Source organism: Cyrtonyx montezumae, unplaced genomic scaffold (genome assembly GCF_038088225.1).
Source record: "Cyrtonyx montezumae isolate F1298 unplaced genomic scaffold, pur_monq_1.0 scaffold_2, whole genome shotgun sequence".
NCBI classification, from domain to species: Eukaryota; Metazoa; Chordata; class Aves; order Galliformes; family Odontophoridae; genus Cyrtonyx; species Cyrtonyx montezumae.
In genome coordinates, this window is record NW_027071936.1 from 40,037,947 (window position 1) to 40,110,035 (window position 72,089).

Genomic DNA, 72,089 nt, shown 5'->3' on the forward strand with positions numbered 1-72,089 from the left:
TGGCTGGTTACAATGCTTAGCTATTGGTAATGACCATGTTGAAAAGTAGCATTTTGTAGCTGAAAATTTGCACTGTCATATAGCGTTATTGTGTTCTTTGTATGTGCTGTAGTTTCCACGGAAATAAATAGGAGGCATTATTTTTGGAGTGATCTACATATGAGTATTTTGATTAAATTACTTTTCATTATATATTTAAAAAAAAAATCTAAGGGCTAGTATAATGACTAATGTCAACACACTGATGTGTATTCTGAGTCTTTTCTACTTTATTTCTCATGGTAACCTGCCAGAAAAATATTTGAGGTAAGAATAATATTCATAAAATTCATAGAAGTACATATTAGAATTCTTAGTTATGGGCAAAGAGAAAGAAAAAAAAAAGAGATACAAGAAATACAGTACATGGGCTCTATGGGCTCAAAGCTAGTCCATGTTTGCATTTCTTTTTTTCTTCCAAGAAGTATGCCTTCAGCACGTACCCAAGCTTCAGTGACAAGATGACAGACATATGTATTTCTTAATTGTTTGTAAACCATACTAATGACACGTAGAAAGTGCACTTATTAGAAAATAATTGAAGAATAACACTCCATCTGGATTACTACAGTTTGTGAACAAGACATTCATCTGAGCTTATATTTTAAATTTAGTGACCACATGTACTTACGTGCTTATCTATTATATTTTATGTATGTTTTTATTATCATTTTTTTCAAATGTAGTGTAGGAGTACTACACAGTACTCCTCAATCTGCTAGCAGTAATCAGATTTAATATTGTGTTATTTCTATAATGGTCCAAAAGAAGAAAAGGGTCAGTGTTAACTGAGAATGTAATGATGTGTTACACAGTGCAATACAGTTTCATTACAATAGTATATTTATTATGGATGATTTAAGGACTTAGCTTCTGGAAAACATAAGAAGAGAAAGAAAAATAGAGAAATTGATCCTGCAGGGGGGGTGGACTAGATGATCTCTAGAGGTCCTTTCCAACCCCGATAATTCTGTGATTGTGTGATTCTGTGAAATCATTGCTATATATTATTCCTATTAAAATAACATGCTTGCTTCATAGCTATGTGCTTCCACTAATTTAGGAGAAAAAAGAACTGTGCAGAGCTGTCTTACATGAGTTGTACCAAATGAAGTTACAGTGTTGCATGTAGTCAACAGTTTAACTACAATAAATGCCTGTTAAATAATATTAATGTATTTGTTAATAATTCTATCTGTTGGTAAAATGAAAATATGCCAGATATCCTTGTTAAAAGGAAGTTTGCAATTATGTTGACAACAATAAAAAAGTCGATAAGGATTCAAGATATCATATTCAGAATGTCATTGTATTCAAGATTGTGATATAGGAAAAATTATTTTTAGGATAAGGTGAGAGTCAATAAGGAAGTGAATTTTCAGTGTCATGCATGCAGGGGATTCACTGCTTTTTCCCAGAAGTCCTTTGGCTTCATTCGTGTTCAAAACAGAAATAGATAGGAAGTACTGAAGGGAAGTGTTTTAGCATGCATGGTAGACTTGGTTTTTAGATTTAAATTCATCCAGGCCTTATGGCTGGTAAGGAAATGCAGTGCTATCCACCAGACAGAGATCTAAATAATTCAAACATAAAATATGCCTTTCATACAAGAAAAAATGTAATGACTGTCATGAATTGCAGAAACACATCATGGCTCCTTCACTTTCATAGAAGCAATGAAATTTGGATACATTTCTAGCTACATCTCACTCCAGTGGAAGGAAATTACAATTATTTTCATCAATCATTTTATATTAACTAGAAATATTTAGAGATGCTAACTTACAATGCCATGCACAACAATGATCTGACAAGTCTGCTCGCTGACTTACATGAATCACTTTGCCTGCTTAGAGAGAAAAAATCTGATTAGAAAAAATCACTACTACAGTTAAATGATAGTACTCTTTCACTTTTGCACTGAGCTGTTTTGTACACCCTGACATATCTCAAAATGGCAATAAGAGTAGAAGTAATCTAAAGAGAGCAGCAGATGTTTCTCTTTTTTTTTTCCATCCATATTAATTCAAGCTACACTGCTAAAGCCTAACACGCTTCTCCCCCCAAAGAAGAGCATGAGACTAATTTCGTAAAGTTATTGCTATATTTATCAGCTCATAACATCACCAACATGCACAATTCTGTGATATAATACAAACATTTCAAAATATCAGATCTGAAAAAAACACTCTCCATTTTTATTACAGGCCTATTCAATAAAATATATACCTTTGGTATAATATGTTTTATTGCATATAGCAAACCATTATCATTGTCATCAAAAACATACTTCAGCACTTGTGAATTATAGGGGACTAATTCCTCAGAAAACCCACAATTTTGAATCATCTCATAAATATGTATACATGATCAGCATATACATATTCTGTTGTCAATGGCAAGTGAAAAATATTTGAGAATTCTAAGTTTACTGATGATTAAGCTAACTGTCTTTATGCTACTTTATTAGAAGCATCATAAGACATCATTTTCATTGAAAATACACTTCAAATAAGGCAAGTTCATAAAAATTTAAATATTGATTTTCCTTATATTAAGAATTTATTTTCTTATACAGTGATCATGCCTCCCTTCCTATTCTGAAATCAATACACACAAAGCAACAGAACAGAGCTAAGCATCCTCTGAGGATGAAATCACAGTGAAAAAACTGTGATATAATTTATGCTGTTAATCATGTTGTATCATACTGCATCATATGATGATACCACAATAGAAGAAAACTGGTTATTTACACAGTGGTTCTAACTGGCAAATGTAAACAAAGATGAGTCAAGCACCTCAGCAATTCACTGACTGGATAGTTGACCTCCAGAGTTTTACAATGTTCATCAGTTCCAGCTTGACATAACCAAGTGAGAACATGAGGCACCTATGTTTAAGGTAAAAAGCTGGTCATTGACGAAATGTCAGTGGGTTTTCAAGTAAAGAAAAATGAATTCTCTTTAGTCCATTGTTAATATTAAGTCAAATATACACTATTCTATGATCCAAGAAAGAGGAAATGCTGTTAGATTTCTTAAGGAACTATATAGAGTCACTGTTGCGTTCTAAGACATAAATTCATGAAAATCTCCAGTACAGCAAGTAATTATTCAAATGAATTGATTAGATAAGTCTACTTTTCAAAACATTTTATAGGCTATTCAGAAACTCTTAGTGCAGTTGAAGTGACTGAAATTGGCTTTGAAAAGATCAAGCGTAATTGGACATTGGTACAGGTATGAACACTTGAGTACTAAAAGGTATGACAGTTGCAGTATCTTTCCAGAGTTAATATTCCTTCTCCATAAGGTCATCTTGAAGGTGAATCCTATTGTCAGTTTTCTTCCTCCATCAGAGGATTTTTTTATCAACAGAGATGCATTGTCGCAGGAGACATGCTGTCTAGCTATACTTTCTCATTTCACAGTGTGCTTCCTCTCAGTGAAAAGGCACCTGCTGTCTGTGGAAAGTCCACATAACAGGTCCTGTCTTGAAAGTCATGTATTTCTCCTTGTAACAGCATCATAAGTAGCATTTGCTCTTTATTATTTAAATGTGTTTAGTTGTTCTAGGTGAGTATTATTTTCGTAACTGTGGTAAACACTGATTATTTTGAAAAATAACCTATAAATCTTATACTATGCCCAGGAGACTGGGTGGAGAAAGATGTCACATGCTCATTCTGTAAACATTTGTAATTTCCCAGGGTGTAATGAGATTATGACTCAACTAACCAGACAAAATGTCATCCTTATCCACTGTCACTTTTAAAAGCATAAGTTTTTTTGTAAAGGCTCAGAAATTCCATACCACACAGAACTGAGAAAATACTGGTACTTCCTTGCTTATGTTTCTAGGAGTTGTCTTCCCAGAACGTCTTTTGGGGAACTTTCCGATTTTTTTAATTACTATGTCTTCAGGAAAAAAAAAAAAAAAAAGGTATTTTGTGGTTTTGAAAATAGTTTTGTATTTTTGGGAATAGTTCTGTGGCTTCCTTCACTGAGCCAGATAATATGGATATTTCAGTTTCATTCTATCTCTAATTATTTATCTCCATTTGAGAGGAAAAGAAAGAAGTATCCATGCATAATTCCCATAAGGATATCACTGTATTGTTATATGAAAGATATACCACTATATAATAAAATCTGTATGTAAAGGCTCTGTAACTTGGATTCCCAAATATCATGCAAAGATTTTGACTGAAGTGCCTTCAATGCAGAATAGAGTGTTCACTATAATATTCACAGTAAGTCTAATAAAACAGATTCTCTATTTGGATGCTGTGGAGTGCAAGAAATAAGGTTCCCATTTTCACACAGAGTCCACCTTCACTTGATTGTTGTTTGTAATCAGTGGAGAAGGTTTACTTCTCATCCTGTCTGCTGCATCATTAGAGCTGTCCTGGAAAAAAGCTTTTGCTGTACAAAAACTGACAACAATTTTCTTGTATTCTCTTCTGAAGTTCTGATTCAGAAGTCCATATATGATGGCATTAAGGCAGCTGTTAAAATATGCCATGTAATAGCTAGATACGAACAACCACTCTGGAATCCTAGGGATTATAGTTTCTGGGTCCACAGCCACAGCAAGGCCGATGAAGTTCAAAGGAGCCCAGCAGACTGCAAACAGTACAAATACAACAAACATAGTTACAAAGTTTCTGAAGTCATGTGGTTTCAGTCTGGGGTTGTTGTCTGGTTTAACTCTTCGTCTTACCTGAATGACAAGGATCCATATTCTCAAGTAACAGTAAGTAACTATGGCTATAGGAAGCATGAAGTGGAAAAACACCACTGCTATTGTATATGCTGAACTCACAGACTGTGCAAATGTGCATGAGTAAATCCTGGGGTCATACTGTAGAGATCCCACAAATAGGTTGGGCACGATAGCTACAACTGTTAGGACCCAGATAAGAACAACATAGCACAAAGAATTCTTGTCACTGTACAGCTTGTCATATTTGAGACTGTGGCAGATATAGCAGTATCGATTGATAGCGATGCCAGTAATATTGAAAATTGATCCAATGACACTAAGGCCCATCAAGAAACCACTAATCTGGCAGTGAAGGTATCCCAGATTCCATCCATTGTGAAATACAGATGTGAGGACCAGTGGGTATGGATAGATTGCTACGATCAAGTCTGCAATTGCCAGGCTTACCACAAATATATTTCCTGTAAAATAAACATAAAAATACAAGTATTAGTATCTCATTTGCTTTCTTCCAATATTTCTGTTCTCAATATATTAATGACCAGCCTTAGTGAAACACTTTAAATGTAATTAAGTTCTAGTTTCTAGGTTGAAATTAATTTTTACACATAAGAAATGACACTCAATTTTAATCTAAAGAGGGTGCTTAGTTTAATCCTGCACCATCTAAAAGAAAACTGTCTATGGGTTTAATTACCATGACCTACTATTTTTATCGTTTGATTTATCTGGATTCTCCTAATCATAGAGACCCAATATTCATATCACATTAAAATATTCATAACCTTAAGCCTTGCTTTGGCTTTAAATAAATAGTCTTTCTTGAAAAATCAGCACTAAAAATATGACCAGTAATACATTTCAAAACTTACAATCACATTCTGTATTTAATTCCCTCTCTTTATGTTACCCCATAGTTTTTTTCAGTTCTGATATGACAGTTTGTTTTTCCATTTGTATTTCAAATTTCCATTAAATTAATGTCACCTTTTTAAATCTTCTGGATAGCACTTAATTATACCATCAAAATTCATATTTTGGGAAGTGGAATCTCTGGAAATTATAATAAGAATTTCTCAGACTCTAGAAGAGTAAGTCATCTTTCCTAAACTGAGAGATGTAGTCTTCAGTAAAACACACTATGCCAGATGATGACCATGATTTCTCCTACAGACTAAAGCCACTTTCTAATCTAAAAAGTTAAGTATTCTCTTCAAATAAGGAGACATTATTTGAGGGTGTGTTAGTTAATGGTAGAACTCTCAGAGAAAAAGGAATCTGTCATAATTACATTAATTTTGAATTAATTTTTTAGTGCAGATTATATATTCCCTCTTTTTTTTAAGAGATTATTACTTTGGTAAACCCATCTGAATGCCTCCCAGCAATTCTAGGTTCTAAGGAGAAGGTGACAAAATACATTGATACAGATTCTCTTCATTAAAAAAAAAATGACTACATATCACAAATGTGTGTCATGTTATTCACATCCATTTCAACAGAAACATATAAATGTACATGTACATGCATGTGTATAGGTATACAAATATGTTTATGTATAAGTACGTGCTTGGAATTGTGTTTTGGAAGTCTTAAGATTATTCACAGATGAAATATGAGCTATCATAACCTCTATGAAAATATATTCCTATTGTTTTTTGTGTTTATCTTGAGCATAAGAAATATAAATAAATAAAAATATTTTAAGGAAAAAGGACATTAACTTCTCAAAAAATATTTTTAGTATTTTTCTTGAAAAAAATTTTGAATAAATATTCTCTCATTATTCTTATACTTTACATGGTTGTGTAGAAATATTAACTGTGCAAACAAATACAAATAAAAGTACAGCAATTGTTTAGCTCAAGATTCTACTCATACCCCTTTTTTCAAAGTTTTGATACGTGCATGGAATACTATGCTTGGCATTTATACTCGTAGCAATTGGGATAAGTGCCTCAGTTAGATGATTGCAACAATAGTCTTCATAGATTTTGTATCTGGATTTAGAGATGTCTCTCTTTCTATTCTTTCTATGGTCTCCATAGTTTCTTCCTTTTGCTTGTGAATTCATTGTCAGGCTGAAATATGCTTATCCTGTAGGCTACAGCACAACTCCTGATCATTTCAGCATAAACACCAGAGATTCTTTTAAGTAGACGAGAATAAGGGAAAAAAAAGTTACTCTCAGAATTTTTTTCCCTTGACACATTGGCAGGTGATACAAGCATGAATCAAGATACTGATAAAACTCAAAGCTCCGTGTTTAACTTATGAATTGAGAAATAGAAAGGGGATTAAAATTTGGTAGTAGAGAGTTTTCAAACATCCTCCCCAGCCTCACATACTGTATTATTTGAAGAAATGCCTTCAGATAAACTCTAGATGGGAAAAAGAGCAGGGACCTTGTTTAAAGAATACATGAAGAATATTGTTTATATTTGCTTATACACTTTTTGCGTAATTAAGATTGTTCGTATCAGACGTTTGTCTATGCCATCCACTACAACTTCTGCTGGTGATCTACATGAATACCGTCATTACTACCATTACTAGCACACCTGAGACAAAAGTTTCAGCTATTGATAAGAAATATGTTGAAAGAAGCATGGGTTTTCTTTTTGTCCTCCTTTGAATAAAAGAAAGGTGTAATTTTTTTTTTTTCTGAGTTGTTTTAGAAATTTTATGGAAAAAAACTGAGTCTAGGAAGAGATCCCAGTAATCTCAGCTATTCTTTTCAGTAGGCTGCCACAGACCCATAAACCCTGAGACTCTTGAAAACAAAAGCTGTTTCATAAAGCACTGGGAGGCAAGCAGGTAAGGTTGGGAGCCTATCTTTTTAAAAATTCATGAACGTGGAAACCAAACCCTCTGTCTGCTTTTTTCCTGGTTAGCATGTCAAGTCTTGCCTTGGGCTAGAAGACTGGGAAACTGGAAAAAAGAAGGCTGGGAAACCAGATACTTGCTTGCAAAGAGTCCATATAACTTGCCTTTTGGGGATGCCTGTCTTCAGACTTAAGCTCTGATTTATTTTCTTCATGAACATAGAAACTTCAAGTAAAAATTGTTTGGATTTTGTTTGTTTGTTGTATGTTTCAGAGTTCATTGTTTCAGGTTCTGATGTTGGATATGAAATAGTGTTGACATTTCACATGTTATGTGGCTCTTACTTTAAAAATATGAGCATGGATTTAGGCATCCACTATTGTTGAAAAATATTCAATAAAAATCCCAAACATTTAATAGCATAGTGTGAAAATAAAAACTTGTGTTTGTGGAGCAATGGTATTGTAGTGGTGAGTATCATAGAAAGATCTAGGAAGAAATCAGCTTTTTATCCTCAGGATTGGGCTTGAACAGAATGCTGTAAATGAAGGCTAAAGTTCCATGTTGAGCCCTAAAAAAAACAACAGCCACAACATCAAAGTTTTCCATAGTTCTTCACTCAACAAAAAGTATTCTTTCTCCTAAGAGGTTGATTTTAGTTTGCTATGAAAAAATGTGATTTATCTAAGTATAGAACTCATTACAGACCTTTAACACCAGTTGGCCATACAAACAGTGTAGAGTTTAATTTCTTAATTTTGCAATTTAACAAACTTAAGCAGTTGTTGTGGTACAGATGAATGTGCGAAGATAATCCAATGGTCACCAAGTTTATCAGGCTCTGCTTTTAGACACAATCAAAGGCAATGTTCTGTTAAATACTTTCACCATTGCTACTAAAAAAAGGAAGTTATTCTGCTCAGCAACCATGTTGCAACATCAGACCTATCTGCTAAATAAAAACACTGCAGTAAAGTAATAGAAAACAAACAAGGACTTTTCCTGACAACTGAACTTTTCCAAGAGCACAAGACAGCATAAACTGAATACAAAAACTGTGACCTTGGCAAATTATAAAATACATGGGATATTAATTGTCCTGATGTCAAAATTAATTATGTGGCATCAAATAAGAATTACATGATGCTGTATAAATTGCAAGTAGCATCTGCATAACATCTGAATTACTGTGAGGATTGATATTTCCTAGATAGAATATTAAATGGATCCAGAAATTAATAGGAATTAGTATGTCTTCAGAAATTTCAAGAAATTTAAGTGCAGGATATTAATGGAAATATACTACAGTTGTTTATTTTAAATGGTGCTGTGTGTCTTCTGTAGATTTAAACTGGAAAGATGAACACTGAATGAGATGGGGGGTCAACAGACTCAGTTCCTCAAGTGAAGTATTTTGATTTCAAAACTTCAGGCTTGGACATTAAAAAAAAAATTAAAAAAAAATGGTAAAGTTAAAAAGAAAAGTGACAAAAAGTAAAAACTTACTTACCTAAGGAATTAACTGTGAAGTGTTAAAGTCATTAGAAATTCCAGACAGAACTTTTTGGTACCAAGTCAATCTGAATGTGTTGTAGTAAAGATGTCCTTTTACTGGCTACAATGGCAAAGCTACTGTTTCTCCTCTTTTGTGAAGATATTTCTGTACCTTTTAATACTGGATGCTAAGTCATTATTTCTGTTTATTTCAAATTCTTTATCATATAAATAATGTATTGGCTTCTTATTACAAATGCTTTCCAGACATCATGTTTTAATCATGGCACTACATTTTGCAGTATAAGTGTTACATTTCCCATTTTCAATTAATTTTAATTAATGCTTCAGGTTGTACCAAATTTAGCAGAGAGGAACATAAAGTCTTTATGCTAACTGGAGTTGCTTTTGCTTTCAGGCAAAATTAAACAGTCTGTGCAGCTGTTATTGAAGTCAAGTACAAAGCTTTTGTTTCAGCGACCACTGGCTAAGCCTTCTCTTTAATGTTTACTTGTTAAGTGTGTCTTTATAGAAAGAGGTTAGTAAAAATATTTGCAACGTTGAAACAGTTATGAGACCAAATGTACTTCCTAACTTTCCATTCCATGCCATTCCTATTGATTGTCTATTTTTATTAGCTCTCAAATACTGCCAGATGTGCTGTCATTTCTGACTGTTTCATAACTAGCCTCAGTTAACAGTATGCTTTGCTATAAATTTAAATCAGATTTTCTAGAATTTGTGATTTATTCAAATATTGTATTGCAACTGATTAATGTTCATCATTTTTATATATTTAACAGAACCAAAGTTTTAATTTAGATTTTAAATAACTCATTTCTGATCACTCTTTTACTGATTTTCTTCAAGGATAGCTACAAATTTCACTGCACTTTAAAATGTTTCTCATTAATTCAATGCTGGCTCAGAATATGAAGCTGACTTTATATTCTGCTAAGTGAATAATATTAGGTGCATGCTGATATTAAACATACAGTGAGAAGTAGGAAATTCAGAAGTAACTGAACAGTGCACCATAGTGACATGTTTATATCAAGCAAAAGTAACAGCACTGACTGAGAGCTAGCAAAACATGCAGTTCAGAAAACTTGTAACTCTACAACAGCATGGTAGGAGTGAGTAAGCTTCTGATTCAAGTATATAGAACACCACAGGAAATGATACAACAAGCTAGTTTATGAAGAAAACAAAATTAGAAGTCTAAAAATAAAACATTATTTTGTCATGTTCTGTTCCTATGAGCTAGACTTCTTTCCCTAGACAGATATTTTGGCAAAAATACCTATTGGTCTTTCCTCTCTTTCTCTTCCGTGGATAGCCATTTCCATGAACAAAATGGCGTCTCAATGACAGATGACAGATCTAATTTTTGTTTCCTATCTTGTGAACAGTTTTTGCCCTAAAAGTTTTTCTATTAGCGCGGGTGTTTCACTTTTAAAAACATCAAAACTAACTACAGAATCAATAAGTGAAAGCTGTTTTTGTGATTTTCTAGTGAATATTTCATAATTTTCATGTATCTGGAGACAGATCTGAGCTACATCCACAGCAACCATTCTCCCTGGGATCTTAACCAGTCATGACCTTAAACAGTCATGTGGGTTCAAGAAAAGATATATCTGTCCAGAAGCTTTCTAGAATCAATTTAATATCAAAAATTTACTGTACTTGGCGGCAGAGGTTTTCACATAGGTAACATATAATAAAAACTATTAAACAAAAAAATATTTAATATGGGGAAGTGGTCAATGTTTCTTAAGCAAAATCCCAAAGCCAAATGAGGTTATCTAACAAGGAAGTACAGACAGTCTTATCTTCACTGAGGAAGTTTTTAAATGTTTAAGAAACTAACAATCCTTACTGCTCAGCATCAAATTGGCACAAAACAGCTGAGCAGAAATGTAGGAATAAATATTACATAAGCTCCAGTTACTCCTGAGAGCTTAATTCACTTTACAGATCATAATATCAACTCCCTTAGATCTGAAAAGCCTATTTTTAGGCTAAAGACACTATTTATAAACTTGGCCTGAATCAAATCCACATGCACATTAAATTTAAATAGCATGATGGGCTTGTGGGTTTTTGTTCTGATTACCAAATTAACCCTCATCTTGCAGGTAGTAATGCAAGCAAATGTACATAACTTAAAGGCCACAATGTATATTTTAGCTTTTAACACTTGTGAGAAAACTTCTTTCTCCTTCCTTCTAAAGTGAAAACAACAACAACAAAAAAGATTTTATATTATTTAGAAATTTTCTTGAAGTCTCATTTGAAGGTACACCTCTTATAATAGAGCAGATTTTCAGAGACACTCACATTTAATTGTGATAGATACTAATGAAGCCAACTGTGTAATTACAGACATGGCAATTGCCTACAGCTGTTAATGATGTTGAGCAGGGAGTGTGTGAGCACTGAGGAGAAAGTATTAAATATTCACAGTTTAGAATCATTTATAATCTGCTAACTAGAAATTCTGAGTGTCACAGAGAGATTTAGGTACTGCAAGCACCTAAGGAGCCTGAACTTTTATCTTTATTTGATGGAAATTCGGGATGCTGAATGGTAGAGGTCTGAAAAGCTAGAAAACTGCATAACAGTATATTTGAAAGATAAGGAGGAACAGATTTTTTTCTTTTAAATTTATGTAATCAGAGCAACCTACACTGTAATACTTCATTCCATTGTGCTGCAAACTGAAGAATATCTGACATAGTTAGAACAGCATGAATGAAAGATCTGAAAATTATACTGTATTTAGACTATAGTAATTATCAGACAGAGACTTCCAGTGAAGCTACAGCAGAAATTTAATTCGAAATGCTTATGCCATCTTCTGGTCAAGAAAATTAACTACATGGAACAATTGGCAGAAGACCGCAGCAGGAGATTACACAGTAATCAGCACAAAGAAATTGTGTCAGATCAAAGCTGGCTGTAGCTAAAGTTTGTATCCATGATTTTAGTAGTTTGTCAGGCATGCAGAGAACAGAGTTTTCTGTTGTCCAGGTACACACATATTTGTGAAACTGCTGCTGCTTTCCTTCTTCCATTCTAGAAGTATTTGTCTTTGCTCATGATAGGCAAGTTTTACTGTTAGGCAGAGAAAAGAATCAAGTCCATATGATGGAGGAGTGCTACAGACTTGGGGATGTAAATTACCTCAGGCAGTTCTGTGTGGCATGTCAGGGCTGCTCTGAAAATGTCTCTTTTATCAGACCTCTTGCATGATAGCAGTACTTAATTTGAACTAAGGAGCAGTTGTAGTAAGTGTTTGGAACACCAAACAACTCAGCACTGGCAAGACATGTGTTTTTGGATGTGCTGATAAGTGGGGTTCATTTTAGCTAGTGGACAAATTTATGTGCCATGAAATATAAAGCAGCTGAGAAAAGCAGCATTTAATAAAGGCCAAGACTGTCATAGCACATCTAGGCACCTAATGTAGGAACAGACTGGACTTGACTGTAGTCCTTTTGTGGGTCTGATCTTAAAGACCTCATGGTCAGGGTGTGGATCTTTTCAAAGATTTATAAGAAATGAAGGTTGAAAAAGGATTTTAAATTCTAGCAGTCTGAGCCAATAGCAAATCTAAAGACACACTTATTCTGTTAAACGATATGCTGTCATGAAATACTTTGCCTCAAGGATGTACAAAGTACATTCATTTCTAAGATATTTTGCTTTGGAAGCAGCAAATTATAAGTAATTCTCTGTTCTTATACTGAAACCTCTACAATTTCATCAGAGTAACATCTAGCAAATATATATTTACTTCAGTATGAAGATTTAATTACATTGGAATTGTCACGGTCCTTTTCGGGTTTACAATTTAGGAATAACAGATGAGCGACTTTTACTAAATTGAAACAAACAACTCTTTTAAAAACTTCACTGACAAATCTCCAGTATATGATGACAGTATAAACAGTTTAATTGATGGTTGATTAAAATTTGAAGTGCTGTATGGGTATTTCATGATACTAAAAATGGGTATCACTATAGTTATACAGCTCTCAGTGAATAAATATATAGTTTGCCAGTTCTGTGGATGTTCTTCACCAAAATGCAGAAGTCATGCCAGGTAATCCAATTAGATCTATTTCTCATTAAATAATTCTTAACTTTGATTTTGTTCTGTCTATTCAACCTAAGGAAGAGGATGAACATAGCATAAAATGTCAAGAAGGCTTTTATGGACGTCGAAGAGAATCAACAAACCCTGTTGTCTTGCAGGTGGAAATAGAAGCCAGCATAGGCAGACATAGAATGCAACCCTGGTTTTTGGCACCAGTATCTGGCCTGACTTTCTGCTTATAATTGGGCCTGTGTGATTTCAAGGTCATGGCATCTATTCCCTTTGAACATCAGCTTCTCCCATGATGACAGTATTTCAAAAATCAGCCAGATTTCCCTGAGTAACCTATCCACTTTTACATAAGGGAATTATAGTACTGCTTCCAATCTGATCTTTTCTCTTTCTCATTTTTACAATTTGTTTGGGAGGAAAAGAAAAAATGCCTGTTTTTCAACAATGTATTGCCCAGATGTTACAGAACACTAAGGTTGTCATCTCGGTTCACTGGGCTGTATGAAAACTATTAGAGTAAGAATGTTATTGATGTCAAAGGATCACACAGCTGTACTGCATCATAGTACCATAAAGATTTGGTCATGTCTTCCACTTTCAGTTGCATTTGCTCTGGAGACTGGAAATAAATGGAAGGACAGAAAATGGTGCTATCACTTAGATATTAGCTTAGATGAAACTGAGATGGATACATCAGCAGAGATGGATACATGTGAAATACAATGATGCTTTCTATTAGCACAAAATCTCATAGATCATTCATGGCTGGTGCTGGAAAATGGAAAAACACAGCCTCTTCCCCTCCAAGTTCTATTATGTTTTATGAGCAAGTAAGTAGGAAAAACCATGAAGTTAAAGATAAGTGAACTTCCGCACTGAAAATATGAAATCTTTCACACTACTAGCTGGTTTTGTTGGTTTAAGTAACTCACAGTAGCAACACTTCTATAGCATGGGAGATACGTTTACCATTTGAAACTAAAAGAAGACAAAGAATTGAAACTTGGCTGAAATGTGGCTGGCCAAGGATGCTAATATCTGAATTCTCTAATGCTCAAAATGAAAAAAATTACAACTATGGACTAAGGGAGAGTGAAGATCCCATGACAAGTAGTTTCTTTCTTCTGTAGAGATTTTCACAAAACCAAACCAATACAATCTTAGTCTTTTAATAGTATGCATATAAAATCTTGTCTGTTGGAGCCCCTTTCCTATATTACTGCCAATTTGTTCTCTTCTGAGCCTTTCTATCTTTGACAATGTTATAGAGAATCTTACAAAAAAAAATCTTTTAAGTAAGAAGAGTAGTTAAATATAGACAGCTAAATATAGTATCTTTTTAATTATTCAGTAAAAACTTAGCATGTTCTATCTCTGAACCTTACTCCTGAGTTCTCCATCTTTTTTTAGGTATAGGTTTTTAGTGTGTCAACATATTTCATTATTTATCAGCATTTAACAAAGCAGAGAACAACATTTCTAGTTCAAATGCTAACAAGAAAGCACAGATCAAGAAAAGTAGGATAAGTTTCTAAATTTATATTGCTGAAAGGATGCCAAAAAGAAGATCTGTACAATCTTTATGTCAAAGTGTATTTTTACTACATTGCAAAACTTGACATGAAGGTTATGAGAAGTATAATAAAAGTAGTAACCAAGTGGTAAGGCAACACTAAACAGTCCCTTTCTCTTTCTTTTCTAATAAGGAATAATCACTTCATCTTTTAAACATTATTCCTGTAAAATGTTCAAGTGACTGTTAATATACATCAACAGTCACTTAACAAATAAGAGACTGAGCATTAAAAAGAATCAAAAGGTGTTTATCTTCCATATCTCATCTAAAGCCTCCTAGGTTTTCTTCCTTTAGTTTCAGAAACAATTGCATTTAGCTTTGTAGGTGAAAAGATTAAGATTCCTCCAGCAGTTTTGGAAGTGAATGATAGCTTGAATTCCTCAGAGAGTCACTTTAGCTGTTTCCACATATGAGCACAAAAACATATACATTAACAGATAAATGTATTAAAAAAAATAACAGCAGAATAGTTTCCCCAAAAGATTCTTCACTTTTCCAAAATATATATGCATCCACATTAATGGCTTTCATTTGTGTGAAGTAAAACTGGTCAGTTCACAATGCAGATGGAACTATTTTGGTAACATAAAACACCTCCTACAAAGCTTTTTATTGACCTTGTGCATCTCAACTGCAACCACTGATGAAGAATAGTAGCATATGCTGTCATTATATTCATTTCATAATAGACTTGAATTCATATTTTATAAAAGTACAAGAGGATTTTTAATAGAATTTCCAGTATCAGAAATACAACAATGTGAGCTCTTTAAGACATTTTAAATCATATTTTCTTAATAAGATCAACCTTTTTGTAAACCTGGTGTGGCAACATGTTGAGCTGGTCAGAGATCAAAAATCTAGTTTCTCCTTACAGTAAGCTCAATAAAGAAAACCACTTAAGACGGGAAAGAAGAAAAAAGAAACAAGCTTCTCCCTGCTTCTTTTTTTTTTCATACTTTCAAGGTGGATCTCTTCTTCTAGGGTTAATTTACTTCAGCTCAAGCACTATTAAGGTTTCCTGTGGTCCTCTTTTCCCCATTTCTTAGGCCTGATATGCTTTCAGTTCTTAGCAGTGTATTCCTGTGCCTGGTTCTTGCATGGTGCTTGTTTTTCTTGACCCTGCTCAACTGTTTCTGAGAGATAAAGTCCTCTCTCCTTCCTTCCATGGTCTTAATCTCATCCAGATATGCCCTTATTCTGTGGTTTAACCCAGCAGGCAACTAATCACCAGCAGTCATTCTCAATCCTTTCTCCTAGTGTAATGGGGGAGAAAACCCAGAAAAAACAGCAACAAAGTAGAATTGCATACTGAGATAAAAACTACTTAATAATATAGAAAAGGAAAAAAATAATAGTAATGATAATATAAAATAGATTTCAATTTTATATAGTATCGTATGATATATATTTATGATACCTTATACAATATATATTATCACATAATACATATGATGTTATTAATATATGAATTGTATATTATATTATAATAGGTATGATGTGTATAATACATATTTACAAAAAAAAATTTTGTTTATCACCTGCCCACTGATTCCCAGCCAGTCTTTGAGCAGCGGCTGCTAATCTGGCCAATTCTCCACAGTTTTTATTTTTGAATGTGATGTATTATAGTATGGAACATCTCTTTGACCAGTTTAGGCCAGCTGCTCTAGTTCTGCCCCAACCAAATCCTTGTGCCCCCACATTTCCCTGCACTACCAGGACAGTACAAAAGGTTTAAGCATACTTGACTCTGTATGGCACTGCTCAGCAATAACTAAAGCATTGTTAATTGACATCAACATTGTTTTTCTACAAAAGCCAAAATATAGCATCATACCAGACTCTATAAAGACAAGAAGAAAAAAAACTCAGTCCCAGCCAAAACTGAAACTCCTTATTAAAAAATATAGCATGCAAAATAAGAGAAAAAGAAAAAATACCTTTAGTCGGAGAAGACAATTTGCTAAGCTTTTCATCTTCAGGACAGTCCCTAAAAATATCTATTTTAAGTCTTCATGGAATTAAAATAAAATCCTGTGCCACACTGCCAATTCAAGTGAATCAACAAACATATCCAACCCTTTTCTTCTAGGATAAGAGGAAATCTAGCTGTATAAAAGTCAGAAAATGTAAAAAGCAAGAGCACTTTAAGCAGTTTTGACCAAGTATCTAACTCAGCTTGCTCTCCAAGCCTTTCCTTCAATGATGAATTGTTTGAGTATCAGGTCAATTTGGAGGTTATTTCATTGATAAGCAAGCATTGCTAGGAGTAAGAACCTGTTCCACACTGTTGAAGAAGTCCCTAAGGTGGGAAAAACAGCGTGTAAAAATGATGAAAATATGACAACACAGCAAAAGTCCTTTATGTGACTAGTTGCCGAGACAAGTGAAAAAACAGTGGAAGAAAATAAAGAGTCCTAGAATCACAGGTTCCCAGAGTCACTAAAGTTGGAAAAGACCTCTGAGATCATCTGGTTCAACTTTCAAGTAATCTCCACTTTGTTCACTAAATCATACTACAGAGTGTCCCAACTACCTTTTCTTGAAAATCACCAAGAAAGGTGACTCCAATACTTCCCTGGGCAGCCTGTTCCAATGACTCTAAAAGATTCTTTCTAATATCCAACCTGAACCTTCCCTGCCATAACTTAAGGCCACTACCTCTTGTTCTATCACTAATCACATCTCAGGTAATTAGGGCCAACCCCCACCTCACTACAACCTTCTTTCTGGAGATAACAATAAGGTCTCCCATGAGCCTGTTCCTTCTCCGGACTAAACAATCCTAGGTTCCTCAGATGCTCCTTATAAGACTTGCACTCCACCAGACACTTCACAAGCTTTGATGGCTTTCACAGCCTCAATGTCTTTCTTTTAGTGAGGGGCCCAAAACTGAACTTGGTACTCAAGCTTCAGTCTCACCAGTGTCAAGTACTGAAGAACGATCATGTCCTTGATACTGTTGACTATACTATTTATGATACGAGTTTTGAGACTTTTCTTCCACGCAGTTTTTCAGCCCAAAGCCTGTTGCATTTCATGTGGTTGTTGTGACCAAAGTGCAGGACCTAGCACTTGATCTTGTTGCAATCATAAAATTGGACCATCGACCCAGCTCTAGTGGAGAGAAAAGATTTTGCCACAGAGGAAAGCATTCTTCCAGAATCCACAAAATTTAAGTTAGAGGTCTTAACAGGAAAATTATATGGTATTTTTTCTCAGTTACTATTCTCTTATTGTAAATCCTGTCCAATGAGACATGGTACACTTTTGCTCCAAGATCTATTTGGAAAAGAAATAAGTAAGCTGTTGCGAGGATGCAAGTTGTTCAGAAACATAAGACAGCTATTACCAAGTTCACTTCTTATTAATCAAGCTGCTACTGTGAAGACAGGAACTGGATGTTAGGTTGTACATTAAAGAGATGTACTTTGTACATTAAAGAGAATTTGTGTTCCAAAGGACACACCAGTCTGTTTCTTTGTGCAAATTTGCATAAAGTGGTTTGCTTTCTTTCTTCAGTCTGTTCTAGAGCTGAAGGTATGTAGGAGCCATGAATTTTCATGCAACTAACAGCATAGCTCTGGGTTCCGTCCCTAGCTCTTTGATTATCTCTGAAGTAGACAAAAACAACCAACCAACCAACCAAATAAATAAATCACCTTTCCTTTCTAGCATTCTATTTCCACTTTTCTCATATTTTTCCCATGTTTATCTTTTCCATTATCTATTTATTATGTATCACTCCATGGAAAAAATTTGTATTCTTGGTATTACATATACTATTTTAATCAACTACTGTTAGATATGAAGTCAAATGAAAAACACTAAAAACACATTTTAAAAAAATATTTATTAATATTTGCTTTGCTGTCCTCACATAACATTCAGAAGAATTAACATTTTTCTCAACAATCAAGCTCTCTGCCCCATTCTGCCTACATCTGTGTGAGTAAAAATAGGTTAAAATGCACAGAATATTAATCACCTGTGAATGAAAAAAAAAACCTATTGTCCTCTAAGGATGTAGAAATAACAGTTCTGCCACTTATGATAGTAGTCAAGAGTATGATACTAATTAATTGCATGAACATCTCAACATCCAGTTCACTGTCAAGAAATGTTAGAAATCAGGAATCTTTTCACAGTGGAATTGATTACTTTTGCTCTGCATTTGTGGAGAGCCTTTCTAAATCATAGGTGCAGGAAGGAAGTGGAGCAGATCTTTCTCCATCTTAGCACAAGTTCATCCAGGAGCTGAAGTTCAGCATAGTATTTTAATATGTTAAACATGCCTCTAGTATGATGCTGGCTTTCCCCACTCCTCTGTTTCCTTTCTGGTTCTTTAGTATCTTCTTGCTTTCTTCTTCCCTCAGTTTAAGGCAAGTAGAAGAGAACATGCTAGCTCTAAAAGATGAGGTCTTCTCCAAAAACAGAAGGATGAGGCATTTGGAAATACCTTAATCACACTATAGCCATTTTGTTTTGTTTTGTTTTGTTTTGGGGTTTTTTTTGTTTCTTTCTTTCAGTGAAGAACTGTTGGTAGACTATCTATGAGGAAAGGTAGCCTCTGAAGTAAAATGTTTCATATTTGCTAGTCTAATAGAGACCTGAAAGAATATCACTGAGTCATGGGCACTTTTTGGTGCTTATGTTTTTATGTAATATAGTTAAAAAATTAGGTGCCTCTATTAATGACACATGCAAAGCTAAAATGAATTTGATTGTATTTGATATAAGAAATAGTTGCTACTAGTCTTTGAAAAATGTAATATAATATGCAATCATGTCACAATCTCCAAAAAGGGCTCCCCACTAGACAAGAATCTGAAATGTGATGACCATTACAGAAGTACTGCTGTTAAATATATTGTTCAACTTCTGGTACTTTCAAGACAGACAGAAGCAATTCCATTACATTATATTTCTGTATCTTTTCTTACAGTTGTATTGAAAGAAAACTTCCAGGACACTGGTAGTTTTTAATTTGCTTGAGTTAACATAATAACAGTAACTTAAATCACAGTAACATAACCACAGTAGCTAACCCTAACCCTGATCAGGAGGAAACCATACAGATTTACAGTTTTGAAGAATAAAGCTCTTGTGCTATTTCTCAAATATTAAGTCACATATTTCTTAAAATGTCTCCTTAACAAGATATAAAAGAAAGAACTTCTGATCTCACATATCACTTCCAAAACCCAGATACATGTGCTATTCAGATGTCTTATTATTGGGTGAGAATTAGAAACCCTTAATAAAAAATGATGTTCATATCCCTGATGAATTTAACTTTTGCCTTTTATTTAACAGCAACAACAAAAATAATTTAAATATCAAACAGTTGATAGGAACATTTCTAGAAGTATATGTGGTTTTTTTTTGTTGTTTTTTTTTTTGTTTTTTTTTTTTAATAAAGGCTAGAGAATATCCACTTGTCCAGAGAAATCCAGTTGTACTATGGACTATTTTACAGTGGTACTGTTCTTCATATGTGCTCACACTATGTTCTTTAAATCATCTCGTCTATAATTATATGAGATACACATATTTCTTGGTCCTTGGCAGTTTATTAACAATATACACATACAAAAAAGAACTCAAAAATGAAGCATGTATGATTCTCACTTCAAGGCCTACATGACAAATGCTACCTACCACAACCAGTGTAACCTTAGAGTTTACAGTATTTCACTGTAGGAACATCTTTCTATTCTGTAACTTGAACAGATGTTCCTTTTATGAAACATTGAGTTTTCAGGAGTCTTTATGTACTCACAAATACTGGGAGCAGCTGCAGTCCAATATCTATGAAATTTCTGGTCAATTTTCTTGAAAGTCCATGAAATATTAGTTTTTATGTATTCGATATGCACATACAAACACTATAGTGTTTGGAAAATTATTTTAATCATGTCAAGAGTTGGAATCCTGTTTGTTAGCAACAATGTATATTGATATACATCTTATTCTGTATACTTTTTTTTTTTTTTTTTTTTTTTAAGAAAGATCACTTCTGTAAGTTAGGATTAAGTCTTTTCTTAGCTATTTTTGCTAATCCATTTTCTTCATACAAGACTGCAAACTGGAACAAAGATGAGTTATGCACTTAATTAACAGCTTGTAATCAGCTAAATCAGAATGACTCATTTTAAAACATTCTCCAGGAAAGAAGGGATATACGGTAGAGTTAAGTTGTTTGGGGTCCTCAAAGATTTCTATTTGACACAATATGCCTAAATATTTTATATAGACAGAAATCAAAGTTGGGGGAATTAGACTTCTAAACAGACTTTTCTAATTAGACTTTTCTTCTTCATTAAGCTACAAAGTATACAGATAAAAGTCTGGATCGTATCTGTATGCAAAATGTGTCTCTAGAATTAATCACATCCAAGGAACTGACAGAATCTTCAAAATTCACAGTTGGTTTTAAGTTTCTCTGAGACAAGATGATTAAATCATACTGAATTTGCATATTTGACAGCAGAATTATGCCTACTTGTTGTGGGCTACTTTTTCACAACTTGTGAAAAATTCTGCAAAGACCAAGCCAGAACCATAATTAAAAATATTTAATTCATGGATACCATTAATTTCTTAAATAGTTTTGCCATAAGGAAGATTTCTGTGGCTTCATAAATATGAACATTAGAAAATATTTTATTACTGTAAAGATGATAAATCACTAGCTCAGGCTGCCCATAAAGGTTGTGGAGTCTCCATGCTTGGAGATAGATATCCAAAATGTAATTACACATGGTCCTGGTCAACTTATTCTTGCTGACCTTGCTGAAGAAGGGGCAGACTGGAGGATCCAAAGAGGCCACTTGCACCTTAAGTGACCCTGAAATTCTTTTATGTTTCTTGTACTTAAAAATCCTTGATAATAAACACTCAGAATATTGTCAGGGAGTGGACTTAGTTACTTAAACACAGGCATCTAGTGTCATTCATGAGACTGTAGGGTACAATACCTCGCCTCTGGCTGCAGCTTCAGGAGATGGTTGCCATGCATGTTCTATTTCCCAGCTCCATACAGACATTTGTCTCAAATACCTCATGGCACCTCATATGGCATTAGAAACCTCTGTTTCAGTACCACATTAGTATCTTAACAATGTAAGATGAATGTGCAAAGAAAAGCTGTGAAACAGATGGGGAAAAGGAAAATAGATTCAGTCTCTTTCTATAAATAATTATGTTCTTAATTGTTAGAAAATTAATTTCATGCCTTGTCTGAGATGACTTAAAGAGGTATGGCCCAAAAATATGGAAAAAGTTAAGCATAAACTTCTAGGATCTTGGAATCCAAGCAGGTTTGTGCCATATCTATTCAAAAGTGAGACTTTCTTGAAATATGAGATTGACTAGACCAAAAATAAACATTCTAAAAATATCAAAAAACAGCCTTCTGTGTAATAGTATTTCTTTGTTGAAGGTATTTAAAATAGACAAAGATAAATAATTTCTATATAAATAGAAAGCAGACGTGCCACTTTGCTGCATCAGAAAAGAAATACAGTAGTAGCAGTATGAAGAAACAGTGTGCCAAATCTTTCATTTTTGCTTCTGTAGTGATCTTCAGCTACAGCAGTACTAATACTCTCAGCAATGTGTTGTGCCATTGAGGATTATCAGCTGTACTATGAAAGAAATGCCTAACTCTGAATAGAGCAGAATTCAGTTTTGCGGAATGCAGGTTAATCCAGCTTGAATTGCACTTAATCTTTGTTAGTAGATTAACAAAATATATTTTTATGTTTCTTCTAGATTACATAGAAATGTCTGTAGCGATTAAGAATTGACATAGTTTTGAGCTCAATAACAAAAGCTTTATTGGTTATGATTTCAACACAGGAAAAACACTGTAATTGCAATTGACAAATTCACTGCAAATTTAAAAATTGTCTAGGAAATAGGAAGTCACTGAAAATCAGAATTTACAGGAAAAAAAAAAAGGCTTTCCTGGGTATGTGCAGTCTTTTTCATAGGGTCGTCCCTTTATTCTCTTCTAGCTTAATGATCTTACAACTTCTATTTATAATTCCACAGCTGCTAGAGGAAAACCAATGCTTTTTTTCAAATTTCTTACAAATATACGTATTCATGCTTATATACAAATATTAATTAATATATGCAAGTACATAATGCCAAGTTGTCCCTGTTACAAATACACCAGCAATAAATAAACTACAGATAACTGTGATAAAGGTCTGCATGTATACCAGAGAAGTTCAAGTCTATATAAGGTATATGGCATAAGCCTGACTCTATTATACACCAAAGTTTTCTTTCGGGTTTTTTTTGGATTATAACTCAAAGTGTGGCCAGAGTTGTTGGATGTTAGAAAGCATTATGTTAATGGATAGTACAGAATTAAACTAATATATTCTGAAATCTCAGTTGTAAGTCTCATGCATTAGGGATATATTTTCCCCTTGTTGAGCATACATCAGTTTCATTACTATTAACTGGCATGATTTATGTCTGTATAATACTGAAGATGACATTTAAAAACTGCATCAGCAATTGCATAGATATGTTTTCAGATGACCACACTACTTATTTCCAGAATCATTGTCTGGTACATTTTAGTCTCGCTAAGTAGTCATGTTTGCTTGATAATAGGTGTGAAGCTATCCAATACATTGGGTTCGCTTTTATACAGCATATAATAATAATTATATTTTCTTTACATATACGGTGCCTTGATTTCTCTAATTACCTACACAAGTTGATTTATAGTCAAATCCCTCCATGAGAATTGTAAGAAAAAAACCCCTCTAAAGTCGTATTTCTAAAAGGTTAAATAAAAATAATAAATCTTCCAAATCATTTTACTATGTCTATAGAATTTTGTCTGAACTCTACATTTGGCTTTCTCTATATGAAATGATCTACTTCCAGATGACTAGATTAACTCATTTGTTTGTAGTGCTCTTTTCCTTCATGTTCAGATATATTTACACTTCAGAATATAATCTCATCAATGTGGAAACTTTTGAAACTTTACCATTCTTTCCTTCGTGTGTTTCTAGGGAAAAGAAAAAGAAAGTTGAAAGATGTCAGTCTGATGACTTATGATTGTGACATCTTTTTCTCCCTCCCAACTCCAAATGTTGCTGCATCCTTCTCACCTACAAAATGAGTATCAAACAAAAGTTCATATTCTTCTTTACTTGTCCATTCATCTTTTACCTAGTAAAAGCAGCACAGTATCATTTCTCACAGGACTGTAGCACTGAAGAAAGGGGTAACCAATTATGTTCAGTAATTCTCCTGATCAGCACTCCTATTTGATTTACCCTTCCTTTTACTCTGCTCCTTGAATATGTCAGTATAAAAAACAGATCATCATGCATTTCTGCCCTACATAGAGTATTCCTACATCATTTCCTGAAACTAACTCACTGAGATTCTCTGTCAGTTGAAGGGAAGAAATCAAAGTAATAAGATAGCAGATGTCTTCATAGCTCAGAATGAGGTTTGAAAATGAGCTTCGGTGGTACGGATGCTGAGATCTCACTGAAGTTCAGTGGGAACCAGAAATCTAGTTTCCCTGGGCTTCTTTGGAAATCTCAGTCACATTTTTCGGCAGTACAAACACATATAAAACAGTCTTAACAGAAAAACAAAACCTAAGAACAGTTATAAAAACTGTATCAATTATAACAAATGAGCAAATAAATAACTAGTTAATGCAATAAAACATGTATTGTTCTGAAAACTCTGGAAATAACTGAAATTTAACTTACAGTACTCAGAAAATGAGAATAGATGACATCCTAATATACTATAATACTATATTCCTTTTAGTATTGGAAACACTCCAGTATCTTGGTTAGTGTGTTTTTTTGGCATAGTTTGAGGAGTACATACACATATATATGAGATATATATGTTGTGTTCCCTCTGTGCCATGACTAAAAGTTGTCTGGGAGAAACTACCAATGAACTTTCTAAAAGCTTTGGTAAACTGAATATCTACCAAATCTTCATTTTCATAGAAATATTAGGTAAATATAAATATTTTTTTACTCTTTACGTTTTGTTGTTGAAAAGCAGAACATAGAGACAGTGGAGTTCAAGAAAGGAGCTAGAAAACTAGCTGGGAGAAGGATGATCAGACACTTAATATTGTACTTGTGAAAATGAAGATGTTTCCTAGCAACGATGAACTGCAATTTCTGTGAATGAATATATACCTAGAAAATGTTCACAAGAACTACATGCATAGAAGGGAATGAAAATGACCCACTGTTATACTCTGGACAAAATGTTACCATACTTTAATAGATTGTCAGCTTCAGTAAGGATTACAAAATCAGACTTTATCATACCTTAATACCAGTAGACTGCTCAGTAAATAGTGTTAGGAATCCTATTTTTTTTTTTTTTTGAGTTCTATTTCAGTGACTCGGTAACTGTACAATAAATCACTTTGTAGTAGAACTACAAAATCTTTAACAAATATTATTACAAGAAATTGCATTCTGATTCTGAGAAGTGATATATAAAATGGAACAAATTAGACTTTGGTTTGCATCTTAAAGCTCTAATAATGTGGAACATTTTTTCCCTCTAGTGTCTTGTAGTAGACATTACAACTAATTGAATGGATTTTTGAACAATCACAATAATCAATTTATAGAGGGTTTAATTAAATGCACACTGAAGCCACAGTTATACCTCAAGAGCTATTCTGAAATTATTTCCTAATGAAGAATTAATATCAGACTCAATTTTTAAATTAAAATTAAGAAAAGTTTTCTTGCTGAGGTCAGTAGGACTTAAATGTATTAAAATAAGAAATAGAGGACAAGTCATACCTTCAAAAATTTCAGATGAGTTGAAATAACATCACACTACTGAGTTAGACTGAATACAACAAATAGATTGGAATTCACTGAAAATGTGTATATTTAGTAAGCTTACATGGTTTGCATATGGTGTTTTCCCATCTGTATCAGGCACTTTGGCAACAGATTATCAGAACCATTTAATTGCTGCTTCAAATGTCGCTATTGTGACCTCTTTTGGCAGTCAGAGAATACTTTCTGGATGCAGTCAGTAAGTAGTGCATATTATTAAAAAGAAACCAGACTGAACAATATAATGTTTCTAACCTTCTATGTGAAACATATATTCTCACAGAATTTATAGTCTGCTGTATAATAATATTGGACTAATACCTAGTGTGTGTAAACAGAACTGAGCTTGGATTCTACTGCTTGAGATTTGGTGAGAGGAGTCTAGGTTTGAAAGTCTTTTCCAAGCACTACTTTAGTGAAATTTATTAACTCTTTCTACATGTCTCAGCTCAGAATACTCAATTTCTATAACTTTTCCAAACTTCTATTAATGATGACATTCATGGCTCTTCCTACTTTTAACTGCTTTCCTATTTGTTCAAAGAACTAGAGTACACATATGTCATCATTTCTTGCCTCTTCCCATTCTCAGACTGATGAAGTCATTCTTTTCTGGCTGTGCAGTACTAAGAAAATCTAAATTGAAGGATTTAGCTACTCCTCATGGTAGCACCTCTCAGATTATAGAGCAGTGTTGGTATTTTCCTTAAACTCTTAGTTAATAAAATCTGTCTGTAATTTACATCCTTCACTTTCAAAATAACATGGAATAGTAGTGGAAAGAGAAGAAAAAGTCTTAGCTCTCTGTTTTAGAGCATCTTCCCATCTTGTATACAGTCTGTATACAAGTTACACAAATGTTCTTAATAAAAAGGTGGGCCTTTTAAGAGATGTGCAAAGGAGCTCAGAATTCTCATATAACTAAACATGAAACTATTTCATACTCCTAATTATTACTTTATTTCATCTACTATTTCTGTTTCAACTGCAGGTCTGAAATTTTCTCAATGTATATTAAATACTAATAACAGACATTGTTCTTCAAGCCATCAACATTTGTTGTAATTTATTGTAATTGGTTGTTCTTATCTTTTTAAATAATTGAATGTTTTTACTTGGGTTATCATTTCAACAAATATAGATAATAAGATATTCTAAACTAAAAACAAGATTTCTACATTTCATTTCATTTCTGCATTTCAGTTGCTTTTTTATATGAATACCAACATAATACCTTAATTTAGTAATAATGAAGTAAAATAAAGTGATGTCTTTCATTTCAGTGAATCAAAGTAGGCTGTAATAAACCTTTGCTCTTTGAAACACAACTGATAACAAAATAAGCTTGTAAATGCAAGTAAATGTGCACAGACAAATACACTCACATTTACATAGGTGTGTATTCAAAGAGAAATAAAATCTGAAAGAAAAAACAAGCAAAACTCATGGCCTTTTTGGTGTTTTCATTTTATTTTTATTTATTTATTTATTTGTCTTTTCATGAAAATAAGGAAAAATGTTTCATAAAACTTGCTATAATATCTGTTTTCCATTGAATAAGAATAAAACAGGTTCATATTTAGAGATCTCTCTGGTGAGGCCTTACTGCGGCCTTCTAGTATATAAAAGAAGTTTATAGTCAGTAGGCAAACCAACGTTTTATATGGTCTGATAGTGATAAAGAGGAATGGCTTTGGACTAATAGAAGAGAGATTTAGGTTAGATGTTAGAAGAAAATAAAATACTCAGAAGGTGGGGAGGCACTGGAACAGGTTCCCCAGAGAAGCTGTGGATATTCCATTCCTGGAGGAGTTCAAGGCCAGGTAGGATGGACAGCCTGATAAAGTGGTTGACAACCCTGTCCATGGCAGGAGGATGGAAACTAGATATTCTTTAAGGTCCATGCCAACAAAAGCCATTCTAAAACTCTATGAAAGTAACGATGAAATTCTAAAATATTTTCAGTTGGTATCAAATCAGAAGTGTTGACAGAGAAACACACTGTAGTATTGGAAAATAATGCTTAAATTTAAAGAGAACAGATATGTGGTGAATTCTCTAGTCCTAATTAAAAAACAGCTTCATGCTGTTGGAACAGTGTTCAAAGGTTGTGCAAGTTATTTAAAATAAATTTGTCAGTCATTTAAAAATTGTCTGCACTACAGATTAAGATTTTGCATAGTTATGAGATTGCTTTATGACTATGAATTGCTTAAAATTTTTTAAAGTAATGGAAAATTGAATAAAAGACTGACATTCCAGGATCTTCTGTCTAGTCGGAGATGCCACATCCCCTGTAGTTGCTGAGACTATCTGTGTGGAGATACCAAAGTAATTCTAACAAGATTAAGACAAAAATAAATGAAAACCACAGATGGAGAAAGAAAAAATAAAATTACTGATTTTACTCAGCTGCTGAAAAATGCAGACACTACCAGAAATGCTCTCTATATATTCACAAATTAGTGGAAAACAATAGGACCTCAAGACTGAAATAATTTAAGCACTTCGTGTAACCCCTTGTGCCTTCATCTTTCATGACTTCATTTGGAAGTATGCCTTCTTTTACAAGTAGACTGCAGTTTTGTCACAACATAAACACTTCTAAATATTTTGCAATCTACTCTTGTCATGGGTCTTTGAAATCTCTGCTAAACTAATCAGTTACTTGGTCATAATCATTCAGTAAATTTAGCATTTCGTACCTGATGAGAAAGGAAGGTGCACAATACTAATGTAATGCCTTCCTACAGAAAACAAAAAGGCTTTCCACATATACTTCCACAAGCTAAATTTTTTTTAAACTAAAGGGTTGTTGAAAATATCAGTTTACACAGAATGTGAATCAGAAGACAATGATTTATCACACTTGTAAAACTCCTGGATACATTTTAGGAAAAAATATGGTTAATATGACTTAAGATACTGTTTCCAGCATCATCTCACAATGCTGTATAACAAGATAAATAAAGAACTTTGTTACAGCTGTTAAACATTTGGCCACAGAATACTTAAACTTAATGGTGTATTTATACCTCTAAAATAATCTATGTTCCCACTCCCATTCACACTATGATGTGCTTTGGACTGTGAAAGAGATGTCTGTGAAACTGAGGCATATCAATAATAATCTGGGGACCATCTATAGCTAACAATGTGTTATAAAGGATTGTCTGAATCCTTTATATATGTGTGTATGTGCATGTGCATGTGCATGTGCATGTGCATGTGCATGTGCATGTGTATATGTATATGTATATGTATATGTATATGTATATGTATATGTATATGTATATGTATATGTATATGTATATGTATATGTATAAACAAACCAAAGGAAATGTAACAGAAATCTTTGGAAGTCTGTTTGTAATTGGCAATAATGGACAGACACCTTTATCATACATCTGCTAAGTATATCCAAACCATTGTTAAAACTACTTCAAAACTGTGAGATTGTATTTCAGACATCCCACAATCCCAGATTAAATGCATCATATAGTGCAAATGCAACAGAAAAACACCTCAAATAAAAGTTTCATGAAATAAATATTCACATTTGTTCCTTAATAGTTTGCAATAGCTCTATGGAGTTTAAAGTAACAGCAGTGCGAGATACAATTTTTCACATGAATAAACACAGGATTATTGAAAAAAAACCAGCTAGATTACCAAGAAACATATATTCTTCTATTGCTACTCAATTCCTTCTACTTTTCTGCTTTTAAACAGACAAAAAATGTATATAAAATATAATGAACTATCGGTAAAGAGCAAGCAAATATATTAACACTATTTATGAAGTAGTAATTTTTTATTTCATATTATTTGAAAGGAACAGAGTCAAAAACAATTTTATATTTAGAATATATATTCTACAGTTTGAAACAACTATTTATAAACTGGAAGCTTTGACAAGTCTTTACCTTGATCTGTAAAGTTTGCACATAGAATTCTAGAAATGGAAAATAAGAGAATGCTAGCATCAGGTTGTGTGTTGGTAGATTTTTTTCCATATTGGAAGATTTTTGTTTTTTGTTCCCTTAATCATTTTAAAAATAGTAATTAGAGCAAAAAGAAACAAATTTCACAGCCTTCTAAAGTTTCTGACACATCTTCATTCTACTTTCTAAAGCAAGTAATTACTCTTTTGTTTTTTGTTCTTAATAATTCATTTTTCTCTAAGACAGTCTTTCATTTTGCACTTCACTCTCTTTCCACTAACTTTTTTTACACGTCTTACTATTTCTTGGAGAAAAAAATCACAGGATCCTCTAAAAGTTCCTTATTTTCTTTTTCCAGATCTAGCTTTGTTCTTCTTAACTTAATATTCATCTCTGAGGTCTATTTTCCAGGTTCCAAATCTTTCCACTGGTTCTTACCCATTGAAAATAAAGTGGCAATAATATCTTTATAAAAGCACAAAGCAATCTCTGTACCTAAGTACATCTCTGATGATTCTGGCATATTTTAACCATAGACATTTTTAATTGAGAATTTCATTTATTTAGATATATGTGACATTCTTCTCCTTTTGCAAATATATTCCTTAGTAGGCCTTCCTTTTCACATCATTCTACTGTCTGGGAATTTTTCAGTTGCTTGTTTTCTTGCCTTCTTAACATGAGCTCACAGGTACTTCAGTTTACCATATACAATCAGTAGTTCTACACTAATGACCATTGTGTCTTTCACTCCCCTGTCCCTCTGAACCTCTGCTCCAACTCGCATCTCTAACATTCATTACTCTGGCTTCTGGTATCCCTTTAAAGAAGTCCCATAGAGTAGCAGGATAATCACTAATTCTTACCTTTTAATGAAACCTCTTACCTTGCTCCTTCTCTATTATAATAGACATTCATCCTTCCCTTGTGATACAGACATGTTAAGTTTTTTATAAGCATGATTATTTCAGTAATAAAATGAAAAATCAAAAGTAGTTCCTAGTAGAATTGAGCCACTTTCAGCCAGCTTAATGAAAAATGCTGACTCTAAGAAAAATCATAACAGTACCCATTATTGTTAACCATTTCTTTGTCTCTCTTATGAACCTCTGAAACACTGTAAAATGATGGAGAATTCACTCTCAGCTGACAAGCATTCTTGAGGTGCATTCATTGATTTTACAGAGGTCTCTGATAGTATACACTGAACTGAAGTAGTTTGGCTGGTATCCTACAGCAGAAGACATGAATGACATTTCAAAAAAAGAGAATAACTATGACATAAATCATAGATAAAAGAAAATTAGTGCCAAATACCAATTCTTAGTTAAAAATAAAAATAAAGCAGAGATAGATAGGAGTATTTGAAATTAAAAATAAATGGAGCAAGCCAGTAAACAGAGTGCAAGATAGGATTTTTACACTGCTGTTCAATATCCAAAACATATTACTTATATTTTAAATATTTGTAGCTGCCACTATTTTTGTGCCTATTCCTTCAACAGGACTCCCTATTTCCCCTGTTCAGACAACTTTCTAAAAATATTTGTAGAGGAGGATACATTCAGGAGAAGGAATTCCCACATATGACATATTGCTTTATTGTTCCTCTCCTATTAAGGCCACATGAAAAGATTCACAATTGTTAGAGCTGATTAGTAGCTAAACTTAAAACAATTCTGAAGATTTTTATTGTTTAAAATGTATAGCACTGCAATCAAATGAAATCAAATAGCAAATTTTCAGTTAAGGAGGATATTGGTAACCTCAGTGCAGACAATCCAGGCAAAATGTGCCATGCTTAAAAACAAAGAAATTATATTTCAGTAGAATAATGTTTCAATGCCCATATCAATCTCAGAAAAATATGCTGTACGTGCATCAAGCAATGTCTGTTACAGAACTTGTAAACTGAAAGATGTTGCATCATTTTATTTTTAGTGTATTTTAATGAAGATAATCAGCCTAAGGGGAAAAAAGTTCTAAACAATGTTCAGTGCAATAATCATAAAATATCGTGGTATTTACTCACTGCCAAAATCACTGCTAATGGCTTACTTTCAGAATCTTGAGAAGCATAAGATCTTACCAAGTCTCTGTAATCTGTAAAAATCTGATGTTTGTTGAACCTTTGCCTAAATGCTGCCAAAGGAAGTATAAATCAGATACTTTGCTTAAAATGGCACTTTAACAAAATTCCTCAGTTTGCTGAAGAAGAAGAATCGAACAATTGGCTGTACAGGGAGTTCTCCATTGATGGCAAGCTAATAAATTCTGACAGGTTGAATGGTGCAAAGATAATGGGCTGAGCTATCCACTGACTGTAAAGCAGAAGTTGGTTAAGGTTAAGAGTTTAGGAAAACACCCCAACAAAACTGGATCAAAATGAACAATTTATCTGATTTAGGGTTTCAAATGTAGAAGTTCAGTTTCTTTACTAAACATTGACGTGTTAGCCCAGTTCAAGCATCAGAACTTTAACACTGATAATATTACTTGCTACATAATTAACTGTTCTAACATTAGTATTTATGAATAGATAGAAATTCCTTTCAATATATAAAATAATTTTGGATTCAATTATATATTAAGCATTATTATTGCATAATTTGATGGAAAACTTTCACAACAGAGTTCTTGAAATCAGGCTTCAGGATTAAGCAAGAATAACTTACAGAAAGAGCTGTCTATTAAAGAACAATTCTTCTTCCAGAAGTATTATCTTTAAAAAAATGGCTGATAACATTTTTTGTAAGAAAAATGATCAGTCATATGTGAAAAAGCTGGATGATTTTTGTCAGTACTAGAATCATTAAAAATTATGTAGGGCTTGTTAGGTAGAAAAGAATGTTTTCCTTCTAGGATTATTCATATGTTTAGCTCATGCTTGGAACTTATTAATTAAACGTCAGAGAAATCAGCAGTGGAAGAAACAAAATGTACCCTTTCTATAATCAGTAGAATGAAAAGCAACTAAAAAAATGCTTACTGCCTTTCTTATTTTTCTGTTATCTTTTAGAAGTCAACTGCAAAAAGCAAACTGAACTGTTCTAGGCAGTGATTTGTCTAATCAGCCAAGGCTGGTTCCTGTTAGAGTTATTCAAGTATTAACAGACCAAGGAGCTTTTCTAAGTCATCATTACAAATACTAATAAAGTTCATGCACATGAACCAAAAAAGAAAGATTCTGAGCCCAAAGGTGAATCAATCTTACTGAGACTTCATAATGAAGTTCTGAATATTCTGGTATACTTATGGATCATTAACATCAGTAGAATACTGACAACTTCCAGGAAGAAATAAACTAAAAAAACACACAACCTCAAAGAGAAGATGAAGACTGTTTTCAAGACAGTGTTAGAAGATATGGAACCTTCAGTTTTAACATTCAAGGTTAAGCCAAATTTTACTGTATTCTAACTATATATTAAGAAAAGATATTCTTAAAATAGATGCAACATCATTAAGGTTTTTTTCTTATTAAGAAATGCTAATCAATCAGAAAGCATAAAATAACATAGCTCTAAATTACAGATTTTTCCAAGCTAAGTTTCAAATTAGCAAAAGTCTTCTGAGAGTTTTCTTCATAAAGTCTTAGGTGAAGGATAAAGGAGAAGTGAATATTTCTCATATTATTTTATTCCTTATTGTAAATTGAATGTTTTATTGTTTTTGACACAGATACATTATGAAGAGGCTTGTCAGAGATTGATGATATTTTGAAAGATTGGAAAGAACCTTCCAGCCTTCGAACCTTCCAGTTCTAAGGCCCTTGATGTGGAGAGAATTGCACCCACAAGATCAGATTGCCCAGGGCCCCATCCAGTCTGGCCTTGAACATCTCCAGGAATGGCAGGAATGGGGCCTCCGCAATTTCTTTGCGCAACCTGTTCCAGTGCCTCACCACCTTCTGAGTAAAAAAATGTCACCTACTGAACTTCCCCTCTTAATCATTTGCCCTTGTTCTATCACTTATCAGGCCATGTAGGAAGTTGGTCTCCATCTTGTTTATAAATTCCCTTTAAATACTGAAAGGCAATGATGAGGTCTCCCCAAAGCCTTTTCTTATCCAGGCTGAACAAGCCTAGCTCCTGTTGGCCTGTCTTCACAGAATTGGTTCACCAGTTCTCTAATGCCTGGACATGCTCTAACAGGTCCATGTCTGCTGTGCTGAGGGCCCTAGAACTGGATGAAGTATTCCAGGTGGAGCCAAAAGAGGTCAGAACACCTCCCTCAGCTAAAAAACACTCTTGAGATGTCAGGGATCAAAACCAGGTCCTCTTGCCTTCAAAGCTAGCTTTCTTTCACAGAGCTGCACTCCTTGACATTGGAAGAGAAACAAAGCTTCCTGTAGAGAACAAGGAAGCAGTCACTGCATGTATAGGTGCACTCAGTCTGTACTCCGTGACTTCTGTGCACAGAAGTAAACAAGAAGATTCTGAAAGGAATTGGCTGAGGGGATAATTTTCAGGCTCACTTTGATGGAGCCTGTTATGTAGGACAATAGGTAGACTAGATAACTTCTTGAAATTCCTGGTATAGGTATTTGCTTTTTCTCCAGTAGAATTTGACACATCTAGTATGATGAGAGCTATTAACATTTTATTGTGAGGGCATAAAAGCCTAAGAAGTTGAAGGAAAAGGGTGGAACAGATAAAAATTTCCAACTAGAATCAAAGTCTCTATATATTTTAAGTTCCTAATCACCTTAAATTATTTGTTTTAAGGTCATGTTCATGTGTTTCATTCAGAATTCAAGTGCCATCATCACATAGGAGATAATTTACAGCCACTGCAATCTGGTAAATATCACAGCAGTCACATAATTTCTAAACTGCTGAAGAAAATTAAAAGAAACAAAAAACTGATGTGAGATGTTTTTGCATTCTGTCAAAGAGCAATATAGCTGGAGTCAGAATAAGTTTTCTGCTTCATGCAGGTATTAATCATAATCATTGGCAAAGCATACATGTTCAGGTATATTTGACTTGACCATCCAATGGGTAGTAACCCCATTTCTTTTCACAAAAGATATAGATTTCTCTTCTGAAAGTCAAACTCCCAGAAATTATAGGAGGAAATTGCCATTTAGCTTAAAAAACATGATAAGGGAAAGGAAGTGAAGTCATTTGTTTGCTGAAAACAGCTGAATTTGTCTTCTGCAAAGCCTCCATTTGCCACTGGATAAACCCCGTCTGTTTAATAACATCAGTAAGATTTCTCATATAAAAATTATTCAATAATAGGGCTAAAGAAGCACTAAAATTGTGTAGTAAGATCACCTGGAAATTAATACAACAAAATACATCCCAGAAAAATATAGCAATTAAGGGTCCTTTTAAACTTTGGATTGTAGTTGATGTGCACAGCCTGTCAGTACTCAAATAATATCTCAAATTTTACTTTGATGAAATGCAACTGCCTCTATTAATTTGACTTTTGTGACAACTCAAGCAGCTAAGGATAAGCCAAAGGGGAATGCAGTGTGTTGGAACTGATTTTTTATTTTATTATCTATGAATTTGAGTGACTAGAACACAGACATGCTAGTCATTAAGATACAGAGACATGAAAAATCTTCCAGTTACTATTGTTAAAAACATGCGTCTTAGGAACTTCATTTTGAACACTTTGCTTATCAGAAGAGTCAAGTCATTTGAGCAAAACATGCCTTGAGCATTTAGATATAGAAAATAAAATTTGCCTCTCTGTCTTAAGTGTAGTGCATTGAAGCTAATTATTTCTTCCCTAGATGTTTAATACATCAATCATGCTCTGCTTTTTTGGAGGTGTAGACATAAGATGAAGATAGAACTATTTGAAGTATTCTTGGGACTTGGAAACTTATGACATTATTTTGAGTCTCTGGATATCTTCTACTCTCAAAAAACATTTGACTTATAAGTTCAATTGAGACACAGGAAAAAAAAAAAAAAGAGGAGACAAAATAAATCAGTATAATGGCTTTTAGTTCAAAGCATAATGGTGATGCACAAAGCTGAGCACCAGAAATGCAAAGTATCTGAACATATGCCAGCTTCATAAGCACTGTCTGACTGGGGCATTCCCATCCTTACAATGTTCATGTTGCAATGAAACAGCACACAAAGAAAAAATTAAAAAACACTACTTGAAAAACAAAGCAAAAAAAAAAAAAACAAAACAAACCACCCCAACTAGAAGAACATCATAAACATTCCCTGTGAGGTGATTATACCTGAAGGACAGCAAGAACCACACTTCAAAAAAGTCCTCAGTAAAATGTAAAGTCTTGCTAACACATTGTATGGGAACTATTGAATTGGCCTGAACCACTGATTGGTCACCTGAGGCGAGCACCGAGTCAGCTGCAGGAGCATAGGTAAAGGCAATGTACCTATATGACTGGAAGGGGTGGAGTCTGCCTCCACCTCTCCCAGACCCCATTTAAGGGCTGACCACTACTGGGGAAGGATTTCTTGTTGGAGATCCCTCCTGTGAAGTTATCGGTGAACCTCAACCATCTGCAAAAGGTGAGCCTCTCTTTATTCACTGATTGTCTGTTTACGATCCAGATAAGCCTAGCGAAGTATACCATCTTCCTCACTATTTTCTCTGAGTACCACTCTTTTGGGTTATTCACTTTACATGTATCCAGATTTTCCTGAAGTGGGCAGAATGAGCTGTTCCCCAGTCAAAAGTGCCCACAACACAAAAAAATCCCTCCATATTAGGGAGGGAAAAGGAAGACTATCTTCAAATAAAGATCTTCAGAACCCTGTGTACACACATAACAGTGCAAAGATACATGTTCCTCACACCCTTCTTCCTATAATGCTCAACTGTCTTGCTGTTCACTCTACTCGGCAGTAGAGAGGCTGGTACTCGCTTTCCATTTCAGTTTTTGTTTTTTGTTTTTTTGAACTGCTGAATTCTAGCACGTCGTGGACTTGGACAAATGGGTGGGGAAAGTAAAGGAGGATGCAGGGTGTGCATGTGGATAACACATTGCAAAGCTCCAGCTCCTAGTATATAAATCTGTCTTTTTTTTAGAGCTTGCAGATCTAAATAAAGATGTCTAGAGAGCTTCTGGCCAAATACAGTTTTCTCTGAAGTTTCTGCAATGATGCAAACATACTGAGAATGTGTGAGGAGGTTAAAATGAGATTATATACAAATGCTTGGAATATAGACTCTTTGAGGGAAGCAACTTAATCTACCTGATAGTATCAAATCAATTTCATTTTGGCTTGAGTAGGCAGATGTATTTACTGTTTAAGAAAGTACCAGAGCTTCTTGTGCCTTGACTTTAAAATAGGCAAAAAAGACTGGGAGTGTGTAGTATCAGCTACAGCTGACTGTCACAGATGTAGAAACTGAGAACATTTTCATTAGCTGAGGTATATTTAATTTAAAACAGATTAAGGTGGAAAATACCAAATTCTGCAGTAGCTCAGACGCCCCACTCAGCAATAGAATGCAGGCAATGCCACTACTACTAAAATCATCAATTCAGTGTAAAAATTCCCCATAGCTAAATTCAATGGGGCAGATGGCTCTGGATTTTCATCTGATAAATGAACTGTGACACTGAACTGGAAAAATAAGCCTGAGAAACTTAGTCTATTTGAGATCAGATTTGAAGACAAATATACCTATAGATGTATTTCACATGCCGAAAGGGAAGAAAATCTGAACGTCTGCAGCTAAAGGACCGCAAGCAGTAATAAAAGATGAAATAATTACCCTGAGGGGTGCTGTTCTGGGTAATACCGAGCTGTTATGTAATAGAGATACTTTCAATAGTACATGATACACATGTATATACACAAAATATTCACAGATAACCTGCAGTCAGTCTTCTGAACATGATCATCAAATGTGCTGGTCATACAACAAAACAGACAAAGCAGTCTACTTGATTGTGGGAAAACCTAAAGTATGGCAGTGTGTTTTTTCACTAAGATGAGGGGCTTAATCATTGATTTCAAATACTTCAAAATTACATCGAGTTCCTTGACATAAGATGTAGCAAGGAGAAAAAAGGAACTCAAGCCCATCTCCTGCTTTCATCAGAATCCAGTATCTTCAGAGAGGCTTCAGAGAAGCTTCTGATTTCAGCATTACATAAAGGTATTGATACATGGTGGAAGAGATTTCATTTTTCTTCACTATTAAAATGGAAAATTTAGAGCTAATCCTGTAAATAACCTCATCAACTTCAGACACTGGAACAAGAAATGAGAGAAGATGCATTCTGGAGCTTAGACATTATTTAAATTATCATTTGACATAAATAGTGAAAATATGCAAACTATTTTCAGTGATGCTAAGAAATACAAGGCAAAAAAGTCAATTAAATAGCATAGTTAAAAGGATTGACATAGCTGAAAGAATTCACATGAGGTTTTGAACCGTGCTTCTCTAGTGATAAACTGTTATGTTTAATTTGATCTCCATGGTGTGCCTAGATTAAAAGATGAGTAAATGGAGATAAGACCTATAAAGAATTGAAAAGTCCTCAGAGTTATTTTGCCATTACTTTTCTCAAATTTTGTCAGTAACTTTCTGAAAACTGTGAAAATTAGAAATGACAGCATTTTCCAAGGCAGATGACATAAGTAAATTTATGTCAGCTCAGAGACCCATAATCCAATAACAAATTGATAGTTACATTTTCACTGAAAGGACTACTCTGTGGAAGCAAGCAAATAATGTGAATCACAATCTTATAAACTCTACTGGCTCTGCCATCTAGAAGATGCTTCTCAAAATATGTTTTGGAACAATTCCAAAAAATAAACCCAACATTTTCTAATGTTTATCTTTAATACACCACTTCATCCAAAAACAGCTATGCAAACTTAAGTAGGAAATTACCTCCATATACGATCAGAGAACATCTAGCTACACAGTTCATTTTATTTCAAGTTCTTCCAAGGAATACCGAACATATGTTATCCGAATAATTTTTCTATTCATATATAAGAAAGGCTATTTGGAGAAAAACTCAAGTGTTTTAATTATTATTCTTGCAACATGCAAGGTACATTTTCATAAAAATTTCATAAGTTTAACAAAAATAACTGTAAAAATATGCAGGAGGATCAAGACTGAGTTGTATACTGTCAGACTCATAGATCGTTCATAAAAAGGAGTGTATAAAACTTGAAAGTCAAATGAAAATGTAATTATATATACAAAATATATATAACAATTAAGACAACTGAGTCTACATACAGTCACAGACTTTGCATTAATGGGCTACAAGGATGGAAAACAGAATCACAATTTGTCATGTTCAGAACAGATGTCTTGCCCGGAAGAGAAATTCATAAATTTCTGCCTTAACTCAATAGAATACAGAATAAAAGAAATAACATGTAATGGCTGGAATTCAAAGAATCTTAGCATTCTATACTGTAGTTGGGGAATGTATTCAAAGTATGAAGGGACAAAACTGCATTATTTTAGACAGTCATTTAACAGGAATAACAGGCCTCCCTCTTATAAGGCAGCCTAACACTGAATATTACATATACAATTTCTTCCCATATTATATGTGAATATTTCATAATATATGACTAATTAAAAAAAAAAAAAGTGAGGCAAGATGTCAATAGTGGAAGCAACAATCTAGAATAAGGAAAATCCTTAAGACTTTTTCTTAACAAATGCTACCAAGCCAGTGAAGCTGAAAAGTTTCCTTTTTGCTAAGCCCAAATGCGCTAAACTAAGCATGCTCTGCACAAATGCATCTGTTACTGAAACAAACCTAACTGTGCAGTGCCTTAAATTCTTCGAAGGGCTAGGGGCATTCCAAAACATAGTTTTGGAATCATAGTAATGACTCATTTTTGCTTTTGTAAAGATTCATATCTTCCTTTAAAATACACAAATTCCAGAACTATCACTGCTCAAAGGAATTTACAGTGTATCAAGCAAGACAGTTCAGACCCAGACCATAAGTGGCTGCATAAATCACTGGTAAGAGGAAACAATGTTTTGCCTTTTTTTTATTGTTCCACAAAAGTAGCAAATGAGAATTTTAGACATCCATGAGTTTCAGGTTCAAAATTATTCTACCATTCACTCCACTTAACTGAGACTAATTTCAAGAGTCACATTAATGAATTTTCCACAGCTTTTCTTCACAGAACAGTGTCAGGACACTATGAAATCTTGAAGGCAAGGTAGAGTCATTAAAAAAAAGTTAAAAAATTAAAAAGGATTTAATGTAGAGGCAGAACAAATAATGTGTGCTAAACTGCAATTTTAAATACATTGTTTCCTAGTTTAAAAGGACTTAGTGTTTGGTGTAGAAAACAGATGTAGGAAGAATGCCTAGGGACTGTAAAAAGTGATAGAAGCCAATGAATTTAGCTATTTTCTACACTAGCAGTTTAAAGATGCAACATAAGTAAACAAGCAAGATCCATGAGAGGGTTTAGAGAAATAGAAGAAATTACAAACTTTGACTAGGAACAAAGACAAAAGGAATGATATGACTAACGGAAAAAAAAAGAGAACAGTAAGAACAAAAGTTCCAGAGAGAACAAGAAATAGAGGTTGCAAGTCCACACATGCTCAGAAATTTAGTATTTAATGTATTAACATCAAATATGAAAGACAAAGGTCACTTCTGAACTATGAAGATAGATATAGAATCGGTGATGTCTAGATAGGATTGGGAAGATGGTTCTGGAAGACAATAGGAAAAGGGCAACAGATACCCTTTTGATAGAATGTCAGCAGTAGATTTTTAAAGTCTGACTTCTGAGAGAGCACAAGTGAAAATATCAGAGAGCTTGCTGCCATTTGCTGTTGAAGAGCTGGAAAAACAACCAAGATCTGCTTGAAAACTCTGGATAAATAAAGGTTAAGAGAAAATGACAAAATGAACTATGCCCACTGGCATTTATTATTCGGTACTTTAGAGTATGCTGCATAACATGCAGTTAATTGTTTTAGTTATGAGAGGAAAAATGCTATATTATTCTGGTCAGACAAGGAAGATTCCCCTGATAATGTGATCTAAAATGTCTGGTGCCCTGAAATAGAAGCCTGGTGGAATCAAGATATCTTGCACACTTGCACAGAGGAATGAATACTTCTTGGAAGTCTACCTTTGGAAAGGATTGTGATAGGGTGTAGCACCATGCAAATTCATCACTAAAGACCAAGCCCTGAAGTAACAGTACTGTTCTGCATGGCGACTGGGAAGAACTCCAAACTGGAGCTAAAAAGTTGAATAATTACGGTACCAGTAAATTAATCTTAGAGCAAATGAGTCAAGACTGCTTATCAAAATTAAGGTTCTTATCAGATTTGTAAAAAAAACTCAGCCCAAAATTTTCTGAGCTCTAAAAGGTCCAATTTCCCTTCCAAGAAATAAGAGGAATAAAAGAAAGCATAAAGTGAGAGAGAACAGCACCATTTTGAGGCTGCTAGCTGAAACAACTGCAAACTTTCAGTGATGCCCTTTCTATCCACTTCAAGTTCCATGGTTACTACACCTCTAATCACTAGGTGCATGTGTGGTCCTAATCCCCGGAGCCATCTACTTTAGGACAAACTCCAACCCTGACTAGTCACATATACACATGTATGAAGAGAGTTGTTAACTGTTAATAATATTCTATAACTACACCTGTGAGAATAAGTTAGTATCTAGACTTAATGTGTAATTATTGCCCTACTACACTTGGTATTCTTGGTATTAATGTAATTTTTCCAGTTATATTGTGTTCCTTGCTTTGTTGGGTCATCTGGATTTTCCTACCTTGGTAGCACCTCAAAATTTGTGAATACAGAAAGTATTCTCTAAATTTACAGGTTATTACTAGAAAGCTATCATTAGATAGTTCTCTATTTCTAGTTCCAGCACATTAAAATTAATTTTTCAATGTTTCCACAATAAATATTTAGTCACAAACAATATATGTACTCATCATATGAATACGCAGAAATGCTACCACAAAATAAATGCTTAATGTAATCTTTATAATCACATATTCAGTATGGAATTAAGTTTAAATTAAACATATAATGGAGCTGCCACCCAGTGTTACTGTTGAAAATTCCATTTACTTCATTAGAAAACCTGTTTAAGAAAGTAGACCAAAAAATAACATGAAAAAAAAATCACGATTTGAAGATTTGTTTGCAAGGCAAGAAAAGTTTAATGTTTTTGAGTAAAGTTAGCAAACATTCTGTCCAGCAGACACCAGAAATGGTCACAAGCAATACAATATACAGAAACAGGTAAGACTGGTCTTTGTGAAAGCTGCAAGTCGTACAATAAGCAAATCGTAAAATCAATTCAGTGTTTTGATGGATTTCTATGACATTATCTGTGCACAAGAAGCATGTGCTCAGCATCCTGGTAGCAAAGTCCTGTCGCTGTATTGATTGAGGAAAGTAAAACGAAAACCCAACTAGAAAAGTTTACAATTAAAAAAAAACCAACAAACAATAAAACAAAGTGTGTATGTGTGGCAAAAGGGGTACTCCTGTACAAAACAAGCACCATTAACAAACAGAATTCAAAATCTATTTCTACTGGGATAGTTAGTATTTGTTTGTTTTTGGGGTTTTTTTTGCACATTCATATCCCCACACTTATGTATGTCAGGTTTATCCGTATCTTCAGGGCATGGGGTAGATAACGATCATTGCAAACATTAGTAACAGGATGAAAATGCAAGCTTTGCTCAACTGAATAATCTTTTCTAGATTACAAGGAATAATTTCAAAAGAAGCGCTCACTTGTGAAATACTAGTATTCCTATGTGTAAATACAAGATCAACAGAAACAGACCAAATTCCTTGGAGCATCCAGAATAGTTGGATAAAAGCGGATATGCCAGGCAGACACAAAATGCTGTTGGAAGAGCGTGTTGATGTACAATACAAGTATTATGCCATAAAAACTGTGAGAATTGAGGCAAGTTTCAAGTAATCAACAAAACATTCATAGCTGATAATCTTATCTGACACCACAGAAGTTCTCAGTAGTGGGATATACCAAATGGACAAGAGTAAAAAAGAATGAGTAAAAGTGCTGAGAAAAAAAAAAAGATAGGATAATGACAGCTTCCTAAGAGAAACTGCAAAATACATACCCAATTATTTGCTAAAAACAATGTTTGAAAGCCATTCCTGAAATAAATAAGAAGGAAATCTGACTCTATTTTGAGCTCTACTTTAGGTATTTAACATAAACTATTAATACAAATCTGTATTTAAGAAAGTTGGTTCTGCTGTCTTCTCAGTACTTACCTGTAAACAGAGGAGATGAAAAGCTGGAGTGCCCAGCCAGACTGACACCACAGCTAGATCTACAGTCTTTAATGCTTTAATGGAGAATAAAGCATTAAATAAGCCTTCCAGTGGAAGTTGTGTTCAGATGACACTTGCCAATACAAAAATGCCTGTGGCAATCATTGCAGTGAGCACGAATTACAGAAACACTGAAGCTGTTCTAATTTATACCATTTATACCCACCTGCCACCTCTGTCTAAATGAAGGAAAGAGGTGGAAACACTTGCGCTTCCTTCTTCACAGACATGCTTAGTATTGTTCTCTTACATATTAGAGATTCTTACCTCTAGAAAGTGTGTATATTCACAAGCAATAGAACAAAAGAATTATAATGTGCCAGTGCATGTTACAGCAGAAAAAAATGGGAGGGAAGGGGGAAATTAAAAGGTAGTTTCTGTAAAAATGCACAGATAATTAGAGGAAATATTTCTACACGGATGCATCTTTTTATGTAAATTTCTGAAGCAGAGGTATACCATAAAATGAAATAATCTTTGATACCTTGTGCAGCATGGTAAAGAATTGTAGGATTTATACATGCTTGAATATAAAAGTAAGTTTGTATACACCCAATAGAAGACAAAGGCAATGCCAATAAAGTTCTTATCAACAGGTGCTGAAACATGCTTTAGCATCAGAAAGGGAGAATAAGATGTTTTTATGAATCACCATAGAGGTTCCCAACAGTAGGGTTCCTTAGACAAGGAAAAACAACAACAACAACAAAATCAAGAAAGATAAGAAGATAGTGGTAAGAGATAGTCATATTGATTCTTTTCCAATGGACTATGATGATGATATAACTGGCAACAGAACCACCAATCTGTACAATGAGACTACAACAAAAAAAAAAATTATTCTGCTTAATTGATGTGTTAAAGAACTGTATCTATAATGCAGAAGACTAAGATAGTATCAAGGATAAAATGATGTGATTTGACCAGGCAACTGTAATACATACAAGCTGACCCTGATCTCAGTAACATAAAAATCCATTTGCTGGGAAAAAAAAAAATTGAACAGACAGCATTGTGATATAATATGGTCTTTCATTTAATTCCTAGGTGTGTTCTTGACCTACCATTGAACAGACAGCATAGCTTGCATACCAATTGTAAATGAAATCTTAACTGATTTACATCATGCACCCACTTCAAGATACATAGATCAGGCACTTACAAATACAATGACCCTGATCTGTAATCAACTGTATTTCAAGGAATTTGGTCCTGTTCTGACTCGGTAATTCTTAAAAAAAAATACAATGAATCTTTCTGAACAATAGATCTCACTAGATAACTTAGATAAAGGTAGCATCCAGAGTAGCAGCAGAACTTTAAAAAGTATTCAGATTACCACAGAGAAAGATAGAAGTAAACATAGACAATGTATTTGGATTTTGATCTGAAGTTAACTAGAAGAAGAAAAGTTAAAAGTGCTTACAGCTATTTGGGTTTAAGAATGTTAAGCGTGTAGCAGCCTAATTACCCTTGGGCAAGTGTTGTAGCTAAAGAAGTGAAAGGAGACTAACAATGACCTTGGTAGGAGGTTTGCTAATTGATAAAAGTACAACCAGGATTTTGCTTTTAGGGAAAGTATATTCTAGAGATGAGGCATACTCCTCAGGCAATTCTCTCTCACAGAAAAGGTTATTCTGCTAAAGGACTAAGAATTTGATATTTTGATATTTGACTTGGGTTAGAAAGCCCAAACAAGAGCCAAGATAAGATATTTTTAATTCTCCCTCTTTATTAAAAGAGCAGAGAGATGCTAAGCAATGCTATGCATAACATATTTAGTAAGTGCAAGACATTGATACAAAATACATTCAGATATTCAGAATATCCCTCTCACAATGTAATAAGGAAATAGTTATAACTTAAAGGTGAAGACATTCTGAAAGGATGTGTATGAATGCCTAGTACAGCTGGAAATTGGACTCCATCCAGAAGGTCCCTTCCAATTCTTTACTGCATGTGGGAACTGATTTAGTAACCTAAACTCAGGAAAGGCTGAAGATTTAATACACCATAAAGGAAATTCGAGGAAAGAACCCTGGTTTTGTAAAATAAATTAAAATAGTTTTGACCTAAGTACTCTATATAGAAGGCAGACACCAGAATTACATAGCCAGAGATGATCTGGAGAAATACATATTATCATTACCTATATTAAAATTAAGATAGGATATATGAATGCAAAATACACAAAAGCTGTTAACAAAAACAGGATTTTTTTTTATTTATAGGTAATTATAAAGTTACCAGTTCATTCACATTTATGCATATATCAATATTTCATAATACAAAGCTCCCAGATTTTCAGTAAAATCCAGTCTTTGGAAATAAGTCTGTGGATTTATCACTCAAGAAATAAGTACTGTATGAGTGCTTGAAGGAGGACAAAAAGGCATTGCAATTCTTCATTTCAAAAACAGTTTTGTCTTACTTGACAGAAGCGTGAGGGAAACTCACACAAAGTGTTATCTTTAAGTATTTCTAAAATTAGCCCATTACAGGTACAGTATAGACTAAGAATACTCAGTTGAGAATGAAATCCCTTCTTCGCTTCCCAACACAGATGGGAAGAAGAATATGTGCATCAGGTAAGACTAAGGAGTAGAAATTTTTTTCATCACTTCAGCTAAAGAAGAGAGGTATACATCAAATGAACTTCTCCATTGTGTGACTGGATACCAGTTTTCAGAACTGTTTCTTGTACTCATACCCATTCATTACTTTGTCCAACAGCTACAGAATGCACTGTCTCACCTACACTACTACCATCTGTTGCACTGTAACACCTAACTGATACTCAAGTTCAGCAGGAGTGGGCCACTAGCCAAAGCACTGTTGCTGATCTCACACATTACCAAGCAACAAGAGAGGAACTGATCTTCACCAGCACAGGTGCTAACTGAGAAGCAGTTAAGTTTTGTTAACCTTGCATCTCTACCTCAAAAAAAGCAAAGTCAATGTGATAACTAGAGTGTATATTTTGCTTTTAAGGTTTTGCTGAAACTTAAGTAGAGCATGTAGAATGGTATTTCCATTAAACTAAATGGAACAGTTAGATATCTCACCCAACTAGAACAAAGTCAATAAGGTAATGACTATTCCTCAAAAGTTAGATTACTGCATGACCTTTGTTAGGCCATTTATAAAGTAAAGAGAATGAGCTTGGAATACTTCTGATGCAAGGAAAGTTTGCCTTCTCTTTAATGGTAATGAGTGTTATTAAAAGAAAATCTATAGGACATGAAGCTTTGTATATTTATTGGTCATTTATAACTACAGAACCATTTAAAAACAACAGAAGTAGCTATTTACAAACAGACTTGCTGATTACACCTCATTACACCTGATTACACCTTGCTGATTTTCAGATCTACTTGTGGAATAGGTTAAAAAAAGTGCAGCATTTTTACCATAGGAATTCAAGGCTTTAAGGCATGTGTTGGTTTGCTATGTCATGTCCATTCTTAAAACTAATGGAGGAAAGAGGATAATAAAAACCCATAGTAAGGAAGGTGCCTTACTTACCCAGATCAGTTATAATGTTGCCTCTGCGACTTCACAATATTTTGAAAGACAACTTCAAGTAACAGTATCTGTACCGTTTTCTCAAGTATTTTTAGCTATTCAATACATGTTTTTTGTTTGTTTGTTTGTTTTTCCATAGTATTTACTAACACTATGTGTTAGTATTCTAACAAAGTTGTGTTCTCTTATCCTGAAAAACTCTTAGTAACAATCATCCTCCTGAAACAGAATTTGGGGATCATTACTCAACAGTGCAAAATCAATGTGGAATTTGGGGCAGCTCACTCTTAAGAGGAAAGAAAACCTATCAAACAGCAAGGGTACCAAGATTTTTTACTGAGGTCGCAGAATTATACTGTAATGCATAGCACTGCTACAGCAATTGTTGCTGTCCTACCAACCTTATTATACTACCAGGTTGGATATAGTCCTATTAGCATTGGAAGCCCAGCATCAGTAGCACTACTGTCAAACTAGACTTGCTGTTTTAGCATTGGCTAGAAACAAAATATCTGAAACAGGATAGGAAAGCAATACAAAAAGAAATTAAGGAATAAGAGTAGAAGCAGATAAAAGACAGCTAATGAAAAGATGAAAGATGAAAAGCCATTACAATGAAGAGGAGGGAGAATCCCTTCAAAAACAACTAAAAATGGCTAGAAAACAGTATACCACATAAGTAAGCACTGGCAGCAGCAAACCAGAAGCACTACCATGAAAAGCTTACAGAAGTGGAAACTTGCAGAAAGCATACATGGCTGGCTTTGTCAAATACATTAGTAAGAATGGAATATTAATATTTGAAATATTCATCTCTATCCTTGATCACTGACGGGATTGTGCCATTTAAGCAGTTTTCTGGAAAACCCTTGATTCAGTACATTATTCATGAAAACCACACTGAGGAACAGCTTTATTTAAACTGTATTTTTATACTCCATTCTGTTTAACAATCACCAGGATCTGGTATCTCCTCTAGAGATTTTCTCCCCTCCCAATTGGCTTACCATTTTTAATACCTGAAGTAATTCATGTCTGAAATAATGCCATCAGCACCTCAGTTTTCATCAGAACCCTTAATTTGTGCTACAACTTGATCTTCTGTAAGCTCTCTCTCGAGTCAAGTACTTGTCAGGCTACTCAGTTTCTTTCAGGACACAAAATAAGTCCAAGGATCACCTGTAACAAAAACAATAATTCCATTAGTTTGAATTAACAACAAGAGTTTCATTTATTAAATTAAATGATATAATTAGATACTATATTAAAAAAATGTCTTTAAAACTAAGAAAACATCATCAAGAACAATCGTTCTGATAAGGCTCGTGAGATCTCCCATCTGATTATCAAAAGCTAGTCCCATCTTAAATTCAAAATACATACTCTAGAAAATGCATTGAGAAGAACATTCTTCAAGCATGTTCTTACACTGCTCAGAGTATATAATTTTATAAAAGACGAAGCCAATCTATAAAACTTACAAGATAAAGTTATTCCTAGTAGTTTATATTCCCAGTTCTGCAGTGGTCATGCTATTTAATAAATACCAGATCTTAAGAAAGAATGGTATTAAGTAGCTATATTCCTTTGTTATTTCATCAGAGACTTCACTGATATTAACAGATTTTAATTGGGGACTACTCTCAAACTCATTCTTTTGAGCACTCAGTTTTCTTTACTCGATTGTTTGGACATAATGCAGATGTGACAGATTTTGCATGCAAGTTTCTCCCTTTTCATTTCCATCTCATTTGGAAAAGTAGTTAACACACTTAACTTTTAGCATGAGTGAAATTAACTATATCTTGCTTCACTAGGACTGTGGGGCCTCAGCGATGTCAGACTTCCTCTCCACCTCAGTAGTACTAAAAGCTACAGTTCTATTATCAAAACATTTAGGCCAAGGACATGGGAAACCAGGAGAAGGTTTCTTGCACAGAACAGAGATAGAGGAGAAGGGTGTGAACACATCTTTCTGCCCTGATGCAGCAAGAGTTATTTACAAGTTTGGCACTAGTCCCTTGTCACCTAACAAGGCACAAAAGAGCCAGGATGAGATTAGTGGAGCTATTGTCTTGCCTGTCTGTCATAGAAGTTTTCTGGAGGGATAATTGGGGCACATTTGGACCTCAGTTCAAAAAATAACCAGGAAGAGGCAACCCGTTGGACCAAGAAAATAGTTTCAAAAGGCAAAGAACAAGAGGGACAATGCCCCTTCAGAGAGCTTTATTCACTGGCCTTAAGAATGGTCCAGTGCTGCAATCACTGAATACCCAACCCCTCCATGACCAAAACAGTAGGCATACATTAACTACAAGTTAACATACCAAGCTTTAAACTAAACTTCACAGTTAAAGACCTACAACTGTTCCCTCACTTTGTTCTTGATGCATTGTTTTTCTTGGTGTGGGTAACAGCAAAGGCATAAGGAAACTATAAGTCACTAACAGGAAAAACCACTAGCATTTCTCTGATCTATCTTCCCTAAAGCCACTTATTTCATATTTCAAGAGGAACTTTTGTTGAATGACTTTATTTCTGATTTTTGAATGTTAGCAAAGGGAAATGAAACATATGATTTACAGCAAACATCCTTTTAAAATGATGTATTCTCATTCTTTTTGAAATGAAGAAAGCACACCAACTTGAAGTTTAAGCTGCATGGACACGCTGTCAAGATGTGGATATTAGAATCCTTATGCCTTGAATGTTTCCCTTGAGATTTCTTTCAAAGCTGAAAGATCAGACATCATAAACCAAATTCAGTCTCTGTAGACCAGCATTAAATTGCAACTGTTCCTGTAAGGACTGAATTCGTGTCAGGTGCCTGTTAAGATTAGAAAGCCACCATTTAAAAAATAAATAAATAAAAAAACAACAGACCAGAACTATGAAACTTATTACAAGTCAAATACATTAAATAAAAAAGAATCCTACCAGTTGCATCATCAGCTTCTTTGTCTAGAAGAACATCTACTGAAGCCATGCTTGTGACTACGAAGGAGTCTGTAGTATCAGAAACTCCTCACTTGCTGAGACAACTTCTTTGAGATACTGACTCCTCAGTGTCTTTTACTAACCTTCTGACTGTCATGAAGGTTATACCACTTGTTGAGAAGGTTTTTTCTAGTCTACTATCTCCCAGTGCATTTTTTTTTAAATCATACATCCACAGGTTCAATTTGTAGAAATCTTCCATATATATATATTTCTATAATAGAGATAGAAAGATGAATTCCCTCACCAAATCCACCTTTTTGACAAAGTATTAAATAATCCCCATTTCTGTTAGTCTTTTCTTGCAAAGAAAGAAGAGTGTCTTCAATTAGATATTTTCTTCAGGAGGAATCTTCTGTTCCCCCCAACCTTTCTCCAGTGGAATTTTCATCCTGAGTCCTTTATCCTCAATAAGTGTGCCAGCAAGACTTATTAACATAAGATGTTGTAAAGTTTGTAAAGTCAAAAGTTTACCACTATAGCTCTGAAAAAAACTGTATGTCTTTATAATTTGCAAGTTATAATTAATTTACACATTTTTTATTTTTTCAAAGTAGTCTCTACTTGAATAACCTGAATTAGTCTTAAAAAAAAAAATTAGAACACTCTTTCCTACTCACAGTTATAGTTCAGGGTTTTCTAAAGAGTTATGCTTAGTCATACTCACCTTATGAATTAAACAATTATGAATTCAGTGTCAAGTTTAACAGCAGTATTCACATGAATGAAGTTATATCCAGGTACAGGTTTTCGCCAGATTAGTCAAAAGTAGTTTGGACATATTTCTGAGGCTTAGTATTGCCCTTGCAAAGTTTCATTTTATCCACATTTTAAGAATCTTTCCCTTGAGGAAAAGGACCTGTAATGTACCTGGTCAGAAACTTCAAAGTTACTTTTACTATTTTTTTCCCCTTAAAACAGACTCTAAGTTTCCCATGATAAACTAAGCACCTACTTGTTCTCAATAATCATTTATTTCAGAGTGTAGAACAGTATCTAGTTCATATTCCAGGCTAAAATAATTTGTATTCAGAAGAATGCTCTTCTCCTAGCTGTAGGAGAAGACTGTTGCCAGTTTGCTGCAGTTCATGACAGCCACTGTGACAGAAAAGGCAAGAATGAGAAACGCAGTAAGAATGAGCAAGTGAGCATGTGTCCAGATTCAAAAGAGATTACACAAAAACTACAGTAGTGAATATGCACACAGAAAACCCCATGATTCAGTTATGTTTCCAGAGAACAGGCACCACATTTATTTCAGACTTGTTACCGGAAGTATCTGTGCTATAAACACCCCACAAAAGTGGATAAGTTAATATTTATAAAGGGGGAGATTACCCTCCCCCTCCCCCCCCCCCACACCCTCCCCCCCGCAATATCCTCAGTCATGGGGGTATCCCTACCCTTTCTCGCTTCAGAAAAAAATCTCAAGAAACAAAGGTATTCAAATGCTGACTTGACCTCTGATTCTGATCTCATGATGAGTATCACACAGCATAGTCCTACCAGCTTTAGTGAAAGTGGGGGAGGGACGGTGTAAATCAGCTTGCCTTTATTTTTGGCACTCTTGTATCTTGGCTGAATGAAAGAAGTGTACAACCTACTTGAATTACCTGGCTTAGCCTTAGAAAGTCGTGTGCCACTGTTTTCTGGAGTCCAACATTAGCCACTTTCATTGTGATAGTTCACTGCAAAGCCAGGGATCAAGTTCCCCCTCAGACGAATTTTAAACCAGTAGCTACCAAATAATCTGGCAGCCAGACATGACAAATAAATAATAATAATAAAAAAAGAAAAGCCAGTATCTCAGTTGCCATGGAGTGCAATTCTGCTTTCATTAACAACACATCTCCCTTCATGTATTCCCATATTCTTCCAGGGTAAGATAAATGGCGTTTTGAGTGCACAGATCTGGTACACGTGCACAGCAGCTGGCCTGACGTGATAAAGCGGAATGAATCTGAAGAAGTTCCTGCCTGTCAGACCAATAATCCACAAACTAAGAGGGATTTACTCAATACACCATCACAGAATCTATCCCGTCAAAACTGCAGATTTTTTTGGAACATGCCTAAACCTGTTTTCTCTCAGACGTCTCTCATTCCACAAAGCAAGTAGGAAACAACCAAAGAAAATGAAACACGTGTGTGTTTTTCTTCTGAATCCTGCAGCATCTGTAATTTAACATTCGGCTTGTTTTGAGGCTACAACCTCGGTACAGCAAGCAGAGACTTTCTCTAACTCGAGGCAACCCAATCAGAACAGCATTAAGAGTAACACAGCGTGTCATCCCCAGCACTGCGCTCGATTTCGTTATTAGAGGCTTCCTTGCCTTCCTCTTCTGCTAGGTGGGAGCTGCCGAGTACTAAAAATAGCACCGCGATTCGGTGGCTGGTGCTAAAAATAGCCGCAGCCGCCAGGGAGCGAGGCGCGCGGTCCCGGCACGCGGCACCGCTGGGGCTCGGGGGGAGCCCGGGGAGTGCCCGGCCCCGTCCTGAGAGCCGGGGCGAAGTTCTCCCCCAAAGAACGAAGAGGCCCCCGGCCCCTCCGGCGACCCTTACCCGCGTTCCGCAGCTTCTTGTTACGGTATACCGAGAGGATGACTAGGAGGTTGCCCAGCAGGTCCACCACGATGGTGAAGATGAGGATGGCGGCTAGTATAGAGGTGACCCAAGGCGGACGGCGCGGGGTGCCCTCGGCCGGCGGGTCTCGTGGGAGAACGGTGCCGTTCAGCTCACTGCCGTTCGCTCTCATTCTGCCGCCGCTTCCCCGGGCGGGCGGGAGCCGGCCGGACTCCCTCCCGTCTGTCGGTACCGGGACGGCAGCAGCCACCCTCCGCCGCAGGGCTGCCCGCTCTTAACAGAGCGCGGAGCCGCCCATGGCCGCTCCTCCCATGAAGTTTCCCCGAAGTGTGCACGCAGAGCGGCGGGACACTTTTATATTCTTCCCCCGCCCCTCCCGCCGCCACCGCTGCCGCCAGGTGACACCGAGCCGCCCCCGCGCCGACACGTGCGCGGCCGGGGGATTCCAGCTGCCGGGCGGCGGCGGCGCCACAGCGACCTCCCGCGGTGCCATCCGTTCCCGCCCGCTCCCCGTTCATTCATCGCGCCGCGCTCCCCCATTCATGCGGGCCCCGCTCCCCATTCATTCATCCGGCCTCGCCGCCCATTCAGCGCCGGCTGTTTCATTCAGCGGCGAGGAGAAGGATCGATGGGTTCGCTACTCGCGCTGTGTGCCGCTTGAGTTTGTTTCAGTTCTCGTGTTTAACGCCGTCTCCTAATCTGGCGCGTGCTGAATTCTCCTCCCCTTCTCCCCCGTCTGCAGCTAATGCTTCACTCGCACAGTAGCGCGAGCGAGGCGAGAGGATCCCAGTCTCGGAGCTGCTCCCGTTGCTATAAAAAGCTCCTCGCTGCGGGCGGGCAGGGTACGGCACGTGTCCCGCTGCACGGGGATGGCGATGCTGCCCGCAGCCCCCGCATCCCCCCTCCTCCCCCCGACCCGCAGCGCAGGGAGAGCTAGCGTGGGCTGTCTCCGCCACTCCCAAAATCAATGCAGAGGAAATGGGGAGCTACTGTGTGCACCTCGTTGAGTACGTGTTGCGAAAGAAAACGGGCCGACTGTAAACGAGGATTCTGAGGCTTCTCGCATACGTGACAGCGGTTTCCAGTTTTCTGAGAGCTCGCCCATTGAAGGCAGCAGAGGCTGTGAGAGGAGCTGGCTCCGCGCCGCGCTCCACCAAGCACAGGTGTGCGGGCGGGCACCTACTCCCCAGAGCTTTATCAGGCTGCTGAGGGAGGGGTACCCGAAACCTCGGGAATCCATGGGGAAATGGGGCTGTGCCTCCGCCGCTAGATCGGACGTTCTGTTATGGAAATGGTGTAGCTACAACGGCAATCCGTGGCGATGAATAATTGAAGCCATCGTCAAGACCATTTTAAAACATTTATTGAGGGTTTTTCACTTATCGGCCCTGCCCAGGAAGGCCCTCGATAAAAATAGCACTGGCGGGCGGCAGCTCGTACCTCCGGGGCTGCGGTGGCAGCGCTTCCCCCAGGGCTGCCCCCTTCCTGCAGGGCTCGGAGCGCTGCAGCTTCTGCAGGAGGATTTTCTGTTCCGGCGGGAAGTGCTGGTTTGCTCAATTCCGGCATCCCCTCACTCTTTGTGAACAAAAGACACGGGGGGATGCATAGGCACCACAGAGCAGACGCTCTGGTTGCTCTGCAGAACAAAACTCTGTAGAGGAGAGACTGTAGTAAGGGCTGCGGCACTGTAGCCTCTGGGCTGGGCACCGAGCATACACCGTGCCCCTGTCCCCTTACAGATGTTCCTACGTAGAAAGAAGACGAATGTCTGCCTACAAGGAGCGTGAAAATAGGTTATCAAGCTGTGGGAGAAGATTAAAATTAGGGAGAGCTGGCAGCAGGGGGCTGCCAGATCCAGGTCGGACACGTGGAAACAGACAGAGCCGCCTGGTCCTCAGCAGACCTCCACGGGTGTTTCACTGGACAGGGAGGGGTGGCCCAGAAAGAGATGTGAAGTTTTTCAAGGTCAGATATTTTTAATCAGAAGGATCAGCTCAGAATTTAGCTGCAAAGAAAGGGCATATGCACCATGAGGGGGCTGCTGACATTTTTCTCACTGCTGGGATGTTCAGTCATATGTTTGTAGTTTAGACCCACAGGGGTACAGTGCCATACCTCACTCCCTGTTTGGCTTGTGACCAAAGTCCAAAGCAAAGTCCACTTTTTCTGGCGAGAATGGTGCTTAGGGAAGTCTGCACCTCTACAAATACCTGAAAGGAGGTTGTGTTAAGGTGGGAATCAGCCTCTTCTCCCAGGTAACAGTGATAGAACAAGAGGTAATGTCCTCAAGTTGCACTAAGGGAGTTTCAGGTTGGATGTTAGGAAAAATTTCTTCTCAAAAAGAGTGGTGAGGTATTGGAACATGCTGCCTAGGGAGGTGGTGGAGTCACCATCCCTAGAAGTTTCCAAGAAATGTGTAAAATGTGGCACTGAGGGATATGGTTTAGTGGTATGGTGGGGTTGGACTGACAGTTGAACTTGTTGATCTTATTGGTCTTTTCCAACCCTAGTGATTCCATGAAAAGGGAAACTAGGGAGGACCCATGAGAAAACCCTGTGGAAGCACCAACAAGGGAAAATATACATTTTGGAGTCTTTGTGTTTCTTTCACTAATAAACAAAAAGAGATTTCATGACAATTCATGACAATTCTGGCATAACTTTTTAATTCCTTCCCAATATGTTGCATCAGACTACCTCCTTAGCTAGTTAGGAGATACGTGTCAGTATAGCCACAGAGCAAATGGCAAGTTCAGCAAAAGTAGCTCAGCCTTATAGGTGATATCAAAGTCATCCAATAACTAAACAGATTAACCAGTGGTCTTTTAGGAAGGATTCAACACTTCTAGTACTGCTCAAAAATCAACCACTTTTTCAAGCAAACACAGTGCTCTTCAAAGGGACAAGTAATTGTTCTGAGAAATTTTTCCTGTATTTGGGAAAAAAAGCAATACACCGAGGGTTGAGAAATACTACTCTGCCTCTATATATCAGAGTGTATAATTCAGTATAATTCAGGGACAACAGCGTGTGAGAGGGCAATTCTGCCTTCACAGATGGAGCCTGACATCTTTTCTGAAACTGCCAATGAGAATACCCAGTGTGATATTGTAGTCAATATTATTCTGGATATGTAAGAAGAGACTTGTTTTATTTACTGTGTGTGCTGAGAAAAATGCTGTAGTGGCGATGGGGGACCATGAGACATTACTGAAGTCAGTGGCCAGCAGTACTGCTACACTTGCCTGCTCCAAAAATTCAGCTAAGATTATCTGCATCCTGTCCCTTTTCATAAATCCTATTTAGGGTTGATTGTGTTCATTTGATCTGCCAGCTTATGCATTCTCACGACAAGATGTATGCATAGGTGACTGCTTATCTAACAGGTAACATCTTGCAGCTTCATTTAGAGTTGATGTTTCCTCTCTCCATACATTCCTCTCCTCTTGCTGAGAAATCCAGTTTGCTTGTCCAGCTTTGTTCCATTCTTCATGTTTAACCTTTACACTTTTGAATCAGCCTCACCCTAAAATGTAATTTCCGTATTTCCAGTATTTCATTTCACTTCCATTCTTGAATCCTCAGCCTGGGATGATAAGACAGAGGTATTTATTAACATGTGATCTCTGCTTCTTGAGAGGATGCTGTTCCATTGTAATTGCTCCCATCTTCCATCAAAAAATCCTCTAACATCTGTACAGAAAAGATGAAGATGAATGGAAAAATAAATAGAAAACAAAACAAAAAGTCCTGGTGATTAATCCAACACTAAACATCACTCAGTACACACAGTTGCTAAGGAGATACCCGTTAAATGTATTGGTTTAGAAGTATGACATCAGTAATTCATGTTTTAAAAATATATCTGGTTCCTTTGAAGCTGTTTTGCATTCTAAAACAAACAAATGGCAATCTACAAAGCAAAAGTGCCCTGCAAAGGCAATGTGCATGGTAATGAAAGACAGTAATCTGAAAATCATTGCTCCTTGAAAATTACAATGGTTAACCATTAAGTTTATTTATCCTCCCTAGATTTGAACAGTCTAGAAGGTACACATTATGTCTCTACTCATAAAAATGTTAGAGACAGTTCACATGAGTGTAATTATTTATATGCACAATGCTTCTAGGCTAAGTTCCTATGGAAGGCTTTATTTAATATAAGAATTTGTCATATTTATAGCTCAATCTGTGATACTTTGTAAGGTAAATAACTCCCAATGATGGTACTCTGCAAGGAGATAGTATAGGGGATGGTATATTTTAAGTAGTTCTACATAAACAGTATACAGATAATACAAAAGAGAAGATGGCTCACCTTTATGATGACAAGGCTCACAGGGAACTCCATGTGGGAGGGATCTCTAAGAAGAGATCCTTCACTGGTGGTGGTCAGCCCTTAAATGGGGTTTGGGAGAGGTGGAACCAGGCTCCACCCCTTCCACTCACACAGGTATATCTCCTTCACCTGTGCACCCATGGCTGACTCGGTGCTCACTTCAGGTGACCAATCAGTGGTTTAGGCTGTGATTCAGCAGTTCTCATACATACTTAATAATCTGATGAGATTGCATGGTTCATTTTACAGCTATGGAATTACTTCAGGACTATTGAAACTCAGCTATACAGAAACTTGAGGAATTACTTGTTTAGGGGATAAGCATTACCAAATTATTAATTGATATTTTATTAGTTATCTTCAGTCTTCACAGCACACATTGAACCTTTTGAACTTCACACCAAGAGATAAGATATTCTCAAATTTAGGAGTTTCACCCACCCCACTCATGCAGTTTCTTTGCTGCATACTATTATGACAAAGAAGAAACATTCAGATTAATCTTATCAAATCTTTGGGCAATTTATGGCAAACTTCTTTTTTAAATTCCTCTTGAGTGTTCAGGGTATGTAAGCAATAAGTTTGAGTCAGAAACTGAGATTCTGATGTTTACACTACTGTACTTGGTACCAGATTCATTACACTTTTCTTTTTATAACTTAATTTTATTGCCAATACTTGTAACTGTAAGGAAAAAGATTTGCTTAACTTAATTTTCTTTGTAACATCATCAAAAGCTTTTCAAAGCTTTTCACTTCATTTTCTTGCACTTGGAAAAATACCTTTTCCAACTTCTCCACTGTTTTTCTTTCTAGAAAGAGATATATATATATATTTTTTGAATTATTATAATCATAGAGAAAAGAAGATGACACATCCATAAATCCACTCTCTCTGGTCTCTGATACACTCCAGTAAACAACTGGAAGCACCCCCAAGACAACTTGCTGAAATGACTGAAGCGGAAATCATCCTGTTTTCTCAAGGTGTTTAGTGCCCAAAGGATCGAGTTTTTCACTAATTTGCATTCAGTAGTCTTATTGGATCTTTTCAGATTTTGTTGGAGAGAGTAATGAACAAAACAGCAAGCTTCTTAGCTCTGAAGTTCCAGTTTCTAGCTGATTATGTTCCTTCTGAAGCCATTGACTTCAGAGAGACAATGAGCACATTGTGCCACAAATAGCAGATAAGCAAACGAGGGCTTATCTGCATCTTGTAATGTGAAAATTTCAGATCTTCATCACTTTCATGAATTGAGGAGGTGGAAACAGTGACAGTAGGAAGATGACATCATCAAGAATGGTAATGTGGGAATTCTAGAAATAATTAAACCCAAACCCAAATCTAGCAATAAATGCACACATTTTGTTTAACGCTTGTCATTTTTCTTCAAATCTAGCCTTCTTTCAGGATTGAGCATTTGGTTAATTGTGGTTTGATTGATTTAGTTAAGTAGCAGTAAGCCTATTTTCTGTGGTGGCAATTTTTAAGATTAATTCTAAATTGCTAATTTTTGCTTATTTAGCATCCTATTAGATATAGTTACCAGTTTTTACCAATAACAATTACTACAAATGAATAGTAATTGGTTTTCAGTTATTGTTTTCAATTACAAATATTTTCAAATTCTTTTAGTTCTTCTTGAAGAAGAAAGGAATCTTGGTTTGACGCCATTTTAGGATAGAATGACAGCAGATCAAATGAAGTGTGAATAATGCACAACCAGCATGTAAATTATGTAGGATTACAGTGGATTTTGGCTACCCATTATGCCACTGAGGAGAATAAGCAGGCTTATGGGGAGGACTGAGAGTGAAAATTAGTTCAAGGAAAGGATGCAAATTTAGACATAAGAATATAAGAAGAAAAGCAATGCTACACTTAGATTTTATTTTCATAAGTAATATCTGAAGGAAGAGAACAGGATAGATAGAGAACATTTTGCCCTATTGCAAGAGATGTATTGGATGGAAAATAATTTTAGAAGTTCTCTTGACAAGTAGTTCCTTGTCATTGATTCTGGAGTCATAGAAATAGTCTTGAGTAAAAATAACTCAGTGAAAACAATTCTATCAAGGTTGTGATTTTTTTTCCTGGAACTAATTGTGCCAAAGCTCATAATTTTATAACAGAAAGTTATTTTTTCGTCAAAGGGAACTTGCTTAGGAGAATTGCTATGAAATTATCTGATATATTCCGTTATTCCATGATAGAATCAACCTAATTGGTTTCTGACTTACTCTTCCATTTGTTTCTCTATCTAGGGATGGGTGCCTTATAGTATCCACAGGGCATTGATTGCAATACTCAAATATCCCTATAGGTGTGGAGATTTTTGGAAACTAAATCTTTTGTTTGAATTTAAATGCAGATGCTATTCAGAGATAATACTGAATGAAATTCAAACTATTACATGAGCAGCAAAACTAATGGAGGTTGGTTTTGCCCAGATTTCTAGGACTTTTTAGTAAGCTGTTCTCATATTCCTTATGTTTCCCATGACATTTCAGTTGGATAAAAGGTACCAGAGTTGTGGCTAACTGGAAATTACACATAAAACTGCAGGAAAACCAGATATGTTACAGTCACATTGTTTACTTTTACTTCTGTTGTCTTCTCAGTTTCTGTGTGTTGCTTAAAACTCATAGACAGAGCCATTTTAGTTCAGTAAAAGAGGTAATGTCTGGGAGAGATGTCATATACGATTGTTTTTTCCTAGGAAAATCCACTTTAAACTCCCCCCAATACACACTGCCAGTCTTACATATCCTATTTGATCTGCTGTATTGCTATCAAGGACTACTTCTATAATATACTAACAGACTATAACTGATACTTAAAATTTTGGTGAACTACTGAATTCTGCATATTGGAGAACTTTCATATCCCATCTTGCACATGTCTTAAGACCTCTATATCAGTTAACTAAGAAAAGCCAGTTGTAGGATTGGAGTAAAACAGAATGGGATGTTTTTCAATAGGCAAAATCAGCTGTTAAACAAGCACAGGTGCTTCATGTGTCTGATCCCACTCTCTGCTGAACTGGACATATATGTGACTCAGAGAGGGTTCAGCTGGGAACTGTGGCAGTGTTAGGGTTCTGTTTGGACCCCAGTTAGTTTGTGGACTCAGATATGGCATAGTGCAGGAGAGAGATGCAATATGATTGAGAAAGTTATTGCCTATCTTTTCTCATTGCAGGTGGTAGAATAAATAACACAGACAGCAGAAGTAAGAGTAAATGCAACACTGCCTATTGAGGGGTAAATGAAAGATCTGGCCTGAGATGGGGTGGCCCAAGCCCAAATGATGGTACACTGTGTCACCTGTCTGGGACAATGCAGCAGTTTGTCCTCTTTGTCACTGAAAGAACAATTGCAGAAAATATTGGGCCCAGTGATGTACCACAGTGATGCACCTCAGGAGGTTTTCATCATTCTACCCAAGAAGAGCCCCATGCAAGAGGGAAAAATAATCCGTTCTATAGGGTGTCTGGTACACAGATGCCTCTAGCAAAGGAAATCCAAGCAAATAGTATGTGGTTATATACCATACATCAACTGAAATGATCTGATTAAAAAACGTGGATGGACAAATGTCTTGTTCCACGCAGGAGGCTTCGAGGGAGGTGAATCTTTTTCTGAGTAGCACCTCCTCTAGTCAGCAAGGGATCGCTACTGCGATGGAGACATCCAAGACTCAGAGGAATAAATAAACATTAATTTATCGAGAGCTTTCTTAACAATTAACAACAACTACTTAGAGGTAAAATTGGCTAATTATGATTAATAAGCATTACAGATAAAACAATTCTAAGCAAGGGCTACTACGAGGACTAAAAGAATAAAAGAAGATAAAGAGAAAAGATAGAAAACAGGGAAAGAGAGACTGACAGACAGATAGCAAACCAAAGCGGTTAACTACTCCTAGATCTAGCGGTGTCTGTCTCAGATGCTGAACTTCAGTAGTGATAGGTCGTCGAAAGTTGTGTTGTTCAGCTGATGATGTCTAACAACAACAGTACAAACAGTTTCTGGCTTTGGGATCTCAGTTGGAACTTCTTTGTTCTCGTCCTCAAGGCTTTGCAAATTTAAGTCAGATAAGAGAAAGCAAGGAGATGACAGGTTGTGTCCTGTCTTCGCAGGATACAATGGTATTATTCCCCAATCTCCCATGTTAAGATGGAGTTATTTGCTCCCAGGCCAAGTCTTCAGCCAATTAACACTCCTAAGCACTCTCTTTCAAAGGCAAGCATCTCCAAATAAATGTTTTCAAATGTAAAATTGTCCGCAAAGTGATGTTGATAGTCTCATGTTGATTTGAGACACTCCTTACCAGTCTCAGACAACGTAGTCAGTAGACTGAACTATGAGCAGCGTGGATTGTAACTGAAGAGCCTGGTGATGGTGCAATGAACATCTGCATGGATAGCTAGGCAGTCTGACAAGGGCTTCCACTTCGGATTGCACAGTGGGCTGCTCAGAAGACTCTCAGTCCCTGCAGGGGAGGACCAAATGAATGCATGTTATGCTGAGAGATTTAAATGAAAGACCCAGGGATGGTCAATCCAGTGCTCTGTGTATATCACAAACAACTTGTGCCTGCTTAGAATCCAAATCAAGGGAAATTATGTATGCTTGAAAAACACCAAGTTGTGATGCTGTTCTCTGCCCTTGAGGACCTTGCTCTGGGGACCCACAAGGCAAAGTGACCTTGGGAGGTCAGGTAGGAATGAAGTGGTCCTACTTGTGCTGTGAGGAAGATTACTGGAAGAGGAGGGATTGATAACTGCAAGTAATTGGTACAAGGATCTCACAGATTATAATACAGTCCCTGTTTTTTCACTATGAAGAGAGCACTGATTGTGTCGCTTTGGCAGCCACCTCTTCTCAGGCCTGATATAATCATCCAACTGTCAGTATCAGGCCAAAGTGTATGTTGCAAACAGCCTGGGCATGTCCCTGTTCAGTGAAAAATATTGACTCAGGACTGTAATACTGCACATATTTTACTTTGGAGAGTGGACTTGCCTGTTTTGGTAACAGTTTGTTTTATTCCTTGAGATCCGTGGTCCACAAGACCACAAGAAGGAGCAACATCAATGATCTCTGATATGCTTCAGTGTCATTGAAGAGTCATTGAAACAATCTACTCTTCAGTGACACTCAGTGGTGGCCATTCTTAAAGAATAAACTGGACATTCTGGAAACACCTATTGGATAAATACTGCAACATCTGTGGTCCTGTGACAACTATAGACCTTGCATGTGATCCTGCAACAGTTTACTAAGCTTGCATACAAATGAACTGATTTATGATTTTCATGTTTTCTGTGTAAGAATTGTTGATTTTATATGTTGTAATCCCAGTGTATGGGCACATCTCCAAATGTGCCCAATCACTATCCACACTGCAAAGGGAAGGAGTGTAGTGAACTGTTAGGCCACAGCTTGAACTGGTGATTGAGCACCTGGTTGAAGGGCTGTGGTTGACCCAGGGAGCACTAGCAAATTGTTTGCACCTGTGTTCCTCTTGCCATCAGAACGCACAGACCCAGCCTGGAGCTGCCTTGGGCTCGTGCAAAGGCTAGCTACTGGAAGGTTGAGTGTTTATTGGACCTAGGCTGTTTCCTGAGAAGGAGTGTTGCATGGCTAGTAGAGCCTTTTCACCAGCTGGGTGAGTTCAACTCTTCTTTCTGTATGTGACTATTGGCCTACCTGTGAATGTGTAGCCTGGTATTGCTAAGAACCTGTCAGAAGCAGTTTTGCTTTTTTGTGTGTGAGTGGAACACATCTATATGAGGCGCTTGTTTCTGTAACTGATTTCTTATTTGATCTCCTTGTGAAGCAAGACTACTTATTCTGAGAACATGAAGAAAGAATAAAAATAATAGTGATCAGAGAAAAAGTGTACCAAAGTATACAACCCAAAGTGAAGATAAACTGCTTATTTTGATGAGAGAATTGGTTTTAGCTTACTGCAAGAACAATCATAAATATTCACAGCTGGCACTACTGGAAACTCAACTATTTAGTGTATTTTGCACTCACCTTTCTAAAGGGATGTCTGTTTCATCTCAAGTATTTGTATGATTTCTTAACAATTTTTTAATATTGCACATAGATGCTGTGCACCTGCCTAGCATTAGATGTTTAAGTGGTATTTTAATTTTAGGTTACTCACGTATACTGTGCAGAGGCAAAATAAGAGAGGAGATGCATCTGGAAAATGAAACACTGTGCTGAGAATAGATAATCAACAAATGAAGGTTTAGTATTAACAAACGTAGGTGCAGCTCAATTAGAATTACTTACAGCAGTGTAAAGGTAATAGCTGGCTGCGTTTGTGGTTTCATTTTAGCCTCCAGAAATCAATCCTACATATCCCATTTGGTTCATGTTCCTACTCTAGAGAGCTGTTTTTCAAATGTGCTGTGTATTGACTTCTAACATCTTTTTCTGTCATGCTACTGAATTGAGCATATCCCAGATTGGAGCTTGTTATGGGCTTGAATACGTCAAGGAGGCTACAAGCAGAATAATGTCTATTATGTGACTATGGATCATGGATTTGATTCTGTTCACACATGTGCAACTGGATAACATTCAATTGGCTGCTCTTGTTCATGGTCATGTATTTAGCTGGGAGGCTCTGTGAATAATCCCTATAGAAAAGTGAGTAAGCATGGTCTTTGATCCTCTGGAATTGGTGAAGCAGCAGCAGGCAGAGATGTTTGGCCAAAGGCTGAGGCAGCTGTACTTGAGGACCTCCTTCAGTACCTCACAAGACTTCTTAAGCTGTATGGAGATTGCCTTGTGCCTGGAGTGAATACTCATTAAATTGGGGGAGAAAGATAATTAAGACCAGAAGCTTTTGACAGGTTCACTTTTGCAAGATAAATAATTTACCTTGTATGTGTATCTGAGGTGAAATAATGAAGTCACAGCATGCACATTTTAGCTGATATGGTTAACAAACTGTGGAAAGCTGTGGTTTTTTTTCTTCTGCCTCTAATCTCATAACAGGTAGAGGTGCAAACAACTCATATCTCTACAAAACAAAACAAACAAACAAAAAACAATCAAAAAACCAAAAACACCTCCCAGAACATTCAGGGTAGGTTTGTTCTGCTGAGTGCTGATCTGTTTAGTAAAAAACTTGAAAAAAATGACATCTATTATAAGCTAATGTGAACCTGGATTTATCTGGCCTTTTGAAATTAACATTGAATAACTGCGTGCTTGAACTTTTTTTCACTGGAACTTTTCTTTTTAAGATGATAGAGCTGGATACAGACATTCTTTTAAATAATTAATTTGCATATTCATTAAGTAATTAGAAGGCCAAGCACCTTTTAAAGTTTGAGTCCTTAAGGAGAATGTAATTGGGCTATTGATATTAAAATCAGATTTTAGCTCTTGCTCCTGATGTATGAATTGAGGGTTTTTTTCCTTGAATGGTATCAAAACACAGCAGTATCAGGATAGTCTGCTAAGCTATGCAGTCAGAAGATTATCATGATTTCTGGGTTGTTTCATTTGTAAAAGAAGTTTGTACTGCTGCCACTTTATCTTGTATTAGAATTTAACCTGATACAGAAAGCCATGTGGATAGTCTTTTTCACTGTGACATGTTAATCCTGTTGATTATTCTTAAGGAGGAAAAGCAAAACTAATACATTCAAATTATTTAAGAAGGTACTAACAGGAATGAAACCTGTAATACAATTATATGATCTCTTAAGGGAAAAGGCCTGCACTTTAATCTGGATGTCTGGATTTCTCATACCCAGAAAATGAACTGGTCCCATAGAAGCTAAGTTTTTAGGGGCAATCTTCTTGGCCAGCCTGTTTCGGTAAATGAATCCATAGTTGCCTTACCAGGATTTGCTATATACGCAGATTCTCAGTTAACCCTTAGCAACTCCAATGGAAGTAGCAATAAGGAATTGCTTAAGAGAGCCTAAAGCTCTCTTGCCTAACTCTAACCCTATTTCTAATTTCTTTTCCTTTTTATTAATTCCCCTTTTGCAATTGATTGCTTACTTAGAATGAGTACTTTAACACATCTGGTTGAAATTGAGTTATTGAACCATGTTCAATGACGTAGAGGGGCAGAAATTAACATCTATTTGTGGCAAATTACCTTGTTCACTGTGGCAATTGCTAAGAAATTTGGAGAGGCATAAACTGATAGATTTTTAATTTTTTTTTTGCTTCTAGTGCCATATGTTGAGAGTGAGTTAATCAGATGTTTTACTTACTAGCATTGTTACCAATGCTATCTTGTCAATTACACAAGTGAACACATAATAGACACAGTGTGTCTATTACACACTGTGAAGCAATTACTGATAGATCATTTTAAGTCTTATCTTCAAAAACCTATCATTCTTTCTACTTCATTTTGTTAAGATTTAGAACCAGTTGGTTAGCTGATGTTAAGGATATTTTCCTCTGCTCATTAGGCTAAATTATTCAGACGTGAGATGTGCCTCTGTAGGCAGGTTTCCAAAGTCTATAAAACCACCAAAAAAAGGTAGCTAATATATCCCACTTCTTCTCTCAGCAGTTGTGGTGTCCATTAAAAACTTCATTAGATTACACTGTAATCTAATTGTAATACCTCTCTTTTTAGATGACCAGTCTAATTAAGAGTTTAGTAATCATCTATTTCAAGGAAGATGATATAGCTTAAAAACTTAAGACTACTGTAACAGTTTTGAGGTTTTTTTAGCAGTATTTTAATTATACATTTGGCCAGCTTTGTAATATCTGTTTCATCATACCTAAGTTTCGATTTTCTGATCTTCAATTATGAAAAAATATGCAGCAATATCCTGGATGTAAAATTAAGAGGTTTTACTCATATAGCATCTGTGCTGGGTCATAATAGGTAGCAATTTTTATCACTATCAATTTCAATTATGTTGTTTATATCTGTACTTGACGTGATTGATTAACTTTAGTGGTGATTTGCTACACAGTCTGCTGAAGGTACATTGTTCTCTGAAGTTGAAATTCTTTCCTACATATCTGATTTGTACAATTTCCCATACAATTTTGATTGTTTATGGAAACATTTATTGCTTTTTGTTTTATTTGCATGTATAAGGGTAATGAACCATCATGCAAGATTGTCTTATACTTTTTGTATAGTCTGAGACATTGATGAAATGCTGTGGATAGCACACAACACATTGAATTCATGGGATTTACCTGAATTAGTTCTGATTATGTGTTCAATTTTATAGCAGCATTTAGCAATACTTATATCACTGTTATTTCTTTGCTGCACAGGTGCTTTGCATTTTTTTTGAACAAATTTGCAATTTTATTAGTGTAAATGGAGGATCAGCATTTGACCCTTCCTATGGCATCCTCCTATTTATACCTGAAGCGATGAACTATATTATAATGCTGTAAGAAGTCAATACTAATAATTGTAACTCTTATTTCTGTAAGCGACGAGGAAACTCTATAGAGCCATTAGTGAGGAATGGCATTTCAAAAGTTATGTTGTGTATTTTTGAATAATACAACACCAAAGAAGAGGGGAAAATACATAATGGCACTTAAGTTCCAGCATTTAATACCACTTACTATAAACTGCAGTAGCTATGGCATTGTATCCATGTATTATCCCTTAAAAAGACTCATTTTGGTTACATTTATTCGATCTGAGCCATTGATAACTCTTCAATGTTCAGCGTTTCATATGAACTAAATTAGTGTTTTTCATCTGGTTAATGGAACAAAGCAGTGTTCAAAGGAAAAACCCTTCTTATTAGGATTTTGTAGCAAATTCAGAAGACATAATAAGGAAGTAATAGACACAAAGTGGCTTGCTCAATCATCTTTAAGGACATAATTCAAGGTTACAACTAGGATATGTGAATTGTAGAGTTATTACTATTTCTTATTCTTCTATAGAGTGGTTTTATTCTATATCTCCACTGAACAAGAATTTTCTTTGTGGACTGAATCCACCTTAGATGGTCTCTGGTGAATAGCTATCCATCTAATAAAGAAAATAAGCATAATATCACTTGAAAGGATCACATTTAACTGTCCCTCTATGTTATTACTAAAAGATTGTGAATTTATGGGAAAATAAGTAATCTGAAAGCAATCCTGATTTTTTTTTTAATCTTCAAATGATACAATAACTTGAGCATATAATTCAATCTTTTATGTTTTTTTTTAGTTTTATTTGTTGCTTTTGGTCAAAAAGATTACATTTTTGATTTATCTTGAGAATGCCAGTACAGAGAAAAGTGATAGAAAGATCGATAGTTTATTTTCCTTTTACTGATTGATTTTTATCACCCATCTTTTCCATGCCTTTTTTTTTTTTTTAATCAAACATTCACTAAATTACAGGCTAAGGTTTTGCTATTATTTACTAATATCCTATTCCTTAATTTCATATATCTCTGTAGCATAGTCCACACAAAATGAGTGTCAGGCTTAGTTCATTCCACATTTGTCTTCTGCACATATAATAATCTGTTTGTCAACAGTGCTTATGTGCAAGGGATTACTGAGGAAGCTTACTCTATGTAACACCGAGCAACATTCAGGAACTTTAAAGGAGAGGAATATAGAAACAACCTAAGTGGAAGTAGTATTTTGAATTGACTGACTCATAACATACTTAATACCATTACAGACACTCTTATTCGATTGATACATATACTGTTAGTGGTTAGAAGTATATGGAGAGTTGCAGTAAATTAAGTACAGTTGCTGTCATGGTATTTATTACAGTTTTGTTGGCTTTTTATCTGTAATGTGATTTCCTTTCATTTCCAGATTTTGCTGTTACCCTTTCAGTAATTACTGGAACAATTTTCAGATGTGATTTGATTTCCCATTGTCATCTTTCTACTTGAAGACAGATGAAAATATCCATATGCAGTACTGGGGGGGAGGAGGTGGAGAAAATATTTACTCATTTAAATGATCTGGAATTCAGGAGCCCTCATTAAGTATAATCCTTGTTTCCAATCTAGTCAATTCTGTACACAAAATGCCAGTGTCTGATGAAGTTGATCATAGAGCCATAGTACTGGCACTAAAGTGAGTGATGCTTGCTGAAGGTAGCATAGAACTTGTCTTCTGTCACTTTCTTCCTCATGTAGTGTTTGCAGTTGTGGCAATCCCTGTACATAAAGGGCACCCTTGTCATGCAGCACAGAAAGGCTAGATGGAAAAAGTTTGGAGAAGACTTCAGGGCAAAACTGGTACATCTTCATTGTACACTGACCCATTTAGGATGAGTCCAGAGATTAACTGTTCCTTATATTTGCTATGTGTAGGAGACAACCTAGATTAAGATGATAGCTCTGGGATGCTGTAAATAATTTTTTTCAGTGGTGTAAGGCAAGATCTCGTGCTTCTTGGTGAAACTACACCAAGTTTTTTTTTTTTCAAAAAGTCAGTTTTACTCACTGAGTCACTAGCCATTGAATACCTCTGTGCTGTATAACTTAGTTCAGATCAACCCGTGTTTGCATGATCATGTTGAGTGTATATGTGCTACTGCCTTTAATGAGCATGCAGTGAGTGCTTTACTTGCACAATTGATTTATTTCAGAAACAAGTTGGAGGAAGCAGCCCAGAAAATATGTTGTCACTGAAGCACAAGGTGAGCTTCAGTGTAGCGGAAGCAAAGTTTATGATGAAGAGGATATGTATTTCCAGTCTGATAGGAAAAAGAGTACATAACATACTGTCTGCTATAGGTAATAGAGCGGATAGGGAGAGGAAAGGACTTAACTGTTTTTGTGTGTGTTAGTTTTCTTCAAATTTCACTCTGAAGTGAAGGAATTTCAGCAAAAACAAATGAACAAAACCCCCACAAACTCACAGTACAATTTTGGATGTGTACTTATATTAGTAAGCACAGAAGCACCACAGGGTTTTGCAGAGCAGGGAGTAGGCTCAGCATTTGTTAGAGACTTGGGTGGATTAAGAGTTGTGAAGAAGGTGAGAACTGTGCTCCTTGCTTCATGCAATGGAAACTGATTGATAAAACACTGGGGGGGACCAGTTTGATAAAGCAAATGGGGCATCTATTTCTTCTGTGCTTTCTTTTCACCACAACATACTTTTGTTTTCTTTTGTTATTGACCTCTGAGCCTGTTACGCTCTTCCTGCTGTACTCTCATTTCTGTTGTTTTGTCTACTTTTTTTTTTATTCCTGTCCCACTCTGTCTCTTGTTCTTTATGTTCTTATGTTCATTTAATTTGTTAAGAGACTGATATTTTCTTTTTTTTTATTTCCACTTATTTCAGGATTTGACCATTTCTGTTCTATAACAGGTGAATGTTACCAATTTTACTTGCTATTCTACTGTTCTTTATTTCCAAAATGGGAATTTGCTCACCTTTCCTTTCTTTCGCTTGCTGGCTTCTTGAAAATATGTTTATGGAGACTTTTTTCAGGGGTGACTTGTTTTGGATTTTTTTCCTTGTGTAATCCTCAAAGGGCAACCATAGCTTCTGAACTGTCACTTTGGAGATCCAGGAATGAAAATGCACAGTAACTTCTTTGACTGTGGCATTGGAGGTGAGAAATGACTGCAATATGCTGAGTATAGTGTATAGAGAATAGGAAATGATATTTGAAAGCACATTTTGAATACAAGAGATACACACATTAAATACAAGAGGTATTTATACCAGACAGCTATTGTATTTAGATGTTTCTGAGGTTCTGAAAAGAAGAAACAATGGGTGAATGAATTGAGGAAAAAGACTTCAGTGTCTAAAGTGGCATAAACAGCAAAATCATGCAGATGAACCTGGAATATATATTTATTTTGTCAATATGATATTCATTTCTTATTGCCCTATATATTATTAGCATTTCCTACCAGATTTCTGAAGAAAATTTTAATGTAAACTAGATGAACCTAAAATTTAACTTAGATCAGTATTCACTACAGTGCTTACAAATATTTAAGCATTAACTTTATTGTGAATTGTATTAGAAGAAGCACTGTTTTCATTGGTAAGATTGTTAGTATATTTCTCTTAAATTGCTGTTTGTGTAATGAAGTGTATATTGCTACAGGTTTCTGCTAACATTAATACTTGGAGGTCATAGGTATATTATTAAATGGACTGCACCAGTGCACTTTTGCTTCCAGTCTGCTCGCAGAACAGATGCAGTCTTGAATGGCAGCTTTTAGTTATAAGAGTCTACAAAGACAAATAGCTTGTATTGCCTTCTTATTTTTTCAGTCTTGTTATCAAGGAAATAAAGTTTCGTCCTCTGGTGAATACAGTTGTCAGATACTAATTAGCTCTCAGGAAAAAAAATCATTATTTCTTAAGCATGGTACTATTTCATCCATCTTGTGAAATGCTGAGTTCCTTCTGATATATATAACACATAAACCTTCCAGAATTTGTAACTGTCTACAAAGCAGGCATAAGCCAGTATAATAATGTCGAGGTAGCAGAGACTTAGGAGAGCAGGGTATCCACGTCAGGTGCTTGTCTGTGAGAAGTATCAGCAAACGCACACTCCAGTCTTGTTGGGTCAATGTTGTTATTGTAACTGCTGCCCTGGTGGGGTATTTATATGTATAAATAGATGGGGTAAGCAGACAGAGGTAGTCTGTCTGCCATGGGTCGGTTACAAGATAGGATAGCAAAATACTTCCCTGTTTTAGAGAGTGCCACATGTGCCTTGTAAGGGAAGATGGGAATTAGCCAGCATAAATTAAATACTTTTTGTTGGTAAGTTCAACTACTGTCTCATATGAGCTCCTTGGTATTGTGAAGGTCTTGTGTATGAGGCTGTATGAACACAAGGCAGTGTAGAGGTCAGAATATGGAATGAACAGTAGAAGGGTTGGGGGGAAGACAGCTGAATGGGAACTGTTGAATCATGGCCTGAACCACTGACTGATCACCTGAGGTGAGCACTGAGTCATCCACAGGAGCACAGGTGAAGGCAATTCAGCTGTGTGATCAGAAGGGCTGGAGTCTGGCTCCACCTCTCCCAGACCCCATATAAGGGCTGACCACCACTAGGGAAGGATCTCAGATCCCTCCTGTATGGAGTTCCAGGCAAGCCTCCACCTTCATTGACAGATGAGCCCTTCCTAATTTACTGGTTACTTTTATACTATCTGGGTAAGCCATACAAAAGAACACTGCCCGCTTTCATTATTTTGTATGGGTACTATTCTTTCAGGGTATTCACCCTACAACAGCAGAGCCTGTTTATACAGGCTGAGGCTGGCTCTGGTGCTCTAGCATAGTGCACTGAGTACATTTGGTGGCAGGAGGTCTCACGTGTCTTTGACAGCACATTTTGGCCATGATCAGAGATGTACTTGTGCTTCATAGGGTTTTTTGTCACTTACCTGGCAGGGGTTTGAAACTAGGTGATCTTTTTAAGGTAATTTTCTTCCTGTGCTTATGTCTTCTCTATGCAACCTGAAGAACATTAGTACAATACAGAAAATGATCTACTTCATGATGATATAACACACAAACAACTGAAGCAAAAGAGCCAAAGACATCCTGAGATGTCTGTCAATGGGAAATGGAGTGTTTTAAAAATGAAATGAACAATGAAGCAAGAAATATTGTTTGAGAGGTAAAAACAGCAGAAATATTTTATGTAATATTTTGTTTTATAAATGAAGCAATGACTCCAGAGAACCTACTACAAACTCTGCTTTGTTTACAACTACAAGACTGCTATTTCAGGAAGACTGCTCTGCATTTGCTGTCATGTGGGATAGTGCAATGCGTTTGGTGTGAGGGAAAAAGTACGTTGTTAAAACCAATGAACTGTGTGTTTTAAAAGTGGAATCAGTCACTGGAGAGCTGGTGTTAGGATTTCTGACATTTGTTAGCTGACAGAGAACTGGAAAATGTTGAACTTAGAGCCTGATGCTAAAAGCCAGTGTATATGGTGGTGATGAGACAACAGAGAGAAAGGTGAGCAATTTAAGAAATGAAACTCTAAACAAACAAAAAAATGTGTACATTGGAAAACGTTGTTATTGTTGACCTAAATTTTTACTAAGTAAATGTAAGAAGAGAATTTATTTAATAAGCTAGATGTGCCTAACACGAGGATTTGCTGGGGGAAAAATAGTAACTCTTCAAGGATAATGTAACATTGCTTATCATTCTGTGTAGAGTACAAGTGAGAAAGGAATGTGTAATACACAGAGATAAGCCAGGGTGGGAATTCATGGTTGTGGGATCACGGTTGAAGGAAACGTAGAGGTCTTTAGGCAGACTGCAGCATATATGTTTGGAAAAGAGGGAGTAATTTGTCCCATTCTGATATGAACTTTTATCTGATCAGATGACTAGTAAAAGAGAGGACTGTTCTTCTGGCCTACAGTAGTTTCTGAGCTGTTTCAGCATGTTCTTAATTGTAAAAGGAATGTTATTTCTTTTTAACTTTTTTTTCTAACTGAACACACAAATCCCTGAAGTCTAGGGTGGGGAAATGGGTTTGTTTTTTTTTCTTCCCCTCTTCCAAGCTGTCACATGTACTTTCTTCAGATCCGTGGTGAAAATTTACTTCTCCCTGAAATCTGTGTGCTGAATGCTACCTTTTGGTACTGTAGGGAGTTAATAAGAGTTGGCATCCTCAGTTCTCTGGTCTGCACCTGAAGAGTAGGATTAAGTCTATAGATCACAGGTGTGGGGAGGGTGTGGGACCTGCATTTGTGAGTAGGC

The 72,089-nt window shown here is 35.9% G+C and overlaps 1 protein-coding gene across 2 annotated transcripts; it reads right to left on the minus strand.

Moving 5' to 3' along the window:
- Nucleotides 1-4,359: 4,359 nt before the first annotated feature.
- MTNR1A (melatonin receptor 1A) lies at nucleotides 4,360-52,339 on the minus strand. Of its 2 annotated transcripts, none has more exons than XM_065736117.1 (2): nucleotides 52,008-52,339; nucleotides 4,360-5,228 (listed from the first exon to the last, which is right to left on the minus strand). In XM_065736117.1, the coding sequence occupies exons 1-2, from the start codon at nucleotides 52,198-52,200 to the stop codon at nucleotides 4,360-4,362; spliced, it is 1,062 nt and encodes a 353-aa protein (XP_065592189.1). In that variant the 5' UTR covers nucleotides 52,201-52,339. The 2 variants fall into 2 exon arrangements, 1 of the variants encoding a protein (XP_065592189.1); XR_010622182.1 differs by lacking the exon at nucleotides 4,360-5,228 and adding an exon at nucleotides 46,988-47,628 and having other exon boundaries at nucleotides 52,008-52,096.
- Nucleotides 52,340-72,089: the final 19,750 nt, after the last annotated feature.

Bases quoted from the DNA above. Each gene is read 5' to 3' on its own strand.
- MTNR1A (XM_065736117.1), bottom strand. From the start codon at position 52,200: ATGAGAGCGAACGGCAGTGAGCTGAACGGCACCGTTCTCCCACGAGAC. The intron at 5,229-52,007 runs GTAAGGGTCGCC...TTTATTTTACAG, and splicing joins CAAGAAGCTGCGGAACGCGG to GAAATATATTTGTGGTAAGC.